A 72,089-nucleotide genomic window follows, 5' to 3' on the forward strand; every position below is an offset into this window, starting at 1 on the left:
TCTTATACGCCAATATTGGTCGTTTTAATTTTTTTAAGACGCGTGCAATAATTCTTCCGCATTTAACTCACTTTTTTTTTTTGCAACCGAGTGATCAATTGATTACATTTTACGCAAGTTCAATAGACTAACTGAATATTTGATACAAGTTGAGGAGGCTATCGAGACACTTTAAAAATTCAGAGGACCAATCAAGCTTTTTGAATAAATTCATGAGGCAAAAGATGTATTAAACCTTACATTTATGATTCAAAACTTTTCTTTTAAAAAATAAGGGTAAAGTAAAAAAAAAAATTGTGGTTTATTTGATTTGCAAACACAGTCTCCGTGCTTTAAAAAGTTGGAAATATAGACAGGGACGAATCCATGATTTATAGGTTGTGGGGGCAAACTACATATGAGTATAAAATAAAATTATACAAAAACTATAGTTTCAAAGTAAATAATTTATTAGAGCCATATTTTTACGTAACACTGTTTATTCTTTATATTTTAAGGTCCTACTTTTAATTACCGTTAACCCTTTGATCATTTTTTTTCTATTTTTAACCAAATATATCTTATCTTTCATGACAGTAATGCAGTATAAAATGAATATATTACTCTATATTTTATATTTATTTGTTTACGTCGAATATAACAGTTCGAAATCTAAAAAAAATAGATAGAATGAACAAATGTTAACAATGACAAAAGATAAGGACCTTAAAATTTGTTTTTCAAAATAAATGGACTAAACAATATGTTAAAATGAGAGAAGTAAGGACCCGTTTATTTTACCTACTGTTTGCTGTTGAAAAAATTGTTTTTCCAAAAAACAGAGATTCTCTGCTTTTGTAAAAAAAAAAACTATTTTTCAGAAATAAAAGGCAAACAAGATATCACTAATTAAACACCTAAAATTCTCCAATTTGAAGTAAAAATGCAAACAAAAACATGAAAATGAGCTACCAAACATGCCCCTAATAAATTCTTTACCCCAATTTCAATTACATGAAACCTTGGATAATTTATTCATTAGCAAATCTATCAAATAATTCTCTTTCAATATAACAAGTTTACCTTACGATAAGTTTACAAGTTTAGTTAAATTTGATAAATTGCCTGCTAAATCAGAATTTTAAATTGAAATGCTAAATTGCTAAACTAACTATATTAAAAAAGATAAATAACTAAACTATATTAAAAATACTAAATAACTAAACTATAATTAATTACAGAACAAAAAATTGAAAGCAAGATGTTAAAACAAAAAGATTGAAAGCAAGCAAATAAAAACAGTACAGAATAGGCAGAAACATAAAAAGGAAGACGGAAAGCAAATAAAGAACAGGAACAGATAGAAACAAGATGACTTTGAGAATGAAACAAATCAAAGCAATTAAAGATAAAGGAAAGAATTAGCAGGAAACAATCATAAAAAGCAACAAACGAACGAGAGAAGAAGCAGACCTAATATACAGAAGTGAGACAGAAGAAGTCGTTTTTGAAGGAGGACGGACTGGACAACGATGAAGAGTGAGAGCCGACCACGACAGAGAGAAGAGCAAATTAGGTTTTTGAGAGATACGATTCCAGAGGTTAGGTATTTGGTATTGGTGAGTTCAGTTGAGATTTGGGGATTTTAATTTTACGCCATCTTGACTGAGTGAGAGAGGAGAGATCCAGGGTTAAATTCAATTTTTTTTTTCATCATTATACAAAACGACGTCGTTCCACTTAAGTGGGGACGATGTCGTTTTGTACAATGAAATGAATTGAATTTAACCTAATCTATCATCTCCTACCTCTCGCGAACTGTGAGCACATACAGCAGTGCATAGCTTGATTTCACAGCATCAATGGGGGCAATGTCTAAAGTGAAAAAAAAAAATTACATGGGGTTTTATTTATTTATAGATCTCAGTGGGGGCAAGTGCCCCACTGTAGATCCGTCCCTGAATATAGATATGTGATTTGTTGAGTTTGCAATTGATGGACTTGCAAGTCAATTTTTCAGTTAAAAAATACTTGTGGTTTAACTAATTTACGAAGTCAAGCTTTATATGTTGGGTAATTTACAAAGTCGTTGTTTTTAATTGTTCACTGACAACTTTTTTTCACGAAATGCATGAGTTTGCAAACTGCACAAACCACAATTTTCTATTTGGACGTTTCAAAATTGTGGGACTGTATTTGCAATATGATCAAATTAAAAGGTTTATTTTTATCATTACCCTAACAATAACATATAACTCCTTCATTCTAAATTGTGTAAAGGATTGATCTTTATTTATCTCATAAAAAATTAATTTAAATTTATCCAAAAAAAAATGATGGGTTAATTTTGGGTAATTTTTATTCCAATCTTTATTGGAGATGTTCTAAATAACAAAGGGTGTTGTAAAATATAGCCTCAATTTTCCACCTCTAGCTCCGTGAAAGGACGAAAATACCCTTTGAGGCTTTGAGGTGGGAAATGAGGAAAATTTCCTCTCCCAGCACGCGGGCGTGAAGTAATCACGCCCCAACACGTGGTGAGGCGTGAGGTAATCACGCCTCACCACAAAGTGAGACGTGATTACCTCACGCCCGCGTGAATAATTCTCCGAAAAAATTAGTTGTTGATGATTGTAATTAACTCGAATTAACTTTTTAGAAATAAAAATGATGACATTTTAACTCAGATTACTCTTTAACAAATAAAATATAACAACATAAATATTAAAATAAATTAATAAACATAAAAGAGTACATATAATATCAAAAGTGTTAAAATGTAATAAAAGAGTACATATAATTACGGCATCATCACCCTCGCCATCACCACCAGCTGCAGACTGTCGCAGTCCCTGGGCTACCACCTCTAAGTAGTCATCCACAGAATCGCTATCAGGTTCTTAGTCATCAAAATCCGTCGCCCCCTCTGATCCACGAATATCGGGCTGATCCACAATCGGACCCCTCCGCACCTGCTCCGTCGCAGCCCCTCTCCGCCTACGACCAAATATATCAATACCACGCAGTCTCGTATGCCGTGGTGTATCCTCCTCGTCGTCCATATCTAGACAACGAGCATATGACGGGATGGATTTTCCCCAGATAGTAGGTCGCTCCGTCTACAAAAATTACACTAAATTAATCTAAAAATTTAACATATAAATTATAATCAAATTAATAACAAGCTTTCACATATAAATTATAATCAAATTATGCTAAACATTTAACAATTTAATTTAAATGTAATTTTAATTTTTTTTTTTTAAAAACCCATCGGGCGCATGAACATCACGCCCGTCCAGTGGATTGGGCGTTTGGCTATCACGCCTGCACCACTGGTCGGACGTGATGTTCATACGCCCGACTGCGATTTCTGCGTGATTTTAGAAACGCCCACAGATTCGAAAATGAAGCTTAAATCCCAAAAAAAAAACCTGTAAATCTTACCATTTTCTCTTTCCCTTTACGACCTCTGTCACGATCCATGTTTTGGTTCAAAAACTAGTCCAGAATAGATCGAAGAGTGTATAGGGTTTTTGATAGGTTTTGTGTTTTTTCAATTTTTAGGCAAAGGGTAGTTTGATCTATTTCTGAGGCTAGAGGTAGGAATAAGTGGCTAGGTATAGTAATTCACCAAACCAATGAATGAAATCTTATAAGTTGATTTTTCCATAAAAATAAAGGTAGAGTTAGGGTGATTTATTTTTTTGGAAAAGCAGGCTAGATATTATTAGGCCAAAAAGATTGGGTAAATTACATCTATATCCACTAGACTTTACCAATTTTAATATTATAGTTACTCAACTTCAACTTTTAATAATATGGTCATTGAATTCTATATTTGTTAATACTGGTAGCCACTCAACTTTAATTAACTCCTTAATATAACCGTTAACGATCTAAAAATGAAAATGATTAAGAATTAAAGTTGTTCAGAACGACATTTACTATGAAACCATATTTTTTATTTTTCAAAATCACAATTTTTGAAGTTTTCTCTCTCTAAAAATTCACTTTTTCTCCTAACCAAACAACACCTAAATGATCTCAAAACAAAAATTTTTAAGAATTAAAGTTCCTTAAAATATCATTAACTCTTCAATTTTTTTTATTTTGAGGCTGCTAATAGTTGTTTTGAGACATTGAGTAGCCACTGGTTTTAAAAGATGTAAAATTCAGTAGACATACAGTTAAGAATTGAAGTTCAATGGTAATAATATTATAATGAGTAAAGTTTAGTGGCCGTGGGTGTAATTTACCCATGAGTTAAGGTTGATTTTTCTAGAAAAGTAGGCTAGATATTATTAGGCCAAAAAGATTGAATAGCCTTTGGCTACTTGGCAGCCTAGCCATATATAACCAATCACATGCGCGCGCCACGGCGGCTTCACTGCCCACACGACAACCAGTAACCTCCTTCCACGTGGAATACAATGCCACGTAAGCTTTTCGGTAAATGTAAAATTTCGAAAGCACATTCAAATTTGCCCCAATCATAACGGTCAAATCTACTGTACCACAAGATCATTTAATAAATTTTCGATATTTAACCATATCTATGCCTCAAAAATCGCCCCCCTCTCTCTTGCCACTGCTGTCTTCTTTTCATACAGGATTAAATAATTGTTTGATCCTTCTACTGTTTAAAATTTTATTATTTGACCCCTATATCATTATGAATTATAATTCATAATGAAAAACTAATAGATTTATTAAAAAAAAATTTAGTACATGCCACACTTGATTTAACTTTTTTTTTCTAATATAAATTTAACAAAAATTGTATAATGTGATAAAAAAAATTGGAATAAGGATTAAATTATTTATAACATATATGAAATTGTGTAAAATTTAGTCATAATATTTCTAAAAAAATCAATTTTAATCCTATATTATTAAAAAATTTAAATTTTTTGATTTGATTGTTGTTTACCTATCACGTCAAATCTTTCACACATCAATTATATATAATATTTAATGTATTACTAATAAAATTATAAAAATTATGTTAAAATATTAACAACTATTACATTTACTTTTCTTAAAAAAAAAAAGTCTATTAAATTACGATTAATTATATATACATTAATCTCAATTTAATAGACTTTTTTTTTTAGAAAAGTAAATGTAATAGTTGTTAATATTTTAACATAATTTTTATAATTTTATTAATAATATATTAAATAATTTAGATATAATTTATGTTTGGAAACTCCAATATGTCAGTTAAGTGACGGTCAAACCAATATTTTTTAATTTTTGATAATGTATGACTAAAATTGATCTTATCTAAAAATGTTAGAGTTAAATTTACATCACTTCATATACTAAAGCTAAAGTTGCAGTTCCCTTAAAACGTCAGGATCATTGATATTTATCACGATAATTTTTTTTGAGAAATTAGTTAGTTTTTCATTCAAAATAAGTAAAGGTCATTATGAGAATTTTTTACAGAGACAAATATAAGGTAAGTACGGTGTACAATTCAGGGATTTGAAAATTTCTAGAGTTGCATATACTAAAGTCAACGGTCCAATTTGATTCAGTCTAAAAGAAAAAGCACATTTCAATACGGTTCTTGATTTTTTTTTCCGGATATTCGGTCAAGTTCTGGAATCTCTAACATATTTACTCAGTAATATTAGGAATTTCAAAATCTCTAAAATTTTACCCAATTAAATCAACGTACAATTCAGTTCGGACCTAAAAAAAATAAACGGTTCAATCCAATTCTGAATCTTTTTATTCGGATATTCAATCCGATTTAAGAGTCTCTAAGATTCATGCTCAATCTTAGGCAAATATTATAAAATAATAATACATGGGACAAAGTATTAAATTTTGGATACTAAAGGGATCAAATCTGAGTTTAACCCTTCCATCTACCTCTCTCTAAATTCACAGCAAAGATAAAGAAAACAATTCATTTTTAACCCAATTTACAGAATCCAAGCAGACATGGATCCAGCTTTCTGACACATTTCCTTCTTAAGCAACAAGAGAGAGAAACACTTCTCTAGAGAGAGAGACATATGATTTGAAAGAAGCTCCGATTTTTGAATATTTGAGATCGTGGTTGTCGTCACTATATTACGCCATGGGTTTAATTTAATTTAAACCTCCAATTTTCTACCTGATTTTCAAATTTGAAAAGGGGGTTTTTGAGTTTTCGACCGTTTGGACTCCGAGGAAGCAAAAACTGAATTCCAGCTTGGAAATTGGAGATTGATGTTTGAAGATAAAGCTAAGCTATCTTTGAGGAAGAAAAAGACAGTTTCTAGTTGCTGTGGCTTTAAGGTTTGTGTGTTTATTCTACTCTTGAAAAGGGGGTTTTCTTTTATGTTTGTTTATGGCTTTTGTGCTTTAATTTGTTCTGTTCTTATCTAATTTATGTTTTGGGGATATTTAATCTGTTTCTGATTTGGATTTTACTCAAAGAAATTGAAGAAGAACTCAGGGTTTGATGAATTTAGTGCTTAAAATTGTATTAAGATAGCATCAAATTTGGGGATTTGGGGATTTTTACTCAGAATAATGCTCCAAATTAGCATCAATCATTTAAAACAGCAACCAGTCTGTGTTAAAAAATTATTTCTCACGATAGTGTTAAGTTAACTAGACTGAAATCGGATGAAGTCGTCGGGACTAAGTTTGTTTGATTTGTTTCTTTATAAAGTCTGTAATCCAAGCTTTTAAGCTTGGTTGTGTTCTTTTAAGAGATAAGTTGTGGATGAACTTCATTGGACTTCAAGTTGCAAGGAGATCGGATGATGTTGACTATAAAGTTGGTATAAACATGGATAAAAGAATATAAAGACTTTGGGTAGTTTTAATTTATTTAGTTGGCTAGAAAGTCCGATGAATCCACTTCAAGTTGCAAGGAAGTCGGATCATCCGACTTCAAGTTGCAAGGAAGTCGGATGATTGTTGACTATAAAGTTGGTATAATCATGGAGAAAAGAAGATAAAGACTTTAGGTAGTTATAATTTATTTGGTTGGTTAGGAAGTCGGATGAAGTTCATCTTACCTCTTTGTTGGGAAGCGTAATCAAGCTTAAATGCCTAGGTGATACTTTTTGTGGGTTATAGTTTTTGTAAAGAAGTTGGATGAATTTCGTCCCGACGTCTTTACCGTTTTGAAGTCGTACGAACTTCGTCCGACTTCACCCTAGTTAGCCCAGCACAAGTCGGGGAATAATTTGGAAATATAACCAAGTTTAAATGTTTGGGTGACATTTTTTGTAAAGAAGTCGGATCGGATGAACTTCGTCCGACTTCTTTATAGTTTTGAAGTCAGACGAACTTCATCTCACTTCAACTAGTTAACCTAGCACTAGGCAGAGAATAATTTGGAAGCCTAAACAAAGCTTAAATGCTTGGGTGACACTTTTTGGAAAGAAGTCGGATGAGACTTCTTTACGGTTTTGAAGTCGGACGAAGTTCGTCCGACTTCACCCTAGCCTAGTTAACCTAGCACTAATCAGGAAATAATTTGGAAGCGTAACTAAACTTTAAATGCTTGGATGACACTTTTTTGTAAAGAAGCCGGATGAATTTCGTACTACTTCTTTACAAAAAGTGTCACCTAAGCATTTAAGCTTTGTTAGGCTTCGAAATTATTTTCCGACTAGTGTTTTTTTCTTTTAAAAGAACACCGAACTTAGATAGAATCAGAGGCAATTATATCTGAAAGAAACTGAACTGAGGTGGAACATCTCTCCACTCCAAACAACCGGACTGAGAGCCAGCTACCTGCGCTAACAAGTGGGCAGTATGGTTCGCTGATCTATGCGCAAAAGCCACGGAAAAAATTTAAAAGATTAGATTTCATTAACTCCTTACAATCATCCATAATGGAACTTACATGAAGTCAGATGAAGTTCGTCTGACTTCAAAACTGTAAAGTCGAATCACCCTAGTTAATCCAACACTAGTTGGGGAACAATTTCAAAGCGTAACCAAGCTTAAATGTTTGGGTGATACTTTTTATAAAGAAGTCGGACGAACTTTATCCGATTTTACCCTAATTAACCCTAACCGGACTATTTGAAATGAATTATTCGGAGTAAAAATCCAACTTAGTGCTTAAAATTGTATCAAAATAACATGAAATGTGGTTAGTGCTTGGTGAATTTAAACTATTGAAGTACACTTGATTTGTACACAAACAGTTGATGGAGACTTGTTTCGTCTCTTCAAAGGAAAGTCTATTTCTCAGCTACCTCTATTTATGAGCTTAAAAAATGGGAGAAGCTCCATTAAATCTTGACCGTTGGATTTAAGATTTAGATCATCTTACTTGTACCCAGAATTTAAATTTGGTACTAGGTTCAACCTCATTTACAGTTGAAATATAAAGTTGCAATCTTGATTTTTTTTTTTTTTCACTTCCTTCTATACCCTTGGTAGTCAATGGAGCATTAGTACAATGGTAGAGAATTCATAAGGGTAATTTGGGTATTTCAGGCTATTGGATATAGATCATCTTACTTATTCCAAGTTCAATCTCATTCACAATTGAAAAGTAAAGTTGCAATCTTGATTCTTTTTCTTCACTTCCTTCTGTATCCTTCTGTACCCTATGTTGCACAGAAACTTTTCTTCATTAACGTTTTTGTGTTTCTGTTTTTTTTCATTTCCTAACTAATTTTTATTAAAAATAACGTTTTTCAGTATTTGTTTCATTTCCATTTTCCATTTCCGCGCAACATAGTCTATACTCTTGATAGTCAATGGCGCATTAGTACAATGCTAGAGAAGTCATAAGGGTAATTTTGGTATTTCATATAGATCATGTTAGCCGATCCCGAATCATTTCGGACTAAGGTTTTGTTGTTCTTGCATATAGATCATCTTACTTATACCAAGTTCAATCTCATTCACAGTTGAATAGTAAAGTTGCAATCTTGAATTTTTTTTTCACTTCCTTCTATACCCTTGACAGTTAATGGAGCATTAGTACAATGCTAGAGAAGTCATAAGGGTAATTTGGGTATTTCATATAGATCATCTTACTTATACCAAGTTCAATCTCATTCACAATTGAAAAGTAAAGTTGCAATCTTGATTCTTTTTTCTTCACTTCCTTCTATACCCTTGATAGTCAATGGAGCATTAGTACAATGATAGAGAAGTCATAAGGGTAATTTTGGTATTTCAGGCCATTTGATAGTGATCATCTTACTTATACCCAGAAGATAAATTTGATACCAAGTTCAATCTCATTCACAGTTGAAAAGTAAAGTTGCAATCTTGATTCTTTTTCTTCCCTTCCTTCTATGCCCTTGATAGTTAGTGCTTTAAATGAGCTCAGCTGCTCGGTGTCCGGCTCGATTTATAAACCAGTCACGGTGAGTAGGTTTGGTTATAGGTTCATAAACAAGCTCGTGAACAAGCTCGATTGTAATGTTTATAAACACGTTTATAAGCAAGCTTGGTTCCATTTTTTTATAATTGTATTTCTGTAAAGTGAAAATATGAAACAAGATAATTTTGTGTAAACTTTTAGTTAATTGACTTCAAAACTACGTAGTTTTATGCTAAAAAATTTCAAATTAATATAATTAATGACCTATTCGTGAGCAAAATACACCGAGCTTCTCGTGAATAAGCTCGCGAGCAGCGCACGAACAAAATGTTGAGTTTGAAGTCAGCTTAAGTCATAAGGGTAATTTCGGTATTTCAGGCCTGAGTTTTCTCTTAAATGGGCGGCTGCTTTTAATCTAGTTAAAAGCAGCATCTTTCCCTTTCATGATTATTTTAAATTAAATTTTGGTTGGCACTTAATTATCAAACTCGTGTGGGTATCTTTAAAGCCTTCGATTAGCCTTCGATTTTGTTGGTCAGAAGCAAGTTTTTCTGTGATCATAAATAAATGGCATATTACATGCTCAACCCCTCCAAGTTATCCAAAAACTCCAATTGACCCTAGAATTTCAAAACGTTACAATTATAACCCCTTCAATTTACTTATTTAGAACAAATAACCCCTCAAATGCCACGTGGCAGTACTTGATTGGAACTTCAAAACGTTACAACTAACCCCACCATCACGCGCTGCCAATCACGTGACATTTGAAGGCTTATTTGTTCCAAACAAGCAAGTTGAGGGGGTTAATTGTAACGTTTTGAAGTTCAGGGACCCGTTGCAGTTTTTGGCAACTTGGGTTTGGATTAAATAATTTAAAAACCTTCTGGAAGCAATTGATGAGTTGTTGATATTTGGCCTATTTGTTTTTTAACTCTTGTTTTGTTTTAAAACCCCCCTTTTCTTTATTAGTTTAAGTTTGATGATTGCAACTGCTCCCCTGCCTTTGAATTTTCTATGCAAATATAAAAGTTTTCATCTTTATCTTCCTGCAGATCTCTGCTTACTCAATCTGATCCATAACAATGGTGGAAGATAAAGGAAAAGAAGTTATTCAATCAATGGAGGACTGGTTATTACATGATCAAGAGCTTGTTCCTTTAGCTCTTAATAAGGCTAAACAAGTTAAGGGGTTTCCTGGTAGATGGAAGATGATTGTTTCCAAATTAGAGCAGATTCCGGAGCGTTTATCGGACTTGTCCAGCCATCCTTGCTTTTCGAAGAATGCACTTTGCAAGGAGCAATTGCAGGTAGACCTGTCAATTATCGTGTTTGAGTTGTGTTCGTGTCGTGTCATTTTCGGGTTCATGTTGTGTTATTAAGCCTTGAATGAAACTGTGAGTTTTGAATTTCCAACGTTCTGGTTGAATTTTGATGATTTCTATATCGTGTTGGAGTTGTGTTCGTGTCGTGTTATTTTTGGGTTCATATTGTGTTCATATCGTATTAGGCCTTGAGCGAAAAGAGTTTCGAATTTCCAAAGTTCTGGTTGAATTTTGATGATTTCTGTTAGCTCATTCGGTAGTCAAATCAACTATTAGCAACAAAATTGTTTTGTATTGTTCTTGCTGCGTAAATGTGTCTATGAAGTAGACTTGGCAATTATCGTGTTCGAATCGTGTTCGTGTCGTGTCATTTTCTGGTTTGTTAAAAACAGTAAAACCAAATACAATCCAAAAACTTTCGTGTCACAATCGTGTTAACATGTTCGGGTTTGTGTCAATTTCGAGTTTGTGTTGAAAAGAACCAAACCCAACCCAAAAACTTTTGTTTCACAATCGTGTTAACCTGTTCGGGTTGGTGTCACTTTTGTATTGTGTTTTCGGGTTACATGTAACAATGTTATAACTTTTAAAAATATAATATATGACGCTATTTTTAAATATTTTATATTGTTTTCGGGTTCGTATTAAAAAAAAGTAAACCCAAACCCAACCCAAAAACTTTCATGTCACAATCGTATTAACATGTTCGGGTTTGTGTCATTTTCGGGTTTGTGTTAAAAAGAATAAACTCAAACCAACCCAAAAACTTTCGTTTCACAATTGTCTTAATCTGTTCGGGTTAATGTCGCTTTCCTTTCGTGTTTTCGAGTTACATGTAACAATGTTATGCATATATATATAGGTAAATTATATACATGGTGTACAACTTTTGTCCCTTTTCACATTTTGTTGTACAACATTCAATGTTGCACACAAAACTGTACAACGTTATGGTCACCTCCCACTAATTTTGACTTTTAGGGAAATCAAATTGCTGACGTGGAGCGTTGACGTCGTATTGACCGGTCACAATTACCAAATTGTACATTTTAGTGGGAGGTCACCAAAAGGTTGTACAGTTTTGTGTGCAAAATTGAATAGGGCAAAAGGTGTATACCAACGTATGTAATTTACCCGCATATATATTAACAATAACTTATAAAAATGTAAGATATGATACTATTTTTAAATATTTTATATCATTTTTAGATTAGTATGTTAACACTAACCATCGAAAAGTCGGGTTGATATCATGTTAGGAGGTTATATAATGTGCTTATACTAATTTAGAAGGTTAAAATCATAATTGTAAGTAATAATTATAATTTTATTATCTAACACGTGAGAATATAAAATTAATCTTAAATATTCGTGTCGTTTTTGGGTTAACATATCAACCCTAACCCAACCTAAAAATTTGTGTGTCAGCTTTGTGTCAACTCAAAATTGTTATCGATTTCGTATTGTGTAATCGGGTTGTGTGTATTTTGCAGGCTGTGTCAAGAACACTGAAAGAAGCAATTGAATTGGCGGAATTATGTATGAGTGATATGTATGAAGGGAAACTCAGAATGCAGAGCGATCTCGATGCGTTATCGGGGAAATTGGATTTGAATTTACGAGACTGCGGACTTCTGATCAAGACCGGAGTGCTTGGTGAAGTCACATTGCCTTTAAACGGTGCTGGTTCGTCGGAGCCCGAGGCTGCTGTGTATGGTAATATACGTGAATTGCTTGCGCGCCTTCAGATCGGGCACTTAGAGGCGAAGCACCGAGCTCTTGATTGCTTAGTTGAGGTAATGAAGGAAGATGAGAAGAATCTGTTGGCTGTTTTAGCGCGGAGTAATATCGCTGCTTTAGTTCAGTTATTAACAGCAACATCTCCGCGCATTCGGGAAAAGACCGTAAGCGTAATCTGCGCGCTTGCGGAGTCCGGGAGCTGCGAGAATTGGCTTGTTTCGGAGGGTGTTTTGCCGCCACTGATTAGGCTTGTTGAGTCCGGTAGCAATGTAGGTAAAGAAAAGGCTACTATCTCACTTCAGAGATTGTCAATGTCGGCAGAAACGGCTAGGGCGATCGTCGGACACGGCGGAGTTAGACCGTTGATTGAAATCTGTCGTGTCGGTGATTCGGTATCGCAAGCCGCAGCTGCGTGTACTTTGAAGAACATATCAGTTGTTCCTGAGGTTCGACAGAATCTCGCCGAAGAAGGGATCGTTAAAGTTACGATCAATCTCCTCGATTGCGGAATCCTGCTAGGATCGAAAGAATACGCCGCAGAATGCCTGCAGAATCTCACTGCCAGCAACGACATTCTCCGAAGATCAGTAATTTCCGAAGGCGGACTCCGCAGCCTATTAACATATCTCGACGGTCCATTACCGCAAGAATCAGCAGTCGGGGCGTTACGAAATCTAGTCACCTCCGTATCCACAGAAACACTACTATCACTCAATTTCCTCCAATGTATAACCCACGTTCTCAAAACCGGATCACTAGGCGCGCAACAAGCCGCCGCATCTGCAATTTGCCGCGTCTGCAGCACAACCGAGATGAAAAGGTTAGTCGGTGAAGCGGGTTGCATTCCTCTCCTGATCAAAATGCTCGAAGCGAAATCAAACAATGCTCGAGAGGTTTCGGCACAAGCAATTTCGAGCTTAGTAACGCTCTCACAGAACTGCCGAGAGGTTAAAAAGAACGATAAAAGTGTGCCGAATTTGGTACAATTGCTTGATCCGGGTCTGCAAAACACTGCGAAAAAGTATGCGGTGTCGTGTCTAGCGTCGATAGCGACGAGTAAGAAGTGCAAGAAGCTGATGATTTCGTATGGGGCGATCGGGTACTTGAAGAAGCTTGTCGAGATGGATATTCCGGGGGCGAAAAAGTTGCTGGAGAGATTGGAAAGGGGGAAATTAAGAAGTTTATTTAGTAGGAATAAATAGATGAAAAAGTTTGAATCTTTTCTAGTAAATCTGTGTTTCATTGTATGTATGAAACAGGCTTAGACATCAGTTATGAACTGCTAATCAATGCTGTATTTATATAAAGTTGTACAAATTCTGGTTTGTGCATCTTATTTCTTCTAATTCTTTCCTCCTTTTGAAGTGTCGGTTTTGTTTCGTGTTTTTTTCCTGTTAAATTACACCAATGTCACTTAAAATCGGCCATAAAAGTCACTCAAAACTGCTCAACTTTACATGTTTTACTAACATAAAATCCTTTAATATTTGACCACTCTAACACTAGGGATGGAAATGATATTCTAAATGGCTTTAATTCTTGAACATTTTTATTTTGAAGTTATTTAGATTTTTTGTTAATAGAGACAAGGTGACTGTTTAGAGCATCTCCAACAGAGAGTGCCTAAAAGAGTGTCAAAACTTAACACATAATATCAAAATATAATATTTTATTGTCTCTTTCATCCACATCACTTTTGACAATCTTTACTTAAAAAATGCTCCAATAGAGGTTGCTTGAAAAGTTGTCATTCTAATTCTACAAATTATTATTTTATTATAAATATTAAAAATAAAAGGCTCCAGATTTTATTATTTCTAGGAGATGGACTACATATTACTGTTTCTACAAAAAAAAAAAATGAAGAAGAAGAGGAGCCCAACAGAGTAGGTGAAGAAGACATAAATGGAAGATAGTGTTTGTGGAAGTAATAAAGATCATAGTTCCCCACCTACTATTTAATTAATTATGTTATACATCAACATCAAATGATATGAAACACCACCAAACAAACAACTTGTTATGTATGTCATTTGTTCTTTTCCTTAATCCAAAAACCACATTAATTTCATATGTTACAAATTTTCCATAAGGGTATGGATCATTATCATCATCATTATTTTCTAGTCAAAATTTTACTCCTTAAATTGAAATTGGTTACAATAAAATAAGAAAAATGGGGGGAGAGGGGACATACTCTATAATTCATTTTTGGGTTAATTAAAAAAAAAAACGTTCTAGGTTCGATAATTTGCAGATGGATGTCAGTGGTTAGGGATATAAAAAGGGTTGGACGTATCCTCATTCCCCAACCAGTCGGAGATTCTCCATCCTCGTTAGACCTGTTCACAGGCCCAGGTACCCATCCGATCCGTCTCCCTTGGACCGGGCTTGGATAATAAAAATTGTTCATAGGTCAGGCCGGTCCAGACCTGCTAAAGCCCGTCTATTTTTTGGACGGGCTTGGGATTAATAAAAATAACACGGACCGTCCCAACCCGACCCGTCTATTAATATTAATTAATAAATATTTATATTTATATATTAAATATTTATTTTTAAGTATAATATTTATTTTTTATAATTAATAATTTTATATTTATATTTAGGTGGGCTTATATGGGTTGGGCTTACGATTTGATTTTTAAGCCCGAGCCCAGCCCGCCTAAATTAATAGTGGGCTGGGCTGGGCTTGGACCATGCATTTTTACCTAAAAACCTGATGGGCCCGGCCCGAGCCTGGTCCAGTCCGACCCATGGACAGGTCTAATCCTCGTTCCTGCAAGTTTGATGGGGACAAATTTGTCCTCATTCCCCTCTCCACGAGGATTCCCATTCCCCGTTTATAGATATTCCAAAAAAAAAAAAAATCTCCATTCTCTACGTGGAATCACCGTTTATATTTAAAAAAATAGTAAAGACTAAAATTTTTAAGAAGTCGTAGCTAATAATATAATACCAAACATCAACAATCATTCTCAAATTAATTATCACGGGGAATGGTGGGGGTTCCCCCATCGGGGATTAACAGGGCGATGACGAGAATCCCACGGGCAGGTATATCTTTCCCTATCCCCACCACGGGGGACAAAACTATCCATATCCCCAACCTATAGGCGATTATCTTATCGGGGATTGCTCATCCATGTCGGGACGGGTCACCAAAGGGATGAGGGATCTCTACTCCATTTACATCCCTATTCGTGGTCTTACAACGGTGGTCCATCTTTTTCTTTAGGATGAATCGTTCTTTCGACAAACGTCCTATTTTATCGTCTTCTTTTTACTCTAGCCGAATCGGATTAACGTCTTACCAGGGTGATGGCGACAAAAACACCTTCCCTGTACTTTTCCCGATGAAAGCGTGAATTACTTAGTTGCAAGAATCAACGGTCAAGGAGTTTCTCAGCTGAGCACTTATTGCGGTATGGCTTATTGGAAGACACAAAATTTGATAAACCGGTAAATGTTTGTCTTGCTATGCGGCTCTCAACTAGTTACAAATCAATGATTTTTAGGTTAATATTGAAAATTTAACTGTTGATGAATCACATGATCAAAAATTTAAAAAATTGATGATATTTTAATCAATTTTAATTTTTCAAACTTTAATTTTTCAAGTTTTTGTTCTTTTCCTTAATCCAAAAACCTCATTAATTTCATATGTTACAAATCTTCCATAAGGTATAGTATAGATCATTATCATTATTTTCTAGTCAAAATGTTACTCCTCAGTTTGAAATTGGTTCAATAAAATATGAAAAATGGGGGAGAGAGTGACATTGGATGTGTTTGGTTTACATGTTGTTTGTTCTTACAGTTTACTGTTGGAAAAACTGTTTTTTTTAAAACAAGGATTTATAAAAAAAACTACTTTTCGGGTCTGTTTGGTTCAGCTGTTAGCTAATTGATGTTGCTGTTGATGTTAACTGTTGGCGGTTGCAGTAAGCTGTTTGTTGTTGCTATTAGCTGTTTGTTATTAGTTGTTTAATTATTAGTGTTTGGTAAAATTTTAGTGAACTGTTGTTGTTAGTATTTAAAATGTTTAATATGGACACGTTTTAAGTTAATCAATAAATAAATTATAAAATAAAAAATATATTATATAAATTAATAAAAAAAATTATAACGTAATAAAACCTTGTTCTTTCTGTAATTATGTTCTAGAAATAGAAATAATGTTAAAGAATTATATATAAAAACATATTGTATGGAAAGAAGAAAGATAATTTTGTCAATAACAAACAACTACAAACAGATGTTCATGAAAAGCTCATTCCAAAACGTTGCAGTTTCCATAGAAAATGCTAAACGCTGCGGTTATATAAACCTAACCAAACGTTATATTTCCTACGGTTTGGAGTGAAACGCTAAATGCTCATTCGAAAAGCTAAAACAAACGCCCTCTTCATGTATAAAGCCAAACAGAAGGTACCTAACCAAACACCTAAAATTCTCACTTTTAAAATGAAAATGCAAACACAATGAGAAAATTGAGTAACCAAACACCTTCGTACTCTATAATTCATTTTTGGGTTACTTAAAAAATGTTGTAGTTTCTATAATTTGCAGATAGATGTTTGTGGTTTCACAGCGGTGGTCCATCTTTTTCTCTAGGATGAAACATTCTTTCGACAAATGCCCTACTTTATCGTCTTCTTTTTATCGATGAACGTGTGATCTACTGAGTTGAAAAAACACCTTCCCCGTACTTTTGCCGATGAGCGTGTGAACTACTTAGTTGAAAAAAATAACAGTCAGAGAGTTTCTCAGCCGAGCACTTTTTGCGGCATGGCCTAATGGAAGGTACAAAATTTGTTAAATCGGTAACTGTTTGCCTTACTATGGAATATGCTTTGAATACCAAAAACTAAAAAGACTAAAGTTTTCATCTAGTTGCAAATCAAGGATTTTCAGATTAATATTAAAAATTTAACTGTTATGAATCTCACGATAGGAAATTCAAAGAATTGATGATATTCTAAACCATTTTAATTTTTCAAATTTTAATTTTTCAAAGTTTTTGTTGTTTTCCTTAATCCAAAAACAACATTAATTTCATATGTTACAAATCTTTCATAAGGGTATAGATTATTATCATCATTCTTTTCTAGTCAAAATGTTACTCCTTACTTTGAAATTTGTTCAATAAAATAAGAAAAATGGGGGTGGGAGGAGGGACATACTCTATCATTCATATTTTTGGATTAATTATAGGCAGATGTGGGGATAAATGCATCATTGGTCACTAAACTTATATACTTGTTTCAAAATAGTCACTCAACTTTAATTTGTCTCAATAAAATTACTCAACTTTGAGTTTTGTCTCAATTAGGTCACTCTGACAATTTCATTGATTAAAAAACATCGAAATGATAACGTAGGTGACATGTCAGCATGAGTCAACTCAGATCTCTGACCGAAACGACATATGACATCCATGTGTCGGTTATTTTTATAAAAAAACTAAATTTTGTTTTTTCATAAAAATAACCGACACGTGATAGCCATGTGATATACGTGATTGTCATGTGTCGTTTCGGTCAGAGATTTGAGTTGACTCATGCTAATGTATCACCTATGTCATCATTCTGATGCTTTGAACTAATGAAACCGACAGAATGACCTAATTGAGACAAAACTCAAAGTTGAGTGATTTTATTGAGACAAGTTGAAGTTGAGTGACCATTTTGAGATAACCATGTAAGTTTAGTGACCAATGGTGCATTTAACCCTGCAGATATAATGTGGTTTCACCGATTTGCAGATGAATACCTATGGTAATTTTTTTTATAAACGTAATCCTGTGGTTTGCAAAATTTTACATTTGGGTTCATTTTGTCAGAATTTGGTCGATAATGACCTCGAAATAAAAAATTCAAGAGTTAAATGATATTTTAAGCAACTTTAATTCTTCAACTTTTTATGTTTGAGGTCATTTAGGTGGTATTTTTTATGAGAGAAAAATTAATGTTTAGAGAGAGAAAACTCCAAAAATGATGATTTTGAAAATAAAAATATGGGTTCATAGTAAATATGATACTAAACAACTTTAATTTTTCAAAATTTTCATTTTAAGGTCGTAATCGGCCAAATTTGGCAAAGAAACAAAATTGAAAAATTTTACAAACCATAGGATTGCGTTTGTAAAGAAAAATACCACAGGTACTCATCTGCAAATCTGTATAACCATAAATATCTACTTATAGGGCCCGTTTGGTAAAATGTAATGGGCTTTGTAATGGAATACCCATTACATTGAAGGGTCATTACCATGTTTGGTTGCACTTTAAAATTTTGTTGTAATGGAATGAGAATTTCATAGGTTAAATTTTGTTTAACAACTATTGTAATCCCCATTACATAAAAAAATGGATTGAATTCTCATTACATCCAACAAGTAATCCTAATTTCTATCTTTAAAGTTCCATCTAACCTTTCATTTGTCAAATCTCACTTCTCATCATTCTCAAAAACTAGAAAACATAAAAACGAAAAAAAAACCAAAAAAATGAAAAATAAGAAAATGATAGAAAAAAATGGTGAAAATGGAAAACAAAAAAACAAGAAAAATGTAAAAAAAAACTATGAAAACACCGGAAATTATATATTAATTTCACGATTTTCATGTTTTTTTATTGATTTAATTATCTAAATAAAATTTTGCAATTATATTTATCTAAGCAAACATAAGTAATGTAATGTTAATTACATTTCATCTTTTTTTAAACCAAACATGTTAATGTAATCACCATTCCATTCCATTACATTACAAGTTTGATTACATTACAACTTTGATTACATTGCATTGCATTACGTCATACCAAACGCACCCATAGTGGATCCTTCGTTTTTTTTGAGTTAATTTAAAAGAAATCTGATAGTTCCAATAATTTGTAGATGGATTAATATAAATAGAGTAAATAGGTGGGGAAATATTACAGAAGTAATTATATAATTGAGGATAAAGTAAGAAAAAAGAGAATAAATAGTGATATAAAATATTACAGTCTAAATTTTTTTTTTCTCTCTCTCTGCTAGGGTTTTATGGTGAAACGTGTAAGGGACAGATCTAGAGAGAGGGGGCGGCTGGTGGCGGTGAGGGAGTGGTGACGGCTAGGGCTTGGGCGGATCTGGATGGGGAGCTTGGCGGGGATGGGAGGGGCGGCCTGGAAAGGGGCGAGGAAGGGATGGAGGGTGGGAGGCGCTTGAGGGAGATGGAGTCGGGGGGGGGGGGGAATTGGTCGGCGCGGTAGGGGAGAATTGGGGCGAGGGAAAGGGGGACGAGTGGGAGGCGAGGGGGGCGACGCTTGAGGGGGCGTTGCGGTAGGGGGAGATGGCGCGGGAGGGCTGGGCGGCAGGATCGGCGCTTATTGCGGACGCAGGGGGCAAGGCGCCTCCAATCGCAGGGGGCGAGGCTGTGCGGGTGATGCCTGGCGCCGGGTGGAGCACCGATGGTGCTGGACGGGTGGTGCCTGGCGCCGGGTGGAGCACCGATGGCGCTGGGCAAGGCGCAGGCAGCGCCGGGCAGTGCGCTGGTGGCGCCGACAGTTTTGCTGTGTGGAGTGCAGGCGCTGGGACAGGCGCTGGGAGCAGATCCCCGGGCAGTGCCAGGCAGGCTGGGGCGGCGGCAGGGGGGCAGGATGTCTCGGGTCAGGTCCATATTAATGAAGCGGTTCAGGGGAACGCGGTTTCTCCCAGGTCTAGGGTTAGTATAAATGAAATTGGGAAAAATTCTTGGAAAGATACGGTTATGGGGGTAGTAGAGGAGGAGCCTTGTATGGAGGAAGTGTTGATGGTGGGGGAGTCTGATGATTTGTACTCTGATTCTGATGATGAGGAGGGTGTCCAAGACGATCCTCTTTGTCCTGTGATTAGACTCTCTTCAACTGAGAAAAGGGAGCTCGGAGAGAAATGGAAGGTGTCTTTAATTGTTACTATGCTTGGGAAGAGAATTAGCTTTAACTATTTTGCCCAAAGGATCCAAGCTTAGTGGGCAAGGAAAGGGAAAGTCAGTATTACTGACCTGGAAAATGACTACTATGTCAATAAATTTACCCGGGTTGAGGATTATAATGTTGTGATCAAGGGGGGCCTATATATTATCTCCAACCATGTTTTGGCCTTATGGCCTTGGGTTCCTAATTTTAATCCTCACGATTGTTCTGTTAACAGGATTTTGAGTTGGGTTAGGTTTCCGGGCCTTCCCATTGAGTATTATAGCGAAAAGTTCCTCAGCAAAATAGGAGGTCTGGTTGGGAAGGTCCACCACGTGGACAAAACTACAATTGGAGCTATTAGGGGCAAGTTTGCAAGGGTTTGTGTTGATGTTGATCTTGCTAAACCTTTGTTGTCAAAATTCTGTGTTCAAAACAAGGTGTTCTTTATTGAGTATGAAGGGTTACATAACATTTGTTATGATTGTGGCATGTATGGTCATTCTCAGGAGGGATGCCCGAAAAAGGAGAAGGTTGTAAAAGAGATTGTGGTGGATGGTGTGGGTAGAGCTGAAGTGAGCCAGGGGAATGGAGGGAATTTTGGACCATGGATGGTGGCAAAAAGGACTGCTAGATGAAGAACACAACCTTCAGTTGGGCAGAATCGCCCTCCTGATATTAGCATTAATTTGAAGTCTTCCCTATCTAAGCCTATTGCTCTTCCCGGTATCAAGGAGAAGCCTATCCCTAAAGCTAGGGAGGAGCCTGGAGCCGTTTCAGCTTTCACGTCAGGATCTAGATTTGGGGCCCTGACGATTGAGGAAGTTCATGATTCTGACCAGGGGGATGTTCATATTGTTCAAAGCATGCCGAGTTTGGAGTCTATTGAACCATCTGAGAAGGTGGTTGAATCTGTTAATCCCCTCTTTGTTTCTAAAGATGAAGCCTAGGGGGGGACCCTGGCCCTGGCTGCTCGTAGGATGAAGAAGATAAATGAGGTTAGTATTCCTATTCTTTGTGGTGATCCTGGGATTGGGAAGTCGATGGGAGTTAATAAAACTAGTTTGAAAAAGCTAAAGGGTAAACAAAAAAGTATCCAGAATACTTTGGTTCTTCCAGAGAAGAGAGGGCCTGTGGGTACCTCGGCGAGGCTCTCAGGAGCCCCTAATAAATACCTGGCTTAGGTGTGTGGTTGCGGTCAGTTGTCCTCCTTTCTATGGATTTGTTGTATTGGAATGTTAGGGGTGCGGCTAGCAAGGCTACCCGTATCCATATTAATGATCTTATTAAACAATTTAACCCATCTTGTTTTGCTTTAATGGAAACAAAGATTAGTGGAGATAAAGCAGATGAGGTGGTTAAAAAGTTTAGGAACTGGAACTGTGTTAGATCGGAGGCTACTGGCCGGGCTGGTGGGATTTGGCTTTTTTGGAAGCCAGATCGGGTTCATTTTGATATTATTTGCATGGATAAGCAGTTTATTCACTGTAAAGTGAGTGTCTCCGGTAATATTCCTTTTTTAATTACCCTGGTGTATGCTGACCCTATTTTAGCCAATCGGAAATGGCTTTGGGAGGTTCTTTACTCTATGAGTGTCAGCATTTCTGTGCCCTGGTTTGTGGCAGGTGACTTTAATGATATTGCTTTTATGAGTGATCAGAGAGGGGGTTCGCATCATTATGTTAACCGTTGCCTTCACCATAAGAATAGTATGGATTTATGTGGGCTTTCTGATCTTGGGGCCTCTGGTCATAAATTCACTTGGAAGCGCAACAGTACCTTTGTTCGTTTGGATAAGGTCTACGCTAATGTTTTAGCTCAGACTTCTTTCCCTGAGAGTTCTGTGTTAAATCTTCCATTCCGTCATTCGGATCACTGTCCTATTTTATTTAGGCTGTTGAGAGGTAATCGTCCTAGGGGTGAAAGACCGTTCCGTTATCAGTTGGCTTGGGAGTCTCATCCTAAGTTTAAGGATTTCGTTCAGGAGAATTGGAAACCTCACTCGAATGTCCTTCAAGCTGCTGAAGGATTCAGGAATAATGTGCTGGGGTGGAATAGAAATGTTTTTGGGCATATTATTAGAAGGAAGAATAAGTTATTAAATAGGATGGAGGGTATTCAGCGTAGGTTGGAAGTGAGGTTTGATCACAGTTTGGATGACCTCCTCAGAACCCTTCAGAAGGAGCTGGAAGCGGTGCTGAGACAGGAGGAGCTTCTTTGGTTTCAAAAGTCTAGGAAGTCCTAGATTAGAGATGGGGATCGTAATACCAGGTACTTCCATCTTTCTACCATGATCAGAAGGCAGAGGAATAGAATTGATGCCATTAAGGACTCTAATGGTGATTGGGTGTATGAAGATGAGGAGATTCGGAAATTGGCCATGGAGTTCTATAAGGATCTGTTTAAAGAAGAGCCTGTTCATCTGGAGAGGGCTCACTCTGTTGCTACCTTTCCTATGATAAGTGAGGATAGCATTCAGGATGCCTTTCACCCTAACTCCTTGAAGGAAATAGACCAAGCCATTTTTAGTATTGGGGCTACTAAAGCTCCTGGGATTGATGGTTTGCCTGCTGGTTTTACCATAAGCACTGGGAGGTTGTGAAGGAAGGTATCTATAATTTTATCATAGGTGTTTTTAATGGTTCTCAGGATATAGAGCTGGTGAATAGAACCCTTCTGGTTCTGATTCCTAAAATTGATAAGCCTTCTTCCTTTTTACATATGAGACCTATCAGTCTTTGTAATGTTCTTTATAAGATGGTTACAAAGATTGTGGCTAATAGAATCTGTGGCATTCTTCCTGATATCATTTGTCAGAATCAGGGAAGTTTTGTGCCTGGCAGACAAATGATGGATAATGTGGTGATTGCCCAAGAGATGGTCCACACTATGAAGATCAGGAAGGGGAAGAAAGGCATTGTGGCTCTGAAGTTGGATTTGGAAAAGGCCTATGATCGCATCAACTGGAATTTCCTGATGGAGAGTCTGGAAAGAGCTAGGATCCCGGATAGCTGGAGAAGGTTAATTAAGGTTTGTATCTCTTCTCCTGTGTTTCAAGTTATGATTAATGGGGATATGTCGGAGGAGTTCTCCCCGGGCCGGGGAATCAGTCAGGGTGATCCTATGAGCCCCTTCCTTTTCGTTATTGCTATGGAGAGGTTGTCTCATCTGATTCAAGATGCAATCGATAATGGGAGTTTTCACCCAGTGGCTATCAATAGTTTCTGTCCCCAGGTGACTCACTTATTCTTCACAGACGATGTCCTATTCTTTCTGGAAGATAATGAGGAGCAGTTGAGTATTATTATGGATATTCTTGACTGTTTCTGTTCGGCCTCTGGGCAGAAACTTAATATCCAGAAGTCTAGGATGATGTGCTCTAAAAATATGAACCCGAGAGTCTGTAAAAGGTTAAGTGATCTATCGAGTATTCCTCTTACTGATTCTCTAGGGAAGTATCTGGGTATTCCCATCCACAGTGAGAGAGTGTCTAAAGTGTCCTTTAAAGATACTTTGGATAAAGCTAATATGAAGTGTGCCACGTGGAAAGCCAAGACTCTCTCTCTCGCTGGCCGCCTCACGTTAATTCAATCTGTTAATTGTGCAACTCCCAATCACATTATGCAGGCTTGTCAGCTTCCGGATCATGTGCTTAATGATCTTGATAAGATTAACCGTAGGTTCCTGTGGGGGGAAGCTGAGGAGGGGAGAAAGATCCATCTTGTGCCTTGGAGTGAGGTTTGTCAGCCTAAAGAGTCAGGAGGTCTGGGCATTAGGAAAGCTAAAGATAATAATAAAGTTTTATTAATGAAACTCCTGTGGCGAATGTGGCAGTGTCCCTCTGCTTTGTGGGTCCGGCTCTTATGCGGGAAGTACCGGAAGGATAAGGTGTTGGGGGGGGGGGGGGGGGGGGGGGCTAAGGAGAGGGTGGTTAATTGTTCCTTTCTTTGGAAAGGCATCAGTGCTGTGTTTGCTGAATTTTGTACTGGGATTGGTTGGAATGTGGGTAATGGCAGGTCCATCAGTTTTTAGAAGGATAGGTGGGTAGGTAAGAAGCCTTTATTAGAAGTCTGTACTTCCTTGCCTCCGTTAGACGTTCAGGACTGGAGGATTGCTGATGTTGTGAATTCTGAGGGTGGGTGGATTTGGGATAAATTTGAATCTTACCTCAGTCTGGAATCGCTCCTTTCTATTAGAGGTGTTCACATTAGTAATCAATTGGAGGATAAGGACAGTTACTGTTGGGCGCTAACAAACAATGGGGCCTATTCGTGTAAATCTGCTTTTCAGGCGCTCCATCAGGATTTGAATTCTTCTTCCCCATGGGTGTAGAAGATGATTTGGGGGTTAAAAGTGCCTTACCGTATTAGGAGCTTCCTGTGGCTTGGGGCTAGGAATAGGTTGCTTACTAACTCGGATAGGAAAAGGAGGCACCTGGTGGATTCTGTAGCCTGTGGCAGATGCAGAGGGTTTGAGGAGACGTTATGCCATGCTCTCAGGGATTGTGAGAAAAGTTTAGAAGTTTGGAGAAGAATCCTCCCTAGGGACGTGCTCCCATCTTTTTTAGCCCATTCTGAAGATGATTGGTTTGTTGATGGTATTAAGCGGATTCTTTTGCCTGGGAATCAAAGTGTTCTTCTTTTGTGGTGGTGTGCCACAAGATTTGGAGATGGCGGAACGAGGAGATCTTTGGAGGTGGAGTGGTTTCTATGCCAAATGTCCTTGATTTCTTTTCTAAAAAGATTAGTACCTTGGTTGAGAGTTTTGGTGAAGACCCCTTAGCTAGGGTGGTTTAGAGGAAGGAGGTCAATCTCTTAGGCTGGTGTAGGCCAAGCGAAGGTGTGATTAAGCTTAACACTGATGGCTCTTGTCTGAGAGACGGGAGAATCGCCGCAGGAGGGGTTCTTAGAGACGATGGAGGCAGGTGGGTTTCTGGCTTCTCTCAGAATTTGGGGATTGGTTCTTCCTTTTCTGCTGAGCTTTGGGGGATTTGCTCTGGCCTGAAGCTGGCTAAGGATCTAGGGGTGAAGAAGCTTCTGGTTGAGTCAGATAACCAAGAAGCGGTTAAAATGATTTCTGAGGGCAAGTATGTCTGTCGGAATAGCTTGAATATTATTAAAAGCATTAAAAGGATTGGGTCCTCCTTTGAGTCTATTAAGTTCTCTCATATTTATAGGGAGCAGAACCGTGTCGCGGACCGTCTTGCGTTGGAAGGGCACTCTGGTTTGTTGGGCCTTTCTACATTTTCTTCTCCACCGGTCTTCATTTCTTCCTTGATCTTGGAGGATGTGGTGGGGGTCAGTTTTTCTAGGCTGATCCCGGGTTAAGTTGTTTTGTTTGTTTGTTTTTTTTTCCTTTTCTACCAAAAAAAATATATATATATTACAGTCTCGTTTAATGCAATGTCATCAACGTTACAATATAATGAAATGCAATAATGATTTTATTACTATGTTTGATTGACAAATTTAAAAGAATTTGTGAAAGGTAATTACTATTACAATATTTATATTTACATCGTCAAATATAGTTAGAAACTTTAATTATTTTCAAATTTTCATATGCATGACACCATCGATATACGATGGTCAAGAACTTGTTAGTTTTTCTTATTTTTATGTTTTATGTTTTTCGTGTCTTCGTATCTTCACGTTTTTCATTTTTTTTTGCTTTTGTCGCGTTTTTCATGTTTTTACTTTTTACGTTTTTTCTATTTTTTTTCATTTTCATGTTTCCCCCATCTTTCGAGTTTTTTTTCTCATTCTTCCGTTTTTTCATTTTTTCCGTGTTTCACGTTTTTCGATTTTTCGTGTTTTTCCATTTTCATATTTTTTCCATTCTTCGCATTTTTTTTGTTTTCTCGTTTTATGTTTTACCATTTAATAAAAATTGCGGATAATAAATATAGATAATAAAAATATTAAGGCAAGTCGTAAAGGGAATTCATGCCTATTTTTTATGTAATGTTTATTACATAAATTTATAAAACAAAATTAGGTGATGTACTTGTAATTCCGTTACGACAAAAACAATATGATCAATCCAAATATGATAATGAGCCTCCATTGTAATGAGCATTTTATTACAACGCTCATTAAGACGTACCAAATAAGACCTATAATACGATTAATGGCTTAAAATACTAATGGTCCTTTCATGTATTCAAAATATTGATATTTGTCTCTAACTTATTATTTAATAACATTTGTTCCTATAATCTAGTTTAAAATGTTAGTTTTTTTCACGAACTATTATATTATTTAGTAACACTTGTCATCTCACCTATTAAAAATTTGTGAAATCTCGACTAATGTTGAAGATAAATTAATAGTTTTATTAAATTTTTATAAACATAATTTTTATTAGATAGGTTAAAGTTTTAATACAACTGTTAACTTACTATTTTATTCTATTGGTTGAGATTTCGATAATTTTGATGTTATGATTTTAATTTTACTAGTATGATTTTACTGTAATATTATAACTAATTATGATTTTTTTAGGCTTTTTACATAAAAATCATAAATAGATACAAAATTACAACTAAATCATACTATCAAACTTAATTATAAATATGTCAATTTTCTCTATATATTACAAATAAAGTATGTTTTTATACCTTAATTTAAAAATTCTAGACCTCAATTCATAAATTTTAAATCTTACAAAATATATCATATACCCATAATTTATTAACCTTACAAAATATATCATATACCCAGATCAAGAGAAGTCCCCTGGTCTATTCATCATGATTGGTTGAAATGCCTTCATCAATTCTCTCAAATGTCGATTGTGATTTCTCACATTTTCAGAGAAGGGAATCGAGTTGCGGATGCTTTGGCTCGGTTCGGTGTTTCATCTCCTGAAATCATGTGGTGGCATTCGACTCCTTCCTTTTGTCATCATTTGCTTTTGGAGGACTCTTATAATGTTGATCATTTTTGTTTTCGTTAACTTTTATGTTTCTTTGTTTTTTATTTGTTGTTTCCTTTTGTTTCGTTCCCCCTCTGTTTTGACATTTTTTTTCTTTTCTTAATAATATCGGGTTTGCCATGCTGGTGTTTGGGGTGCCAACCTAGTTAGGATTCCAGGTTTACTCATGGTTCGTCCCAACCTTCATCCAAAAAAAATTAACCTTACACTTTAAAATAAATTAAAAATTATAATTTATTTAGTTTGACATGATTAAAATTGTAATAGTTGGAAATAAGGGAAAATTACAAAATTGGGTAAAATGGGAGACCCATTTACATATTTAGACCATTTTTCCAATCCATTACCTATCTAGACTATATTTTGTAACTTTCCTAAAATACCCCAATCTTTCATTTTCCCCTTCCCCTTCATCTTCCAAATCCACGATTTCTCTTCCCCTACCAGACCCGTTAACGATTCAATCTCGGTTTTGCCAGTATCGGCTCGATACCCATTTCGCTCCTATACGCAGCAGGTTGCACATCAGTATCAGCAAAAACAGCAGATAATTTTTCAGGCGGGATTAGTGGATCCGAAATAGAGAAAAGGAACAATACCAGGAACAACATACTTCATTGGAGTCTATTCCGTAAGGCTCGAACTTGTAGAAAGCTTCTAGTTTGAAAATGAAAGAAAGTAGAAAGCGGAGCAGTTGCAGTAATGCTTTCACCATTGTTATGATCTGAATGTTACATCTCACTTCGCATATTGTGCAATATGCGAAGCATATTGCGAATTTGCGAAGTAAAATCATATCGCATATTGTTATGATTGGACCGAACTGGATTGGACCGTTGACTTTTCGTCAAAGAACTGGACCGAACTGGACCGAAATTTATCCAGGACCGGACCGATAACCTGATTGGATTGGATTGGATTGGACCGAACTGAAATAACCGAAAGTTTAGCAATAATAAATTTATGTTTCATACATTAACTTTATATAAAGAGACATATTATATAATATATAGTTATATATTTTGTAAGGTTTGGTAAACTAATTACAATAATATAAATTTATAATTTATTAATAAGGTATAACGTTATTATATAGTCATAAAAATTATCCCGATTAATTCTCGTTTATAAAATGAAATAAAAAATATTTACCTAAAATGTAAACATGGAGAATTGAACACCTAACCAAATAAAACATTGTTAATCACCTTAACCATTTGAACCAATTCTAATTCTTGTTAACCATTTAATTAAGTAACAAATATTAGAAGTTTTAAATATTAAAATTTTTAAACATTCTATAAAATAGAATCTCGTGCTTCTTTTACCTATTCTCTCTGCTTCGATTTTTTTCTAGGGTTCTATCTCCTTCATTGCACTCCATTGCCGCTACCACCTCGCACACCGCCACCTCCACCTTTTACCGATCTAAACTCTGGTAAGTCTTCTAAACTCTGAACTTTTATATTTCAATTTCTAAACTCAGTGTTATGTACATTGTGTAGATTTGAAGTTTTATATGTTCTGTGTTATATTTGAAGTTTTATATGTTAGGGTATTAGATATAGTTCTTAATTAATTTACTTAGCAATTATATTTCATAGTTTTATTTTAATTAAATGTTTATGAATACTAACTATATAAATATTATTTAATTTGTAAAAATTAGTTCTGATCCTGAAATTGCATCATCTATTTTATCCATATTTCAATTGGATATCTAAGGTTTTTTTTAACCGAATCAAATGCACTTTTGTAAGCATTCTTTTACTTTTTGCTAATGTGTTGATTAATTTTATTGAAGTGAAAGCTAATTAATTTAACATTTGTTGATTCACTAATATGGTAAATTTTATATGTTTAGGTTGATGTTTGGCTTTTACTGCCTTTGCTTTGAAAAACAAGGAATTTGTTGTGTTAAGAAGATTCAATTACAAATTGGGATGATGATTAGAGAGATTTTGCTAATGAAGTGTTGTCTTTTTTGAATTAAAGGTTGTTTGTTTTTATGGATTTGTTATTTTGTAACTTTGATTTTGTGGGTTTTTTTAGCATTGTTGTCTACCGTAACTTTTAATACTTTGATTTTGTGATTTTTTTTAGCCTTGTTGTCTACTGTAACTTTTAATGAATGTTGTTTACTTCCTAAAAAAATATCATTTATTTCAAGTTATGTAAGATAATAAAATTTTATATTTTATTATCTTGTAAATTAAATTTTAATTTATTTTTTAGGACTTAAACTATTAGATATTTATCCGAATCACCGAAAAATTATATTGGATTGGACCGGAACCGAATCTCCGAATCCCCGAACTGGACTTGACTGAAATTTTAGGGCAATTCAATTTTGAAGATTTATTCTTTCAATCCAATCCTGGAGATTTCCTTTTATTAATCTCTGAATTTCAATCCAATACTGGAGATTCATGAATCCCCAACTTGGACCGAACTGTGCCCAGCCCTAATTCCGTCTCAACAACTTCCTGAACTTGTCCATAAAAGTAGAGTAGCTCTCTGAATTTTATAAGTGTCTCACCAACTCCATAAATTTGCTTATTTGGTAACAACTAAACACAAAAACCATAATAGTAACTCTCAATTTTCATCTGTTCGATATCTCAAACCTGCAACGCTAATCTCAAACCTGCAACACTAACTCTTATAATAGGTTGGAAGGTACGAAAAGAGAAAAAAATTACCGCTCGAATAGATGAAGATATAATTTTAGAATTTAGGTTTAATATGTTTTTGTATTTAATTGTTACATAATAAACAAGTTTAGGGAGTTGGTGAGACACTTATAAAGTGGAGCTAATCTACTTTTATGGATAACTTTATGGAGTTGGTGATATGAAATAATCAAGTTCAAGGAGCTGATGAGACAATTGTAAAATTTAGAGAGTCAATCTACTATTATGAATAAGTTTAAGGAGCTGGTGATGTATTTGGCCGAAATAATTTTTAAAAGATGAATTTCTACGTTGTTACTTAAATTTCCCAATTTTTTTTTTTTTTTTATGTATTTTCCAAAAATCTAAATGATGATGGGCCTGAGATCTTTTTTGCCAAAATTCTATGGGCTATGCCCTCTTTGTTTTTCTTCTTCTTCTTCATCATTTCACTCTGACTCTCTTTCCATCGATTAAGCTCGAAACCTTTGCTGAAATCCATTATACCTGACTTAGAGGAGATTGCAGCCGCGACGACATTGCTGATTAACCAAACGCCACAACGCAGAACCTGCAATTACATACTCTCTTCGCTACTCCAATTTGGCAGGTAAATAAATACCTTCTAGCATTCTTGTTTCTCACTGTATTTGATGTTGCTTTCTTATTGGCTCTAATTACACCATGTCGCACTCGATTTCTTATGGCTACATCATCGTTTGCTGTTTTGTTAACCGGTGTTTATTTGATGACTGATTAAGCTCGAAACCTTTGCTGTAATCCATTATACCTGACTTAGAGGAGATTGCAGCGGCTACGACACTGCTGATTAACCAAACGCCACAACGCGTAACCTGCAATTACATGCTCTCTTCGCTACTCCAATTTGGCAGGTAAATACCTTCAACCATTCTTATTTCTCACTGTATTCGCTGTTTCTTTCTTATTATCTCTAATTATACCATGTCGCATTCGATTTCTTATAGCTAAATCATCGTTTGCTGTTCTGTTAACCGGTGTATATTTGATGACTGATTTTGTATATTAGAAGCTCTGTTGTATGCTCAATTGAGAGTTTCAATTAGACCTGGCAATTATCGTGTTTCGTGTCAAAATCGTGTTATCTCATATTTATGTTCCATATGGTTTTATATGTTATAAATGCTAGAAAAATGATTTTCGTGTCAATCATATCGTGTCAGTCGGGTTGGCTCTGTAATCGTATTTTCGTGTCAGAAATTGCCACCTCTAGTTTCAATCAGGAAATAGCACAATAGAAAAACGTTTAGCCATGTTTATGGTCCAGACAATGTATAACGCATGTTGCGAATGAGTTTCTTGTCATTTAACCATGTTTACGGTCCAGACAATGCAATCGATTTCTTTTGGCTAAATCATCGTTTGGTCTTTTGTAAACCGGTGTCTATTTGATGATTGATTTTGTATATTAGAAGCTCTGTTGTATTCTCAGTTGAGAGTTTCATTCAGCAAATAGCATAATAGAAAAACATTTAGCCATGTTTATGGTCCAGGCAATGCACAAGCGCATATTGCGAATGAGTTTCTTAGTTTAGAAATTTGAGGCCATCAACAATGCGCTGCTATAATTGTCTAATGGAATTTCTTTTTCTAATTTGTACCGTTTTTATTGTGTGCATCTGTGGCTGCTTACTGTCACTGAATATCAGAATTTGATTCCAAGCCTATCTGGTAATTTTTGCTAGTTATTTATGGGTGTTTTCCACCTCAAACATGTAGAGTACCTAAGTGGTCTCAGTCTGGTACCAAGGATAGTTTGAAGGAGTAAAAGACACTCTCTTATGAAGACTATAGAAACCCGTCCAGCGGTATAGACGTCTTCATATGGATAGATTGGGTAATTTTGGGTGTACAAGTGTGATCTGAGATCTGTCTTTATTTTATTTTTTTAAATAATAAGCATAGCAGAGATGAGGATGTTGAGATGAATGAGTGAGCATTCACGGATGGATAGTATTAGGAATGAGTGCATTTGAGAAATGTTATGTGTAGCACCACCTGAAGATAAAATAAACGAAGGACATTTGAGGTGGTTTGGACATGTTCAATGTGTCCTAAGCTTGCTCCTGAGCATAAATGTGAGACGAGAACTCGAAATAGATAAAAAGGATAGAGGAAGGCCAAGATAGATAACTTGGATCATTGGATGCGGGTTATTGAAAATAATTTTCTATCATTAGATCTTTCAAAGGATCATATAAGAAACAATATTGACTGGAAAAGGAGAATCCATATAGCCAACCTCAACTAGTTGGGACTAAGGGTTGATTCTTGTTGTTGTTGTTGTTGTTGTATTTTGGTATTTAAAGTCAACTTCCTTATTCTTGCAACAGTTTGCTTTTCAGACCACTTTCAGGTAGATTTACTTATCGCTTTTCTTAAACATGTGCTCATGCATACATCTCAATTTTCTGAATTTATAATGTGGAATTCCTGGATATTGCATAATGTCTTTTGTTATCTTATTCTTAGTTATGTCATTTTTTTTTTTTTTGCTTCTGCGCTCTTCAGGTGAATATGCTTGGTGCATGTTCTCTTGATTTCTTACACTGCATCTTCATTCCTACTGTGGTTGTGTATCGCCATTAGGAATTAGTATGCATAGAACTTACTAGTTCTAGCTGAAACTGTGATCCCGTCACTGGAAATTGGTTAAGATCCATATTCATGCCATTAAATACTAATTCTTTCTGGATGTAGATAGACATGAAAAAAAAAACTATGACATATTTTTCCCTTGTTGCTTATCATTTCAATGGGGCTATGCTTTTACATGAAATGGTGATATGTTTCTCACCTTCATGTTTACCGAACTATCTTGCCCATCCAACTACATCCTCGTGTTAAGGGCATCTCTCCCTACATGGAAGTTTCAGGGTTTGAGTCTCTTTGAGACATACTTACATGACTTTTTGCTATAAGTATTTTCTGAGATCAGTTGTTTTCTCTTTCCTTGTGTTTAAGGACTTGTTAATAGTTTATCAAGTACATGACCTTTTAAGCTTTAAATTTGTATTGCATCTTTGGCTGCACAGATTAGTGCCGACCTCCAAAGGAAGACACATACTGAGATTTTACCCATTGTTTCAAGCCCGTTGCCTCTTCTTTTCAGCAACTGCAGACTCTTGGCAGGTGACATCAGATGGCCTCAGAAATAAGAAGGAAAATATTGATTTCAATTTTCTTTTCCAGTCATGTAGAAAACTTCTTGATGCTAAGTGTCTTCATGCACATCTTGTGGTGTTGGGGAGAACTCAGAATTTCCTTGTTTCTCCGAAGCTTATCAATCTTTATGCATGTCTTGGTGAACTATCGTTCTCTCATCACACTTTTGACCAGATCCCAAACAAAAGTGTCGATGCCTGTAATTCTATGATATCTGCTTATGTTCGCCATGGCCGTTTCCATGAAGCTTTAAACTGTTTCTATGAGTTCTTCTTGACATCTGGTATTCAGCCAGATTTTTACACATTTCCTCCTCTGGTTAAAGCTTGCTGGAATCTACATGATGGGACAAAGATACATTGCTCAATCTTAAAACTGGGATTTGAGTTGGATGTTTTTGTAGCTGCTTCCTTGATTAATATGTATTCAAGATTTGGGTTTGCAGGTACTGCTTGCAAATTGTTCGATGAGTTGCCAATTCGAGATGGAGGCTTATGGAATGCAATGATTTCTGGGTATTGTCAGAATGGAAATATTATAGAGGCATTGGATATTGTGGACAAAATGATACTAGAAGGTGTAAAAATAGATGCTGTTACTGCTGCTGTTATTCTTCCTGTTTGTGCACAATTGGGTGATTTTTTATGTGGTAAATTGATTCATTCATTGGTTATTAAGCAGGGGTTGGAATTGGAATTATTTGTGTCAAATTCATTGATTAACATGTATGCCAAGTTGGGTAGCCTCACAGAAGCACAAAAAGTTTTTGATCAAATGGCAAGAAAAGATATCGTGTCATGGAATTCAATAATTGCTGCATATGAGCAAAATGACAGTGTGATCACTGCACGTTCATTCTTTGACAAGATGCAACAAGTTGGAATTCAACCAGATTTGTTGACTATTATCAGCTTGTCATCTATAGTTGCTGCACTAAATGATCATCGAAACAGCCGATCTATTCATGGGTTTGTCATGAGGAAAGGCTGGTTTATGGAATATATTGTTATTGGGAATGCAACTGTGGACATGTATACTAAAATTGGTGCGACAGATACTGCCCGTGCAGTCTTTGAAAGACTTCCTGTTAAAGATGTGATCTCTTGGAACACTCTGATCACTGGCTATGCCCAAAATGGTCTGGCAAATGAGGCTATTGAAGCATATAACATGATGGAAACATGCAAGGAAGTAATACCGACCCAAGGGACTTGGGTAAGCATTCTTCCAGCTTATTCCCATGTAGGAGCACTGCAAAAAGGCATGAGAATCCATGGCCATGTCATTAAAAATTCTCTTTACTTGAATGTTTTTGTGGGTACTTGTCTCATTGACCTGTATGGAAAATGTGGAAAACTGGATGATGCTTTGTCATTATTTTGTGAATTACCCAGAGAAGATTCGGTGCCGTGGAATGCCATAATAGCTTGCCTTGGAGTTCATGGACATGGTGAGAAAGCTCTTGAATTATTTAGGGAAATGATAGCTGAGGGTGTTAAACCTGATCAAGTAACATTTGTATCTTTATTATCAGCTTGTAGTCATTCAGGTCTGGTCAGTGATGGTCAATGGTGCTTTAACATGATGCAGGAACAACATGGGATTAAACCTACTTTGAAGCACTATGGTTGCATGGTAGATTTATTTGGTAGGGCTGGGAATCTGGAAATGGCATACAATTGCATAAAAAATATTCCAATACAGCCTGATGCTTCTATGTGGGGTGCTCTTGTTGGTGCTTGTAGAATTCATGGAAATATAGAGTTGGGAAAACATGCATCAGATCGCTTGTTTGAAGTTGATTCGGAGAACGCTGGCTACTATGTGCTATTGTCAAACATTTTTGCTACTGTTGGGAAATGGGAGGGAGCAGATAAAGTGAGATCAATTGCTAGGGGCCGGGGACTGAGGAAGACTCCTGGATGGAGCTCCATTGAAGTGAACAATAAGCTTGATGTCTTCTATACTGGGAACAGAACTCATCCAAAATGTGAGGAGATCTACAGGGAGTTGAGAGATTTGACTGCAAAAATTCAAGATCCTTGGTTATGTTCCGGACTTTAGCTTTGTTTTGCAAGATGTTGAGGATGATGAGAAGGAGCTGATCCTCATGGCCCATAGTGAGAGACTGGCGATTGCTTATGGAGTCATCAGCAACCCTCCTAAAAATCCAATTAGAATCTTCAAAAACTTGAGAGTCTGTGGTGATTGCCATACTGCGTCTAAATTCATAGCACAAATTACAGAAAGGGAGATTATTGTGAGGGACTCGAACCGTTTTCATCACTTCAAGAATGGAGTATGTTCTTGTGGAGACTATTGGTGACAAATTATCATCTAGTTATTCGAACCGGCCATGGCGAATTAACTGAATTCCTAGCTATTCCTTGCATGACAATGCCGATCTTGATCACAAATAAATAATCACAGAAAGGTAAACCAATTGTCCCTTTGTTCTAATTTAGGTGGAGAAATTTTGCTCAGCAGTACTAGATACTAATAGAAAAGACTGAAATACTGTATTTAATTTTTTTTTTCATGTACTACTCCTCAGGTTTCATTTCGGGACTAAGGCTTTGTTGTTGTTGTTGTACTAGTCCTCAGGTTTACAAGCTGGAATAATGAAGTCATATCATCTAAGAACTTTTTGTACCTAATATTAAAGAAACTAAGGTCTAACTCTTTCCAAAAGGTACTTCTGAGTTAGTAGGACTGTTAATCTACAGTTGACCCGACATTGAATGACTCAAAATTAGACTTGATGACACTAATACCATGTTAAGAAACTTGGTTTTTTTTTTTTACAATTTATTCAGCATTTCTGTATTCCTCTTATATTTTGACTTCTTGGTTTAATTGTTAAAAACCGCAGCCAATTCTGCAGGAATATTTGCATATCTGGATTGAAAGAACTAACCCCCTTAGCTGTAAGATTCGTGTAGCCATTGTGGCAAAATGGAAAAAGGACGAAAATGAATGTTGAGTTCAAGTCTTGGTCAATTCTTCTCAATAGCCAACCTGCTTGACAATCAAAGCTCCTCTAGCTAGTTGGATATGTTTGGTATAAAACCAAAGACTTGCTGCCAAAGTAGTGTGCTTTCTACGGTGACCGATTACAAATCTTCTTTCAAGCTATGGTGATGAGTATTGAAATGTGAGTAATGACTTCAGTTATTTGCATTATAAGTTAATTCACTTTTTACTTGTCACAAATATCTCAACACAAAAGTTGTATCTCAACACAATCAATGTTCTCCATGATGAAAGATGAGGGAAATAGTAAGATTGGAGAGAACCATAGTTGTCAAATCGATATTCAACTCGTGAATCGAAATCCACATTTTATGAATCATGACCCGTGAATCGAATAGTAAGATTCGGTTCAAATTCATAATATTTTAAAAAAATAAAATATTTACCATGTTGAACTCAAAATATTATCAAATATTAGTCTAGAAATGCTATTTTAATGTAAAAAAAGAAATCATATCAATCAAGTACTTAAAATTCAAATCTAATGCAAATGCAATCCAGATAAAACTAATTCACTAATCGGACTATGTTTAATAAGTTAGTGGAGGTGGATAGTTTGAGTTTTTGGCGTTTTTTTTGTCTTGTTGTCAACTTGATAGTGATGGAATGAAACTAGTTTGAGTTGATAATTTGATAAATAACAATCAAGACTAGGGCATAGTGAGTTTAGTATTTAATGTTGAACGGTGATGAAGATCCTATAGAGCTGACTCGAATCGAATCGTATGACTCACATCACGAATTGTAAGATCATGTTATAATTTAGATTCGTCCTAAAAATCTTGCTCGAAATAGAGCTGAATCGAATCGAATAGTACGATTCGAATCGCAAATCATAAGATTCTAATAACAGTGGAGGGAACATTTTTCTCTTCTTGCTGAATGCAACTGTGAAGTCCTTTTTTTCCGCATGACACTGGGGGATAGTTAACACCTTAGACCTTGATGGTTACAAATATTTTCCTATTTTATCGTATGTTGCTTCTACTCAACTCTTTAGTTTCCTGCGTATATAAACTTGTTTTTCCACACTATCTTGCACCCTCAACCCTAATCTTTTGGAGAAAGGGGGTGCGGAACCACCCCTGGTAAGGGTGATTCCGGTGGCCGGAGCCCCCAGGCTCCCCCTTGTCGCCGCCCTTGAGAGAGGCCAGACTGTAGTGAAGAGGTTTGAAGACAATTCCGGCGGATAATTCAAGCAAAGGTAAAGTAACTTGCTGAATTGAACTTGAACCTTTTACATATTTGTTTAGGCTGTACTTTATTTTTCTGTCCTTGACGTATGACTTGGTGTTCTTATAGGTTCTGAGTTCGAGGGTCTCATATTTTCGTGGCTTACCATGCCGGAATCCTGCTACAAATAATGCTTCAACTTCCGGTCAAGCGTCCTTTATTTGAAAAGAACAGAAGAATGAAGAATTATGGGGTAATTAGCACCGATTGTTACAAAAGTTTGGACTTTTACAAAAGTTTAATTTGTCTTAGTAAAATCATTTTGTTATTATTCCAATAAAGCAACTTTTCCTGATCATTTTTCCATCGGAGTTGATTACTTGATGTCTCAACATAACGTCAACGCCAACTGTTATACTAAAAAAATGTAATTAAACATTTTAATTGATAATCGATATACCACGCTGGTTAATTTGTGGTTAAAATTTTAATTGACAATCTTTATTTACTTGGATTAGTTTGTGGTAATTTTTTTTTATTATGTCACATGACGTTGAAAAATGTGATTCCAGTGAAAAAATTATTAGAAAACGTCCAAAGTGATTTTATTGGGACAAAAATAAATTTAAGTGATTTTATTGAGACGAATTAAATTTTTGTGACCTTTTGAGAATATTGTTCAAACTTTTGTGACCACGGTACTAATTACTCAAGAATTTTTGTTAGAAACTCTCCAAATCGGAACCTGATATTTGTTAAGAGAGTTGAGTTGGAAATGAAGCTGAAGGTTTGACGTACAAAAATTGTTAACGGCTTTTTTGGTTCAGCTGTTACGGTTTATTGTTTATTGTTGATGTTAGTTGTTTGTTATTGATAATGTTTCTCAATTCTAACCAGACGAGAACTAAATGTTTGGTACAAAAGAGAGATGCAAGAATTTTGGAGCTGTAAATTAAGAAAAGGTATAGAAGTTCACTAGTATACAAGTTTGAGAGGCAAACATCTTCAAGTCCGTTCTTACATAAGTCGCAAGTTCCATGCTATATTTATGTAAGTTTCACAGGTATCTAAGCACTGAACTTCTAGGAGGTGGAGGTTACCGTACGAGTGTTGGACACTGACACTCTGGGCAGGGACGGATAAGGGGAGGAAGGGAACAGCGCGTTTGTATAAATTCCAATAATTTTATAGAAACATAAACGGCATTAATCTTTTAATGTAAAAACATAAAAAAAAATAATCAATTTAGTATCGATAAATTACAAGAGACCACCCTAAACACTCCTAGTAAATCTTGGATTCATCGCTGATTTTGGGGACATGCATCTTACACTTCAAAATAAGTGTTCCTCTTTTTTTCTTTTTAATCCAGTGATACTTCTTGAACACTTTGTGGATAAGATTTTTGAGTTAATTAAGTAGAATATATATATATATATTTTTTAATAATTTTACAAAAAAGAGAGATTGATATATAAACAAATAAAAAAAATCAAAATGTAAAGAAAAATAAAATAAAATAAAATAGCATCAGTCTCTTTGTTGGTAGTTATATATGGGAGGTGTCGCCTTATATGCATCTCATTTAAATCCCGGGTACCCTTACCCATTAAGAATCAAGACATGAAACAGAAATTATTATAAATTTAGTAAAACATAAATTTAATAAACTATCCATACAATAATTCATCTATAAAGTTAACAAATATTCCAAATTTAAAAATTCTAAGTCAACCTTAATCAATAAAAATAAATTGGCTTAGTAGTATAATGTCAGTGGATAAAAGTCAAATATATGGCGAGTACCAGACAACAGGTAACTGGAGGTATTCCCATACCTGTCGCGGGTGATTCTTTAAGTTCATACTCGTTCCATACTCTTTTATACATGGTACGGGTACCTTGACCTCGAGTGTCTCTTCTGCCTAGCACACATTTAAATATACTCATTAAAATCGGATAGTATCGGATATCCACGGATAAAGTATCTGTTGCGATCCCATAAACAATTGATTGAAAATATTGAATTTAGTAAGGAATATTAATATGACATCATAGAAGATTGTGTTGGTTAAATCAATGAGATCATAATCCCCCATCACTAAGATATATTCTTTTAAATAAGTTAGGCAATTTCTTCACTCAAAATATAGAAATTTCTGTTCTACTCAACTTGCATGAAAATAATAACAAATAATTTTAAAATATCACTTTGATTTTAAACAAATAATCATATTATATATCATATTCGTAGATCACACGTGTTCTAAAAATTTATAGATTTCTTTCTATAAAAAAAATAAATAATTAATTTATTAGTCCTTATATTTTGACAAAACACACTGTTTAGTCCCTGTATTTTTAAAAACACGTGGTAAGGTCCCTAACTTTTTTCTCGGTAAACTGTTTAGTCCTTCCGTCTGGTTAGATTTTTTTACCGTTTATGACTTCGGAAATGACTAAATTACCCTTTACTATTTACCTTCAAACTTCAGAAGAGGAAACTCAATTTAGAAGAAGCTATTTGTATGGAGAACAAGAAAAAGAACAGACACAATACTTACGAATTTGAACGATTAAGAAGAAAATCAAGAAGAATAGCACTCAAAGTTGATTTCAGATGCATTAGAGTTTAAAGGAAAGGAAAATAAAGGAAAAGAAGAACGCAAATCCAAATTGACTAACAGAATCTTCATGAGAGTCTAACGGTAGGTACTAAGCAGTTCACCGAGAAAACGTTAGGGACTAAAGAGTTCATGTAGAAAAAGGTTAAGAACTTTACCGTGTGTTTTTAAAAATACAGGGACTAAATAATATATTTTATTAAAATATAGGGACTAATAAATTAATTACCCTTTAATTTAACGTATCAATATGAGTGGATAAGATTTGTAATTTTAAATTAATTTGATATATTTTATTGATTTTGTACATAGCAAAGGGAAAAAAAACATTTTCAAGCCCCTCCATCTTTTTTATTATTAATTGGGTTCAGGTTTTGGATCAGAAACAATTTTATCCTTAACGTTTAAAATGATGCAATTTTACCCCTAACTTTGAAACCCAATATCAATTTTACCCCTAACGTTGATAAATTAGGTCAATTTGAGAAATAATTCATCAAATTGTCTCTTCGGTCATGAATCTTATCATCTACACTTCACATGTGCGTCATTTTATCAGTAACAAATCACAAACATATGTTGGAATGTGAAAAAAAAAATAAAAAAATAAAATAAAAATATACTGTTTTTTATACGAATTGGACAAAAAAATTTAAAAAATCCATCGAATTTATAAATATTAATCTTCAATTCTATTACTAAATTATAAAAAGCATGAAATCTTTTTTTAGAACCAATTGATATGCAATTGATGTAGAATAAAGAACAAAAATATATGTGTTTTATAATAGTGTCTGAAAATGACCCAAATTATCAGCGTTAGGGGTAAAATCGCTATTGGTTACCAATGTTAAGGGTAAAATTGCTTTTGATCCAAGCGATAAAGGTGTTTTTGCACCTTAACCCAATTTCTTATGTTTTTTTTTCAAATGGCGATTGAGATTCTTACCGAGTAAATTACATCAATAGTACCTGAACTTTATTCTGGTTCACACATTGGTATCTGAATTACATTTTATTACAAAAATATACTTCATGTAAAGGCGAGCAAGGATAAACTGTCGTCAACTCGAATGATGCCCAACACAAATAAATGCGCTCTAACATATGCATAGTTAAGAGTAGATGAAAAGACAAACAAATCAATCTACAGAATCCCGCATAATCTCCTTATCAGTCCATTTATTCTAAAAAATCCCAAAATATCAAGATCAGGCTCCCTCATAGAAGGACATGGGCCTTCTTAATTCGGCGAAAACAAACAAGTACAGCGCCTGCCGGTGCCAAGAACTTTCTCATCCTGAAAAACAATAAGCTTGACCTAGGGAGACATTTGATACCATACGAATATAAACATATCCACATGACATCTACGAAGCCCAAGCCACCACTTGGAATCAAAGCTCACGTGGAAATATCACAGAGAATCAGTTCCCTGAACGATCAAGTCTTATAGTCTTGATTCGAGAGATCACCGTCGATCCTGTCAAAGATCAACCCGTTACAGCAAATCGTACACAATCTCGTCAATCACGAACCAAGTGGGCTGAAGGGATACCGAACCCTGATCTGTGGGTACACGTTAGCGTATCAGCATATGACACATAGCACAACACGCTCCAAGACTTATAAGTGTCTCTCCTTGTTCGATCATATTATAAATAGAGTAAAAGTCCTCCAAGGTACACATCCATTCATTCATATTCACTAAACTTATACTCTAGTTTTGATTTACGGTTGTATTCACCCTCAAATCATCCCATAAAACTGACTTATTAGTCATTAGAGCGGATTAGCCGGACTCCGATCTCGCAAAATTTAGAGGGTGTTTAGTTACCTACTTTTCACCTTCTGTTTGTCCTTTCATTGTAAAAGATATAGTTTGAGTTGTTTGGTTATACACCCCATGTTTGCCTTTTTCAGTTGAAAATTAACTTTTTATAAAAACAGAAAATCCTTGCTTTTTAGAAAATCAGTATTTTTCAAAGGCAAACAGCAAACAGGAACATGAACCAACATACAGTAAATAGCCAAACGGACCTTAGCGGCATCATAGGTGAAGCCTAATCTATAAAGAAGTGACATGGATTAGTTAGTTACATTAAACAAGCGAACTCATGAAAAGTGTTGTATTAATTTATCTTTTAACAATTTCAAGAAAAAGAGAAGATCTAAACGTCAATAATTTCCACAAAAGATGAGATGTTCAAACGAAGGCAAGTGGGAATGGAACAGATTTGATCAAATAAATGTAAGAGAAGAGCCGCCCATTTCTAAGCAAACTAATTCTCTTCTGTATTATTATGCACACGATTGCCATGTTCCTATCCATCACAGCCGTTGGATTTTTCTGTTTACTTGTTCCGAATGGTCTCGATCAAAAGTCAATGATACAGTGTAACATATCCGATGGTCAATCAAGCATCAAAGATGATAAAATACACATGATATATGGAATTGACGCGTAATTTTAATGTTTGAGTTTAGTTTAGCAGGTAATGTGTTATTTTTGGATTTAACATAAATTTGACACGTAAATTTTTAAATTGACCGAAAATGATACGAATATTTAAAATTAGGCTTAATACATCATTTGCCCCTTGAACTTGTCCAAAAAGCTTAATTGGTCACTGAACTTTCAAAATGTCCCGATCGCCCACTGAACTTGTATAAAATGTTCAGTTAGCCTCCTGAACTTGCGTAAAACGTAATCAATTGATCACTCGGTCGCAAAAAAGTAAGTTAAATGTGGAAGATGTATTGTACGAGTCTTAACAAGAGTAAAACGACCGAAATCGGGATATATAATTCTAATATAGAGAAGACAGGTTGTATAGTTGAGCAAGTAATAACTTCATTTTTAATTTATTTTTAATTATGTAATAACATTATAAGATGCGTGGAATACATCTTCCACATTTAACTTACTTTTTTGCGACCGAGTGATTAATTGATTACATTTTACGCAAGTTCAAGAGGCTAACTGAATAATTTATACAAGTTCTAGGGGCAAATGATATATTAAGCCTTAAAATTATTTTTATATTTTATTGTGTTTTTACATATCACCTATATTAGTAAAACTAATAAATTATATAAAAACGACTCGAATCTCCTATAATGTTTATAAACACATATATGACTCTAACATAATATTAATAGATTTTGAATCGCGAGTGTTAATATATTAATCTAAAAATAACTTGAAAAGATGTGGTTGAATTATATTAGATTCTGTTCTTTTTTACTGAATTTAAGTAAACTGAATTGAACTCAATTGAATGTTGAATAAATATAATTATAATAAATAATGAAGAATTATATATAAATAATACTAAATTATATATAAATAATTATAATTATAATAAATAAAGATAAATTACTAAATACGGAACTGAACTGATATTATTGATACTGAAATTAAGTGACAAAGAGCATTAGTCAATTTAGAAACTGCAATTTGACAAAACAATGTCAAGGAGAATTATTGTCTGGCTAACCCGCTCCAATACTAAATCAGTTTGAGATAAGGCTCGAGGGTGAACTCAATAATAAATCAAATATAAAATGTAAGCTTATTGAATTTATTGAATCAATTAAGTACCGTACCTTAAGTTATTCTTACTCTATTCATATTCATACTGTGGTCGAGCTGTAGAAGACGATTATGGATTTGAGAATGGGAGGTACTATATGTCACCTATCGATATGTGAACGTGCGTCCGAATATCGGAGTCTAATATCCTTTAAGCCCACTAGACATGTGATTCACTGCATCAGACATGATAGTTGTAACGAGTGGATCTGACTGGGTCTTTTCAGCCTCTCTTAGCCAAGGTCTCTAATACAGAATCGTATTGACTAGTTTTGTTATGGTGTCACTGACGCCACATACTCTCTTTTCCCGGATGATCATGGGTTCATAAATGCCACATGGCGAGTTTGTATTTGACTGATATCGCACGATATGAAACCGACACTAACCCGATTAAATTAACGTATTCTTTTTTAAAATTGAATTAGATTGACTCATTTTAACACTAAACCGAAATTGACACGAACGGATAATTACTGCTATAAATTAAATACAAAATTACATGAATATCACATAACTTAATTAACTACAAAGGTGTCCGCTATGGTTACTTTGTTTTTTACAAAGTACCGTTACTTGGTGTGGTTTTCACCATTGGATGATGGAGCAGAAAATTAATCCAATGGTGAAAACCACATCCAATGGTGAAAACCATCATCCAATGGTGAAAACCACACCAAGTAACGGTACTTTGTAAAAAACAAAGTAACCATAGCGGGCACCTAACTACAAAATTACATGAATATCATAATTAACTACAAAATTACAACTAAGTCATATCACCTATCTTAATTCTTAATATGTCATTATTCTCTATAAATTATGATTTTACATCATAATTTAAAAATTTCAGACTGCAATTCATAAATCATAAATCCTAAAAAATATATTCTAGACTTCTAATTTATAAATTCTAATTCTTAAAATATATTAAAAGTACTGATTTTACTAGTTTGACATAATCCTTTTTTTTTTTATAAAGTGCATATATCTTCATTAAATATGAAAAGAACAAGTACAACAAGAAATGGAAAACGTAAAAGACCTTACAAAACCCACAATGGAACGAAAACGACTACAAAAGTACAAAATTATGACTTGACATAGTTGTAAATAGTTTGTAAATGATAATTTTTGTGTAATTTTCCCTAATATAATCTCGTTTTGTTTTCTTGTTCCTTGAAAGAGGGAGCCAAACAAGCCCTTATCAGAGCCCTATCGATCTGTTTCCATAGATAAACAAATACAGACAAAAGGAGTGCTGACGATGGCTTTTCCTCTATCCCTTTTTCTCTGGTGGTGATTATATTTTCCTTTTTTTAGACTCTGAAATTTCAAGGAAAAAAATTGTGGTTTTCGAGGCCAAATCAATCGGCACTCTAATCGGTACTATTTCAGCCCCCCTCTCTCTCTCTCTCTCTTTCTCCGTTGCCTTCTCTTCGTGTTCTTTGCAATTTAGGAACCCTAATTTATCACTGCTCAATCTGTTAGTATTTTTACTTTTTGAGGTATATATGTTGCTGTGTATTTCACTTGTATATGTTCGTCTTTTAATTCAGTTTTTTCGCCGAATTGGAGTACGTGTTTACTCCTCCATCTCTTAATCTAGTTTTTCCGAGTTTTGAATTTGTGCATATCTAAGTTTTCGCGTGATTGGGGTTTCTTCCTGTGTCGAATTTCTGATGAAGTTTGGTTGGTTATCGGTATCTAAACAGCTGAATATGAGATATGTAACTTCATGAGGATAGTGGAATTTTTTGAATTTTGATCTTCAATCCCTATTAAGATAGTTGCTCAATTCTGAGTGTTTTTATATAATTAGGGGATTTTGAGTGTTTTTGATAGTTTTGCTGAGATTAAATTGAGGCCTCTTGATAATTCATTGGGACAACCATGGTTTTGTTTCGAATTTAAGGGTCAATTTGGACCCTAAAGTTGGCAAAGTTTAGGCATCAACTTGGTCCCGAAGTTGGCAATATTTAGCCCAAATTTGACAAATATATTTAGGTATAGAAATGGATTGTATTTGGACTAATTTGTCTAATATTGCCAACTTCGGGGGTTGAGTTGATACCTAAACTTCGAATTCGGCTAAACTGAACCTATATGCCAAGTTCAGGGACCAAATTGACCCTTAATTCGTTACTATTTCAATCGGCACTCTATTCGGTACTATTTCACCCTCTCTTTCTCCGTTGCCTTCTCTTCGTGTTCTTTGCAATTTAGGAACCCTAATCTATTCACTGCTCAATCTGTTAGTATTTTTACTTTTTGAGGTATATATGTTGCTGTGTATTTCACTTGTATATGTTCGTCTTTTAATTCAGTTTTTTCGCCGGATTGGAGTACGTGTTTACTCCTCCATCTCTTAATCTAGTTTTTCCGAGTTTTGAATTTGTGCATATCTAAGTTTTCGCGTGATTGGGGTTTCCTGTGTCGAATTTCTGATGAAGTTAGGTTGGTTATCGATATCTAAACAGCTGAATAAGAGAATTTTGATCTTCAATCCCTATTAAGATAGTTGCTCAATTCTTGGCCTTGAAAAATTCAATTTGAGATTTTGATTGTGGTAGTTAAGTTTTTTCCTGTTGTTAATGCCTGCTGGTTCTGGTTCTTTTATATAATTAGGGGAATTTTAGTGTTTTTGATAGTTTTGCTGAGATTAAAATGAGGCCTCTTGATAATTCATTGGGACAACCATAGTTTTGTTTTGAATTAAGGGTCAATTTGGACCCTAAAGTTCACAGAGAGGTTCACTTTAGTCCAAATCAAAGTTTAGGTAGCACCTCAGCCTGGAAGTTGGCAATATTTGACAAATTTTTAGGTATTGAAATGGATTGTATTTGGACTAATTTGCCAAATATTCCTAACTTCAGGGCTGGGTTGATACCTAAACTTCGAATTGAACTAAACTGAACCCGTCTGCCAATTTCAGGAGCCCAATTGACCCTTAATTCGTTTTGTTTTTGTACTTCCATATTGATTGATTTTCAGATAAATGGAATTGAAGGTCGAAATGGCCCCTAAAAGTTGACAGGTGGGATTGATTTGGCTCAAATCGAACTTTAGGTATCAACTCAGCTTTGAAGTTGGCAATATTCGACAAACTAGTCCAAATACAATCAGTTTTAATACCAAAAATTTGTAAAAACTGCGGTTAATTTTTCAAGTATTGCCAACTTCTTGATGCTTAAAGTTCGATTTGAGCTAAATTGGTTGTCGGTCTGCCAACTTAAGGAGCTATTTTGACCCTTAATTCCAAATAAATGCTAGGAATAGAAATTTATTTTGGATTGTTCAACGTCCTACCTCCAGAAACAATAGAGACAAAGAGAAACTGCAATAATTTGATGAAATATGACTTTTTCGGTTTGATTGAAGTATTCTTCATCTTTTGATATTAGAACATGCACTTGTCTGTTTTGTTATGCTCTGTTACTTGTGGAGCTAATTTCCGTGTAAACGCTATACTGACCTTTAATGTCGTTTCAGGATAAAATAATGAGTACATTGGATGTAACAAGAGCAGAACTTGCTCTGCTAGTTCTCTACCTGAACAAGGCAGAAGCCAGAGACAAGATATGCAGGGCAATTCAATATGGTTCAAAGTTTTTGAGTAATGGACAGCCTGGTACGGCCCAAAATGTCGACAAATCGACCAGTTTAGCAAGGAAGGTTTTCCGTCTTCTTAAGGTTAGTTTTCATTGCACATGTGTAGCTTTATACAACTGAAGTCTCAATTTCATCAGGCACTATTGGCGGATTAGGTGCCTGGATACTTCTGGTTCAGATCTTAATCAGAGTTTCTTGCATTCATAGTTATTAAAGGCGCGCCTCGGCTAAGGCTCCAGCCTTAGCGCCTCTGGAGCCCAAAGGCGGGCGCGGTCAGTCAAGCGCGCGCCTTAGTGCGCCTTGGTGCGCCTCAGCTACCTTAGGGTAATTTAAGGTATTTTAGGGTTGAGGGTATTTTAGGGTTGAGGGTATTTTAGGGTTTTTTAAGTTCAGAAAAGAAAAGAAAAGCATGGATAGACAAAGATCGACAGTTTTTACTCCACATATGGCAACAGTTAACTCATGCCTTAGTAGTTAACTAGAACTTAACTCATGCATTTTATGGTTTTATTGTTGTTATTTGACTATTTGTGATTATTTGTGACTAGTATTATGAATTTATGATATTTTTTTGTGTGCGCCTCGAGTCGCTCGGGCCCGCGCCTGAAGTTGCGCCTTGCGCCAAGGCTCCAGGACCCCCCTTGCGCCTTAGTGCGCCTTGCGCCTTTAATAACTATGCTTGCATTGGAATCGAAATTTGTATAATCCGGCACTATGTTGCTTTCTCGTATGCTGCCTAACCTTGTTGAACTGCAGTTTGTCAATGACCTGCATGGTCTTATCAGTCCGGTCCCTCAAGGAACTCCTCTCCCACTTGTTTTGTTGGGAAAGGTAAGAGTGGAATGTGGTATACATATTTACTTAGTAATTTCCTTCTCGTTCATCTTGTTGACCTCATTAGTTTCCTGCTCGTTTCAGTCAAAAAATGCATTACTCTCAACTTTCTTATTCCTTGATCAATTCGTTTGGCTTGGTAGATCTGGAATCTACAAGGTATGCACCGCGTATCAGTATTCCGCGATTTGTGTTTGCTTGCTGAGGTTATGCAATGCAACTAACAGTTTTTGCTGTTTTTGACAGAACAAAGAGCGTACCGAACTAGTTGGTCGTATATCACTATTCTGTTGGATGGGATCGTCAGTGTGTAACACCCTGGTCGAGGTTTGTAATTCCGATTTCAGATTTCTTTGCACAACTAACTCCAATTAAATGCCAAATCCTTCCATCAAAACATGGGAAATGGAGACAGAAAGCAGAATATGAAGAAGATAAAACGAGTTCCGGCTAGATTTATGGTTTGTGTGATCTGTTCCATCCTTTTTATATCAGATTGGAGAGCTCGGAAGGCTTTCTGCATCAATGAAGCAGCTGGAAAAGGAGCTTAAGAACAGTGATAAAAATCAAGTGTGTATATTGTTTAAATTCCGTTCCTGATCTGTTACTGCTGGTATTAAACAAAGATTACATTCTGATTGCTTTTATTTTTCTAATGCAGAACGAGCAATATCGTGCAAAACTTCAAAAGTCGAATGATAGGTCACTAGCCCTCATTAAATCTGCCATGGATATTGTAGTTGCAGCCGGTCTACTTCAACTCGCGCCCAAGAAAGTCACCCCTCGTGTAACAGGAGCATTCGGATTTGTTACCTCCTTAATTTCTTGCTATCAGGTATCTTATCTATACAAAATCTTTATATTTTTTCTTACCTTGGCATCTCTAAAACTTTCACCAGAGATAAACCTGCCCGTTAATATCTGACACGATGTACAGAGATAACCTGCCTGATATGACATGTTTGCTATGATTATAGTTTTTGTTGCTTTTACATCACATAACACGATTATGACACTAACTCATTTTGACAAGTAAATTCGGATTTGTTACCTCCTTAATTTCTTGGGTTAAGGTGCAAAAATACCCCTAACGTTTTGGGTCAGGAGCAATTTTACCCATAATGTTGGAAGCCAAGAGCAATTTTACCCCTAACGTTGATAAATTGGGTCAATTTGAGAAATAATTCATCAAACTGTCTTCTCGGTCATGAATCTTGTATCTACACTTCACGCGTACGTTATTTTATCATTAACAAATCACAAACATATGTTGGAATGTGAAAAAAAAAAAAATTATACTGTCTTTTATACGAATTAGACAAAAAAAAATTCACCAAATTTATAAATATTAATCTCCAATTCTATTATTAAATTACAAAAAAACATGACATCCTTTTTTTAGAACGAATTGATATGCAATTGGTGCAAAATAAGGGACAAAAATATGTGGTTTAGAATAGTGTCTGAAATTGATCCAAATCTCTTGGCTACAAAAGTTAGGGATAAAATTGCACCATTTTAGATGTTGGGGGTAAATTGCTCCTGACCTAAAACGTTAGGGGTATTTTTGCACCTTAACCCTAATTTCTTGCTATCAGGTATCTTATCTATATGAAATCTGTATTTTTGTTTCTTACCTTGCTCGAGCAGGGCATCTCCAAAACTTTCACCAGAGATAACCTGTTTGTTAATTTCTGACACGACAACACGCTATACAGAGATAAACTGCTTGATATGATTAGCATTTTTGTTGTTTTTACATCTACATATAACATGATTATGACACGACAACTCATTTTGACAAGCTTTACTGATGAATTTCCGCATTCTGTTATGCAGTTGCTTCCGTCGCGACCCAAAGCCAAGATGTCCTGAAGATGAAAGGATCCTCTAGTTATGTCATTTTAAATAATTAAGTGAACTTGTGAGATTAAAAAAAAAAAAAAAAAAAGGTCCTTGTGGTGATGTTTGCCATAATCTGGGTGAACCATGAAGGTTTTCACTGTTTTAATACCAATTAATTACTTAGCACCTCTGTTGTTATATTTAATTTTCAGTTATTTTACAATGATAATAATAAAATAATAGTAATATTTACGCGATCTCTAGTTCTAATCTCATTTTTAAGTTATGTTTCATATTAGTACTAATGTGTCGGATCTCATCAAAAATCTGAAGTTAAACATGCTTGGACTAGAGTAGTACTAATATGGATTTATTGGGAAGTTTTTGTGTTGCACTCTTGAACTTTTTGTATCTTTTATTTTTCTCCCATGCGTATTCGTTTTCTAAGCTGGGGCCAATGGTTGGCATTTTGGTCTCGCGTGTTTTGCTCTGAGTTGTGCACGATTGAGGTGTGGTCGAAGGGGTTTGTCCATGCACGAGAAGAGGCACACATGGGAATGATGAAATATATGAGAGAAGATGCGTGAAAGATGGAATATATGCGATGAGGACGCAGAGGATGACATATATGGGAAAAGAGTGCGAAGAGTGCTATCATATTTGCACTAATTCACTAGATCTCATGAAAATTTTGAAGTTAAACGTGTTTGCGCAAGTAGTTTCACTCTTTCATGAATTGTACTTTTAGCACGAGTATAGGCGTTCGTATTTAACGTTTCATTTAGCAAAAACTACAGAAACATTGTTAAGTTGCAACAACAATTTACTACAAACAATTTACTACAATCAGAGAGATCAGTATTTTTAATATTTGAGACATAAAGGTACTTAAAAGATGTACCAGAGGCCTCCTAATAAGTAAAAAGTCATATATGTGAAGGGATCTAATATTGATAATTTACAGCAAATCCATTATGCAATTACAGGTAGGAATGTTCTGAGGGGGATGGGGAACCCGGATTAAAATTCCCATAGTATGAGGATAAGGATTGTTGGAGACAGGGCGGGGACGGGGAACCCGGATTAAAATTCCCATAGTATGAGGATAAGGATTGTTGGAGACAGGGCGGGGATGGGGATAGATATTCCTGCCTCGTGGTGCCCCATACCCATTCTCGATATGTCTCCATAAGGATTCATGTGAATTTCTAAATTAATTCTCCGTTTAATATTTAATTTTTATATATATAATTTTTGTGGTTTTTTAGAGTTGTTAGATTAGTTTAATTTCATCATTTCTTTCCGTCACTTCTTAAAATACCAAAGAAGATAGAGAAATAATAGAATAAAAACAGAAGCAGGGACAGGGAGTATAATCCACATCATCTCCTTCCCGTTTACATTCCTAATTACAGTATGCGGATCCTACTCCTACATTAATATAAGGGGAAAGTTCAAATAAAACCCCTGTGGTTTCACTAATTTTCAGATAAAGGATTGTGGTTTACTTTTTGTCAAAACGAGGACTGAGGTTTCGCACTTTTAATAATGCTATTAAAACTATCTTTAACGACCTCAAAATGAAAATTTTCAAGAATTAAAGTTGTTCAATGTCATATTTTCTATGGAACTACATTTTCGATTTTAGAAAATCATATTTTTTGAAACTTTCTCTCTCTAAACATTAACTTTCTCTCTCTTGACCAAACATCATCTAAATAATCTCGAAATAAAAAAGTTGAAGAATTAAAGTTGCTTAGAATATTAGTAGTTCTTAAAATATGTCATTTTGAAGTTGTTAAGGGTGATTTTAATAGTATCAATCGAAAAAGTCATTATTTTGCTAAAGTTGAAAACCTCAGTTCTCGTTTTGACAACAAGTAAACCACAGTCCTTTATCTGAAAATTAGTGAAACCACATGAGTTTTATTTGAATTTTACCCTTAATATAATTTCAATTTGTGGAACCGAATGAATATTTTATAAAACATTTGGTATTTATATTAATAGACTTAATTCATAATATTAAAATAATAAGCAATTTCTCTCTCCAATTACAAATAAAATAAATCGTCAAATAAGACATCTTCAACTCATTTCATCATTTTTACTACATTAAATCATGCTTTCTTCATTTTCTCTCTCTCTCTTTTGATGTTGCTACAGTATTTTTACTCCAACCTATTTCCTTATTTTCTCTCTCCAAACACAAGATTCCTTTCAAATAATAATATAATATAACAAAATATACAATAATTATATTTTAATATAGAAAAAGTAAATAAAAAAAGATAATAATAAAATATTATTTGATGTTCCATCAAATTTGATGGAAAAAAACCGTATTCATCAAAATGAGAATACGGTTTGATGATGGTTGGAGAGCTAACTATCATTAAATCTCATTCCCAACATCAATTTAATGTTGGGTTGGAGATGGCCTAAAAGCACTTTTACTGGTGGAAACAACTTTTTGATGCTACCTAAGACAAAAAATAAAATAAAAAATAAGACGAAATAAGTTATCCCGTATTTATTTGGGAGATAGAAGAGTGAGATAAATGAGGGATACACCTCTTGTCCCTCAAACCTTATACCCAATATGAGGGTGGTATAAGGAGGTGGGATAAAAAATTTAATAGGATGGAAAAGTTTATCTTATTTCTCAAATTAATGTTATGTAGTTTAAATAAGTTTAAAATAGTAAAACGAATTATTTTATCCTTTTCCCTATCCCACATACCAAACATTGAATAGAAATTCTCGACTATCATATTTTTATCCTTATCTCAATCATTTATCCTTATCCATATCCCAACTTTTGTCTTTATCCCTATCCCAATAGAATACCAAACGCTCACTATGATATTGCTATTTACCGCCTCTATTTGGACAATTTTACCATTTTCATTACAACAACAACAAAGCCTTAGTCCCGAAATGATTCGGGGTCGGCTAACATGAACCATCATATAAAACCGTCAAATCAAGTCGTGTCAGCGACACAAATTCGCTCCCTCCACTCCGACCTATCCACTACCATATTTTCCTCAATTCCCAGTAAACTCATATCACTCTCGATCACCCTCCTCCAAGTTTGCTTAGGTCTTCCCCTACCCCTACCCCTCACCACTACATCCATTTTCCACTCTTCGGTTCTCCTAACCGGCGCATCAAGCGCTTTACGTCTCACATGGCCAAACCACCTTAGTCGGTTTTCTCTCATTTTATTCTCAATAGATGTGACCCCTACTTTTGTTCTAATTATTTCATTACTCACCCGATCTTTTCTCGTATGACCACATATCCATCTCAGCATATGCATCTTCGCCACCGACATCTTATGGGTGTGGCAGTGTTTCACTGCCCAACACTCCGTACCATATAACAATGCTGGTCTAATTGCTGTCCGGTAGAATTTTCCCTTCAATCTATTAGGCATGCCGGGGTCACAAAGGAAACCCGTAGCACTCTTCCACTTCGACCAACCAGGTTTAATCCTATGAGCAACATCTCCATCTACTTCTCCATCCGTTTGGATAATAGATCCTAAATACCGGAAACAATCCGAAGCCTGAACAACTCTCCCATCTAGGGTGATTGTCCCTGCCTCCCTTCTCTTATGTCCGCTAAACTTACACTCCAAATATTCTGTCTTACTTCGGCTCAACTTAAAGCCTATAGATTCTAGAGTTTGTCTCCATAGTTCCAACTTCCTCTCCACTCCTTCTTTCGTCTCATCAACCAACACAATATCATCTGCAAACAGCATGCACCATGGTATACCATCTTGAAGTGAACTTGTTAGTTCATCCATAACGATGGCAAAAAGAAATGGGCTTAGTGCAGAACTTTGATGCACTCCAATCGTAATAGGAAACTCTTCAGTCTTCCCAACACTAGTACGTACACTCGTGCATGCTCCCTCATACATGTCCTTTATGATGTCAATATATTTCCGCGAAATGCCTTTCCTTATCAAGGCCCACCAAAGTACTTCCCTTGGTACCTTATCATATGCTTTCTCCAAGTCAATGAAAACCATATGCAAGTCTTTCTTCTTATTTCGATAGTGCTCCATTAATTGTCTCATTAGATGGATGGCTTCCATAGTTGATCTTCCCGGCATAAAGCCAAACTGGTTTTCCGAGATCTTCACCGTCCTCCTTAGCCTTTGTTCGATCACTCGCTCCCAAAGTTTGTGACTCATTAATTTGATTCCCCGATAGTTGGCACAATCTTAGACATCGCCTTTGTTCTTATACAAAGGGATTAAGATACTTTTCCTCCATTCTGATGGCATCTTATTGTTTCTCCAAATTTTGTTGAAGAACGTCGTCAACCATTCGATTCCTCTTTCTCCCAAACATCTCCAAATCTCAATAGGGATGCCATCAGGTCCCACTGCTTTCTTCAACTTCATCTTACTTAATGTCATTTTGACTTCACCCTTTTGAATTCTCCGCAGGCATTCATGATTTATCATATCGTGATGGATACTTATATCTCCAACGTCTTGTCTGCGATCTCCATTAAATAAGTCATCAAAATAGGACCTTCATCGTTCCTTGATATCCTTATCTCCAACTAGGACTTTCTGGTCCACATCCTTCACACATTTAACTTTTCCGAGATCTCACGTCTTCCTATCTCTCATTCGAGCAATTCTATATATGTCTCTTTCCCCTTCTTTCGTATCCAATCTTGTATACAGATCCCGATTCACCTTTGCTCTAGCATCTCGTATTACCTTCTTTACTTCCCTTTTAGCCTCTTTGTATTTTTCGTAGTTCTCGTCACTCCTACATTTCCCCAATATTTTATAGGATTCTCGCTTACTCTTTACTGCTTGTCGTACTTCTTCTGTCCACCAAGATGTGTCCTTACCCGGTGGCATGCTACCTTTAGATTCCCCTAGAACTTCCTTCGTTACTTCCCTTATACTATGCTCCATCTTAGTCCATATTGAATCTATATCTAAATCCATATTACAAGTCCAAACATCTTTTTTGGTCATCTCATCCACAAATTTTTGTTGATTCTCCCCTTGCAATTTCCACCACTTAATCTTAGTCTCTACTTGTGGTGTTTGTTTTCTTATACATTTCCTACTTCGAAAATCAAGCACCACTACTCTATGTTGGGTTGTCGTACTCTCACCAGGGATCACCTTACAATCAATATAACTCTTTCTCCAAGCACTCCTTACTAAGAAGGAGTCAATTTGGCTCGCATTACCGCCACTCCGATAAGTCACTAAGTGGGATGTTCTCTTCATAAACCATGTGTTCATGATACTCAAGTCATAGGCTGATGCAAATTCCAAAATATCATTTCCTGCTTCATTCTTATCTCCAAAACCATACCCTCCATGAACACTCTCAAACCCATCTCGCCTAGAGCCCACGTGTCCATTGAGATCACCCCCTAGTACCATTTTTTCATCCCTAGGAACCTGTTGCACCACTTCCTCTAAGTCCTCTCAAAAAGCTTGTCTTATAGAGACATCTAATCCTATTTGTGGCGCATATGTACTAATGACATTCACAACCTCATCCCCTATCATTAGCTTAACACTCATAATTCTATCGCTCTTCCTAGACACCGCTACTACATCATCAATATACTCCCTATCAATAAGAATACCTACTCCATTTCTACCATTATCCTTTCCTGAGTACCAAAGCTTATAACCCCAAGGAGCTATCTCTCTAGCCTTGGTTCCAACCCACTTGGTTTCTTGTAAGCACATTATATTTATTCTCCTCCTCTTCATAACATCTACAATTTTAGCTAATCTTCCTGTCAAAGAACCTATGTTTCATGTCCCAAAGCGTAACCTACTATCCTTACCCCTACCCCTACCCCTACCCCTACCATTACCATGGACTAGCTTATTTACCCGCAACCCTTGCATATTTGACACCACCCCCGGGTCCTGGGGTGGCGCGCCGCTTCGGGGCGACGACCTAGCAACCCTTGCACATTTATCACTACACCCGGGTCTAGGAAGTGCAGCGCGTCACTGAGTAGGCAACGCCCCAACGGTATTTATAGTATGGTTCATGTCATAAGATGTGGCTAAGTTTTACGCTGGCCGCCACAAACCTACCGCAACCCTCCTCCTTTGTCCGGGCTTGGGACCGGCTGTAAAGACCACCAAGTGACCCTCACAGGTTGAGTTAATTTTACCATTTTCATTTAAAAAAAATTCAGTTTTTTACGAGAATCGGCTATTGACGGATGCGGCATCCACCTGTGCCATAGGCTAGACAGATGCGGCATCCGCCTAGGTCAATTTTGGCTGGTGCAAAATCGTAAAATTTTTAATGACAAAAAATACTAAATCGTTTCTTTGATGAAAATCGCAAATTTTAATGTTTCCAACTCGTAATCATCCATTTTTAGGGTTCGGGTTGTCACATATCAATTATTTTCATAATTTCAATTATTATTGTTCGGGTTTATAATTTTAGAGAGAGAATTTTCAGTTTTTGATCAAAATTATAAAAATAGCAAAAAGGTCCAAAGAGAGACGGTGATAAATAATTTGGATACGGTATTTAGCAGCCCACTTCCTTTTGCTTTAATACATACTTTAAATATTCATAAACCTTCAAATGTTCCAAAACGACCACCTATTTTTGTCCTAATAGATTCAATAACCCCTTTATTTTTATCCATTTGCATTTAATAACCCTTAATAACCACTAAATGCATCCAATAACCCCTTATTTTCAATAGAATTTGTTAGATTCAGAAATTAAGAGACAAGCTCCACCACATATCAAATACTCGTAACGTGTCAAAAAAAATGACATAATTCGGAGCTTTTAAAAGATCACGGGCTGAGAATTTATAAACGGGACCAAACAAGAAAGAAACCTCATTCTTTCATTTATTTCAACGTTACACAGAAACCATAACATGTTACAGCAGAGATGTAGAAAAATGTAATGCATTCATAGCCTCAACAAAAATCTTCCGAAATTGAGATGTTGATGAGAGAAAAAAAAAGTTACAATTTTCTTATTCAACTAAAAAGATGCTCAGAGGACCACCATATCTTCTTCGTCCTCGATTTCATCGTCTTCATCACCTTCATTGTCTTCGTAGCCAACAACAAGACCGTCACCATCACCGTCGCTGTCGCCTCCGCCTCGTTGTCCACGCAGCAAATTCATGATCTGCTCAAGGTCTCTCACACGCCCCTCCAGATATGCATAAGGTAGCTCGCATGATGTCTCGTTAGGTAAACATTGTTGTGTATAACTATGTACACTCAACACAAACTTACCAGATGATTCGAGGAATCCGATACTAAATGCATCGGATAATGGTCTCCCGATCACTTCAACATGCGATACGCTGAAGGAACCGCAATTAAGAACATTCATATCAGAGGCGTAAAACGGGGTATGAGAACATTAGACTAAGAAACAAGAGTAGGGAAACAAACCATATGTAGAATAAGCCATCCATTTCTTGTCTCTGGACCCTACCACACAGCTGAACTTGCAAAACTCCGCCGATGCAAAGAACGGGTTCTGGAAGCTTGAACTTCTGCAACCGATTCTCCTGTTGTCATCACGGAATGTTCAGATTGATCAACAAAAGCACAGGGGAGAAAGATGCTTCACACATCATTACGGCTTCAATCAACGGAAGAGAAAATACAAACATAAAATAAAATGGAAGAACAAATACTGTAATGATGAAATGAAATGATAAAAACGAAATTATTATCTTCAGATAAAACAGTTCGGACCATCTGCGAGGAATTATTAATATATGCAGTTTTATTGCTTCCTTGTTCTTTCATCAAATATTTTAAGAAATACCAGGTTGATTGACAGTGATTAGTGGTGTCAAAACGGGTTTTCATAATCGTATTATTTGATCTATATATTCATATGTTATATATAAATGCAACAGAATAAAACTATGTCAAACAGGTCATGTCAAGCGAGTTGTCTCTGTAAATCGTGTTGGTATCTCAGAAATTGACATCCCTGAACCTATGCTGCATGGACACACCTAAGTTGCATGGACACAGAAACAAAAATGGACAGCGGAAAACGTTATTTCGAAACAACATAGGAAGCAAAACCGTGGTAAACATGTAAATATTCAAATTATAGGGACATAATTGTGAATATTAAAAGTATTATAACCAAAAACCTGGTATTTATACGTGATCAGAAAATAGAAATAATTAGAAATTGTGGAATAGAAACTACCATAAATTAAGAAGTTCTAATTAAAGAGGAAGTTTCAATTAGCTAGAATCATATTCGGAATTGTAATTGGATTGTGTGCGCCGGCGGAAACGGTTTCCTAATCCAAAAACACAGTTTTTAAAGGCGAGCCGGCCACAAAAATTCAAAATTCAAAAACTACACTTAATATCATATACTCCTTCCGTTCCACAATAGATGTCTTTTAAGGTTAATGCAAAATAATTAATAGTTCTAACTAAAGCTAATAAAAAAAATAATAAAAAAAGGAAATAGAAGATTCTACACTTGTTCATTAACATTGTATGATCATGCTTTAGATATTGACAAATTCAATTGGTAGTTTGCTATATTACTTTGATTTGGCCACCGTGACAAAGTCTTTTTTGTATTTAGTACTTAGCTGTACTGGTTTGCACTAATATATAACAAAATGGTTGACCAAATTTCATGCTTATCTTATTATTATTAAGATATTTTCGAAAAACAGAAACGGATGTTTTTATTGGACAAAATTATCAAAGATGGAAGAAATCAGCATGATTACTTGCCAGCCTTCCTATGGATTATGGAGAAAAGAAGAGATAAAAGAAGACGAAGAGAAGAATTATATAGCTTAAAGAAAGAATGATGTTGCCAGAGGATGAACAAAAGGAGAAATGAAAAAGAGAAATCATACCTGTTGTTGCCGAGGTATTTTGACTCAAAAGGATTTTTATTTTATTTCATTTTTTTTTAAATCTAGAGTAACACGCCTCATCTGAAGCGACTGAAGAGGTGAGGCACTGCCTTCCACTGCAAGAGGCACTGGAAAGAACGCCTGGGTCGTCTCGTCTTAGGCGACCCAAATGAACGCCTTTTAAAACTATGTGGAAACGTGTTCCCTATTTCGATATTAGGGCAGGCATGCCTAGAAACGTATAGTACTGGTTTCTGGGAGTTTGAGTTTCCGAAACAGACACAAAACACGGACTCGCTACTGAAGAGTTCCCGTGCAACATAGCCCTAACCGTGATCATGTAATTTATCATTTATATTTACACAAGTAATTTCATAGAAAAGAGAAAATTTGGCCAGCAAACTACAAAATGCCACATCCCAACCAGAAGAATAGACACACTCAAGGGAGGCTCGAACCATCAGAACAACATCCTTAGATCTAAAGCAGAATACATGAAGCCAAAGCCTAAAACAACGAACAAAGTTATCAGAGATAAAGTACCTGCGCCATCGGGAATTCTGGGGAAGTGTAAGTCCATATGAAACTATCATCAGCACAATTATCGCATGGCTCGCCTATAGGATCATCCATTGGGGATTTTGGATGACCCATCCGAAAGCGCACTGATTTAGGAGAATAAATTGGTGAACCCCACTGAAAAAAAGCTGGTAATAATGTACTTATGTCAATAAGTAAGAAACATTGAGGCATGAAATAAAAAATAAAGAATAAAGTTCAGAAAGTTTCGGAAGAACAACCTTGGAAAGGTTGTACACTGATTTCAGTAATGACACAAATATCAGCAAGCAGCTTGTATGTAAGTGTCTCAGGCACTGTGCGTTTACGTTGTCCTTTACTTGACCAGTATGAAGCTCTCCTTTCAACTATGTCTCTTGGTTCAAGAGTATTATGAATGCTTTCCTCTGGATAATTATCAGTGCTAGAAGCGCATATTGCATCCAAAATGCAGGGCCTAAGAGGGACAGATGAAAAGCTATGAGCTAGAAAGGCATAAACTCTGTGCTCCCTCTTCAGATTTTCCCATTCCACAGATTTGCTGCATCCAACTTCCAAAGAACCTTCTGTATCAGAGTTTGGTTCCATGACATGATCTACTTCACTCAAGCACGGAAACATTCTGAAGCATAGCTGCTTACTAAGAGAGTTTGCAATCACTGAAAAAGAGATATCATCTAGTCAATATCTAAAGTAAAAACATTAGAATTAAACAGCCCTACAGAAAACCGTAATTGTCGATATAATTTACGCACTACACGCATTAGGTGACAAGCGGTATGAAATTAGAGAAAACAATCTACAAACACCAAATAGAAAAGAAACTCCTCCCACAAAACGGTTATTTTAAACTCACATGTATGTCACAGGCCTAGACATGTCTATTGCTCTTCCTGTGGCATATTTAGTCACGTGTCAAGATTGTGATCATGGATCAGATGTGTGTGCAAATCTCGTACTCATGTTACTAATGAAGGATCTATCTTTGCAACTAAATTAAATTTTGTTCTGCTGAAGTTGCAGCAGTTGCAGAAAATATCAATTCATTTCAAAGGTAATGTGTAGATAGTTGCTTTTAACAAAAATAAAATTTATAGTTTACAGATGTGTGTGCAAATCTTGTGCTTATGTAGATAGTTGCTTTTATCCAAAACATAATTTATTTCACGAAAACAACAAATAAAATTGCCATTTGACCTTATTGAGTTATTAGAACTAACAAAGAATCACTTGGAACTCACCGATTATAGTTTACAGAGTCCCTATTTAAGAATTCTATTTAAGCAATTCGATAACAAAAGGTTTTTTTTTTTTTTTGCATTTGTGCGAAAGAACAAAAACTCTCTGAAATGAGAAACTAATATATTCAATAACCCACCAAAATCTCTCCATGAGCGGGAAACAGAACTAACACGAAGAAGATCAGATGGATCCTCCAAATACATGAGAATCTTCAGCGTAGTATCATGGTCAAGCCAATTGAAGAAATCTACACACCTCTCCATTTAATCAACAATCAAATGTAGCAGCCTTTGTAGAACAAGCAAAATACGCAAATTGAACTTCAGAACCTGTTTGCAATAAGCTAAAAATGTCAAAAAGTAACAATTAAAACTGAAATCCTGAAACCAAATTTCAGGAGTGCACAAATACACTGATCTAGAGATATAAAATGACCACATCAATCTTAGGGACAATGGACAAATTTAGCCCTATGGTTATTGGGTGGGAACAGATTTAGACTTCATGTATAAAAACAAGGAATCTTAGGACTAATGTTTTGTAGATGGAGAAATTTCACACTCCATTAACGGCAGATAACACAGAAGTCAATTCCCCGTTACTATAATAATTGGGGAGAACAGAGTTAGACTCCACATCTAAAACCGAGCAATATTAGCACTAACTTTGGTTAAAAGTGGACACAAATGGAGCTTAGATGATGAAGATAGGAAAATAGGCTTCCATTAAATCTACCGTTAATGGTAGTAATTGTTTATCTGCAGATACATTAATACTAACATTGCACAAAGTCTAAATATGTTCTACCCCAATAAACATAGCTCTAATTTAGTATTTTATCCCTTAATCCTATAATCAAACACTAAAAAATAACTTCAACACACTGGCCAAATAAAATGAAGGAAAATCATTAGTAGAAGTAACTGAAAAACAACAAAAAGATAGGAAAATAGGCTTCTATTAGATCTCCCGTTAATGGAGTATGAAATTGTTTCATCTGCAGAAACATTAATACTAAACTGCAGGGTATAGTGAAGTCTAAATATGTTCTACTACCCCAATAAACATAGTGCTAATTTTGTATTTTACCCCTTAATCCTATAATCAAACACTAAAACAACTTCAACACACTGGCCAAATAAAAACAAGGAAAATCATTAATAGAAGTAAGATTTGGAATTACAAATATAAAGAGATCCATCAAAAATTCAATGGCATAAACACACTACGCCTACGAAGAAAAGCGAATTAAACTTAAAAATGCACATAAATCTATAGGTTTTATCATACCCCTAAAAGAAATTCAACACTACGCAATTCAAATTCTCATAATCTACAACAAAAATAAGCATACGAGTAATGAGAATTACAAATTCATATCAATTCCTGAAAAACAAAATTCTCCGCTACTGTAATTTATCTAATTGATAACTGAAACCGCACCAAACTTAGTGCTACAGAAACAGAAGAATGTAACGCATGTAACAAAATTGAAAATTAAAACAAAATTTTCATACTGATAAACCATTATCCACAGAAAAGGTAAAAATTTCCGAAGGAGGGAGATGAAAAAACTGAAAGGGGGAGGAGGATGGGATTGAGAAGTACAGGATAAGAATGGAAGATATGATAGTAAACCGACAGAAGAGCGAAGAAGAAGAAGATGAAATTCGAACCTTCGTAGATGAGGAGAACTAGAAGAACCCATCTCGAGATTTTCCAAACCCTAGAGAGAGAAAGTAAAATGTAAATTTGTTTTGGAGAGAGAGATATGGTGGTGATTATATATGGTTATAGAGAGAGAAAGAAAGATTGTGTTCAAAACGGAGGGTAGAGAAAGAGCTAGAGACAATAACTATTTATTATTTTATTTTATTTTAAAATTCTAATAATCGATGACCAAACTAATAACCGAACCAAAATTCTTGTTTGGTTCAGTTATTTTAATAATTTGGGTCAGTTCAGTTGTCAAATTTTCCTTTTCGGTTATCAGTTCAGTTATTTCGGAAATCCCAAATTTTTAGTTTTAAACATTAATTAGGGAATGCACTACAGTGATTCGGGTAGCTTCGGCGGACTCCCGCGGTTCCTGGTTATCGTCTCTGCGCGGGGAGCGGTCCCTGCGAACACTCCAACGATCAAGACAGTTAGATATTCAAAGGGGATTAATAAAGGAAATATTCGAGAAGATGTGGGGTTACCCGGAAGGTTTATTCGAGAAATGCCCTCTCCTCCCCCTTCCCTTGTTAGGGGTATTTATAGGAGATCGGTGTGGGCTCCTGGGCCCTTGGGCCTAGTTTTGGGCCGGCATATATATATTCTGAATCATGTAGTCCCCCCGCGAACAGGTACGTCGAGCATTTCATGCGATGTAGCGATTTGAAGGCCTGGAGTCGATGTGGTTGTGTTTTTTGACATGGTAGAAGCGGATAGCCGATTGTTTCGATTTATGAGGAAGGCCCCTTAACTTCCGTGCTTCTTGATTTAGGGGTTACAGCTGTAGCATTAAATGCGATAGTTATTTCCCCCTGCATGCGCCGCCATATGTATTGGAAAGGGTGTTTTGCCGGCGCTGTCACTTTGATGTTGTATTTATAAATAGTGGAGAAAGGGCTTCCCCTTCTCTTTTGCTTGCGATTTTTATTTGGGGGCTTCTCTTGTATCTGGAAATTTCTTGAAGCAAAAAAAATCTGCCTATCGTACTGCGGAGTTCGTTTGTTCGGATTTAGGAGGTGCCCGGTAGCGTATCGTCCGGTGGAGCTTGCCTCTAGCCGTGTCTTGTTTTGCCTTTGTCGGAGGTCAGTTAAACCTTGCTTTTTCTGTTTTTTTCTTTGCATTTATGTTTCCTTTGGGGAGAGGGATTATGTCAAAGGGTTCTTCCCGAGGAGCCTTCAGACGTTTGCCGCCTGTTACTCTGGGTGACTTTACTCTTCGTGACGCGTCGCGTACTCGCTCGTCGAAACGGAGGAAGCAGACCGAGTCGGAAGGGGAAAGTAGCTCTCCTGCTGTAAAAGCGAAGAAGAAAAAGGCGGTTGTGGTTAGGGCTGCCCCGAGTTCGGAGAGACCTGCTGGTGGCGTTCGGCCTGGTGTGTTGGAGGTTGTGGTGACTGTGCCGGATAACTTAATAACGCCGACATGTCACCTAGGCACTTTGTACGAAGAAATGAGGTCTAAGATATGGACGAGGCAGGCGGGTGCATCGGGCACCGATGGTAGGCGTTTCGAGCGGGCGAAGCGCCCGAGGAGACCCGAGTCGTTTGCTGTCGAGGACGCTCATAGTATAATCGTGTCCGCAGATTTGGCCTCGATCTCCGCGGCATATCGGATAGGGCAGCCGTATGAACTGGTGGCTTTGGATAAGGATGACCGCGCTCATCACGCTGGTGGGGCGAATGAGCTGATTGTTTACGAAGAGCAGTTTGAGTCGGGCATGCGGCTTGCCCTCCTTCCATTCTTTGTGGAAGTTCTAAAGGAATATGACCTTTGTCCTGGTCAGATCCATCCGAATGGATGGCGGATGATGGTCGCTTTCTACTCGTTATGTCGGTCGACGGGATTTAGAGCGACGGGTCTTGTATTCCGCCAGTTCTTCCGGCCGAATCAGGGGCCGAGATCGCAACACATTACATTCTCTCATAAAAAATTCAAAGTCCTCAGGGGGCTCAAAGACAAGATCAGCGAGTTTAGGCATCGGTTCTTTCTTGTTCGGAAGTTGGACGGTGATTTCCCGTTTCGAGTTGAATGGAATGGAGACCCTATGGATTCTGGTCGATTGTTAAGGTCGTGGAAGATGTTGGCCTCCGAGACTCATTTGGTGAAATACTTGAAAAACTTGCCGGTTGGAGAGGACCAGAAGAAAGACATGGATGAACTCGTCGGGCACTTCCTCGCTTCCGGATATTATATTTGGAATCAGTGGCGGATGGCACAGTTAAAGGGATGGGTAGCGTCGGATTTCGAGAAGTGGAAAACAGGGTACAACTTTTTTGCTGGCGAGCTAGCTAAATTGGAAGCTATAACTGTGAATATTGCTGTAGTAGGTGAGGAGTGTGAGGGGTTTTGTAGTGCTTCTTGTTTCTACTTAGAAATTGTGTTTGAATGGCCTTATGTATGTGCAGGTGTTGGAGATCCGCGGGTAAGCATGGACTTCGACCCAGACGAGTTCGGTGTGGGCATCGAGAATACTGAAGCAGCTTTTGCTGGGGCCTCGGCCTCTCTGGCCTCATTCTCGTCGCTTGAGGATACGAATCAAGTTATTCAAAGTATGGGCGGGGTGCTTTCCGTAGCCGGCAATGGGGAGGTGGCTGTAGAGGTTCCTGAGGGGCTTCCTGTGAAAGATAACGAGCTTGTTAGGGTGGAGGAGCGACCCAAGTTTATTCCTGATGACAGCATGATGGATGAGGGTCAGATTGAGGCTGCGTCGTCTCGAAAACGCAAGTTGATCAAGGGGAAAGGAAAACTGGGGAGTGAAGAAGAAGGGTCGGCCGTTCCCGAGGGTGCTGGTGGTGCAAGTGAGAGTTCAAAACGAACACGTGCCGGGGAGGCCGAGCTGTCGGCAGACCTGGTCGACAAGGTTGGCGACCACCCATAGATGGTGAAGAGGATGGACACTAAACTGGCAAAGTATCGTGAGTTCATTATGGGGTTGTCGGTGCACTCTGATATGATGACGTCGGACCTACCTCGGGCGATGGCCCGGGTTGCCAGAGTCCCTGGAGAGTTATTCCGGATGGATGGTGTCTCGAAGTCGAATCTGGGGTTGGAAACTTTGTCGGCCCTTGGTGTGGTAAGTTCTGTTCTTAACATTGTCATTTTCTTTGAAGGCTAGAAACTTATCATGTTGTTATGTTTGTAGGCTATTGCGAATATGGTTTTTGATATGTGTGTGAATGATGAAAACGTGTTCCGGGAGATGGAGGAAGGTTTGCGAGGCACTGTGGCTGAGTTAGAGACGGTGAAGGCGAAGTTGGTCAATGCCGATGAGTTGCTCGTTCGTCGTAAGGAGCGGATTATCATTATGTCCGACCAGCTAGCGAAGGAAAAGAAGAAGAATGTCGAGCAGTTGCAACGAGTGTCTCGTGATGTCGGAGAACTGCGGCGCCGCGAGCTTTTATTAAAACTGGCTGTGTCTTGGACCCGCAATCTAAAGGAGACTTTGTCGGACAAGTCCCGCCAGCTTGCTATGGCAATCGAGGAAAAAACTGGCACTCAAGCGGAGAACGAGAGACTCCGTCGGGATCTTGAGGTAGCGAGGAAAGAGGCGGCGGACCTGCGGACTTTTGCTCAGCAGCGCGAAGAGAAACTGATCAAAATGGACCGAATGATGCTGATTTCTGCAGCTCATAGTGCTGGTTATTCTGTGCCTCCTGAGGTGATCTTTGCGCCAGATGTCTTTGATAGCGTGTCGCTAGTAGTGCTTTTCTATGATGAAATGTATATTACGATGATTGTGCTATGTCTATGGATGTGGTCTTTCTAAGTGCTTTATATCTACTAGACGTCACGACTACTTAGGGGCAAGTGTACCCCGTCGTATCAAGTAATAATCCGGTTAAGACCGGGTATCGAATCCACGGGATTTATAATTACAAGTATTAGACGACTCGGTTTCGTATGTTATTTAAGCGGTAATTACTTTGGGGTTAAGTAAGACACAACTACACACTATTCCTTACTATTGGCGACACAAATTTATGTATCTAAAACTCTATGAAGTGGGATGAATATGATAAGTTATAACAATGATAAATAATGACCCTAAATGTATACGGATAATAGTTTACTCTTGCAAAGACGACCAAGTGTAGTGGAACCGTCCCCTGAAGCACTTAGACTACGTGATTCCTAGGCAAGGCGTGTCTAATGCGGGGGAATCAGAAACTAGGGCCCGTAAGTTCCGTGGCTTGTCAATTCCTACGGTTTCCGGTTTGTCACTTCCGGTAAGGCAACACCTATATAACTCCCTAAAGATAGCCCGAATGGCGGCGGTAATCGCGTTCTCCTACACAATAATCAATTATCAATGTCAAAACAAGCAATAAACATTAACACGTAAAGGGAAATAGAGATTATAGATCATAAATTATAAATATGGAAAGTGATTGGATGAAATACAACCAAGCCTAGTACATAGGAAGAGTACAAGCTAATTAGGAAGTAAAAAGGGAGAATCCGCCCTTGGAACTAGCTAACCGGACTCAAAGTCGTCTCCTAGGTCGTGGAGGTGGAACTCTCGAGCTTGGTGACGAATGGTGGAACGAAATGTCAATGGAACGCCGGAACAACGAACAAGCTCTCGAGGGGAAGAGTTTAACTTACAAAATTGTATCTAAATTACAAGGAAAGAAAAGAGTATAGTCTAGCAAGGGCTTCTTATTTATAGACATCAAGCAAGGGCAGGTTTGTAATTTCACTAGGCACAAGTATGGAGCAACATTATTTGGTGCAGAAATCACATGATACGCCCCGCGTAAATTGGTCTACGCCCCGCGTAAATGCCCATTCCATCGGAAATCTTCTGCATGTGGACCAATTCGTTGTCTTGTTGACTCAAGTACGCCCTGCGTAGAGGATCATACGCCCCGCGTGTTTGAGTCTCTGGAGTTTTATTGCCTAAATTGGTGCCTTTACGCCGTGCGTAGCTGAGGTACGCCCTGCGTAGGTATAGTTGACTCTGGGAGACAATGCAGTCTGACTTTCAGGATTAGGCCAATTATTGCCGACATGTGTCATACGCCCCGCGTAGTGTGTCATACACCCCGCGTATGCTGAGTCAGTTCCACATGGTGCCTGCGGATAAGGCAATTATTTCTGGCATAATGTTTCACGCCCCGCGTATGGAGTGGATTTTCGCTCCTTTCTCGTACCTGAAATACAAAACTTGAGAGCCGAGTTAGCTTGACGTTTTTATTTCCTAAACTAATAAAAAACGAGGAAAATAAACTGAAAGCACGAGATTTATTTTTATTTCTTTATTTTATCAGAAACACTCTATTTTTGTAACTAAACTTATTTATTTTACCCGAAATCATCCCGTAAATCACGCTAAAAGTTAGGGGTAAAATACCCCTATCAGTCTTCGACAAAGAGGCCCACGCGAAAGCTGTGGAATTCTGTGGTCGGTTCAAGAAAAAGACGTGAACGGTGTCCTGTTGTAATTTTTCTTATGTAATGATGTATCCGTACTCTGTTGGATTTTGGAAGATCTCTGTGAACTCGTTATCATTATCTCTGTACTTGATTTGATGTCTACTTTTGATGAGCTATCTTTCATGTCTTGTCGTTTTTTGGCTATAAATTGGTGCCGTTTTTATATTGAATCCGGGTGCTTCTATTCTGCTAAGATTTATTCATTGTTTTGTTGTGAGTTATCCTTCCTCCCGTATGTCTCTTCGGGATGTTGTCGATCCTGTCAGGGTGCTCGAGGTGCAGAAAGCGATCTCGGCGATGCCTCACCCTTATGTGTATTGTCCACCGAGGGATGATCATGATTTGGACAGAAAAGTGCGATATGCCTCCCCGGTGTGGATGAGGCAAAGTACCAGCTCTCAAAAAAGGACTATGGAAAGTGAGAGTTCCATGCCTTATACTGGTTTGGTGACGGATTCCTGCGAGGTAGTTGTAAGTGCGTTTTCTTCAACTGAGAAGAAAATCTGGTCGCAAGAAGGGATTGGCTATCTTAATCCTGATGAGACAGTTGCTCCTGTTTTAAATCCTCATCCTTCATGGATTAAGAGGCTTCTTGCCGACGAGCTGGAGAGGGTAACTAATGTTCCTCATGAAATGGAGTATCGACGAGTGGGGCGTCATGCTTCACCGACTCGTCTGTATGGTCCGACGTTTGTCGATCCCTTGAAGCCTCGAAGCGTGGTGTTTCTTGAGTTTGATAGGAAAGGCTGTCTTGGACCGGTTCCGGCTAACCCTAACCACCGCGTGACCCATGTTGGCAAGGCATGCTTATATCATAGGCAGAATGGGCATAATACTGATGAGTGTGTTGACTGGCGAGCAATGTATCAAGACGTGATGGATGACGAAGCTATCCCCAACCCGGACCGTGTAAACGTGCAGCTCGCATGAATGTTTGCTTAAATTTCTGCATTTGTGCTTTCCTTTGATATGATGTACCGACTTTATGATTTCATGAATTTTATGATACTTCTTGCTCGTTTTGTCAAAATGTATATTCGTTCAATTCCTATTCGGAAAGAAACATCGGGTTGATCCCGCGTTTTCATGGGGCGGTCGAGTTGCTTGAGAAAATTTGAAATAACGTTTTGGGTTATTCGTGGCGAGGACCTCATCGGGTAGCTCGCGTTCCGATTGATCGGTGACAAAATGGGGTTGTTCACGCGATTTTCCAAGAGGCGTTTCGAGATGATCGAGAAGCCTAGGAATAACGTTTTGAGTTATTCGTTGCGAGGACCTCATTGGGTAGCTCGCGTTCCGATTGATCGGTGACAACATGGGGTTGTTCACGCGATTTGCTAAGAGGCATTTCGAGATGATCGAGAAGCCTAGGAATAACGTTTTGAGTTATTCGTTGCGAGGACCTCATTGGGTAGCTCGCGTTTCGATTGATCGGTGACAACATGGGGTTGTTCACGCGATTTGCTAAGAGGCGTTTCGAGATGATCGAGAAGCCTAGGAATAACGTTTTGAGTTATTCGTTGCGAGGACCTCATTGGGTAGCTCGCGTTCCGATTGATCGGTGACAACATGGGGTTGTTCACGCGATTTGCTAAGAGGCGTTTCAAGATGATCGAGAAGCCTAGGAATAACGTTTTGAGTTATTATTGAGCGAGGACCCTTGTCGGATAGCTCGCGTTCCGTTTAATCGGTAACAACATGGGGTTGTTCACGCGATATAGTAAGAGGCATTCGAGATGATCGAGAGATCTGGGAATAACGCGGTGTTCTGTAAACATGTATTTTTATTCATGATTCAGATTAGAGGAGCTTATTGATAATATTTCTTCAATGTTTGGATGTTCCAGCTATTGTCAAAGACCGTCCCGTCCAATGAGGCGATTTTGTAGGCCCCATTGTGTAGGACCGTGTCGACTACATAGGGCCCTTCCCATGTCTGCCCTAGCTTTCCTTTGGCGAGTAAAGATTGAGCGGCGGCTGCATCCCGGAGCACTAGGTCCCCTACTTGGTAAGTGCAGGGTCGCACCCGCTTGTTGTGATATCGTGCCAAGTTTTGCTTATGGGCCGTGATGTGGAGCAGTGCATTAAGGCGCTCTTCCTCCAATCGCTCTCCGGCCTCAGCAAGCTCTGCGTCGTTGTCATCTTGTCCGAAAGTTATTTGTCGAGGAGAACGAAAGATGACCTCGGATGGTGCCATTGCCTCCGCCCCATATAGAGGTGGCAAAATGACACACGACCCGATTACACGACACGGATTTTTAGTGTTAGTGTTGAGCTTAATAGGTAATGGGTCATTTTTGGGTTGACACGGAACTGACACGCTAATTTTTAGTTTGGGTTAGTGTTGATATGTGAACCCGAAAACGACACGAAATGACACGGATATTGAAAATTATTGTTATATTCTCTCGTGTTTTTTTATGTCACTTTATTAATAAAGATAATAAAATTATAATTATTAATTGCAAATATTGATTTGAATTTCCTAAATTGTTATAAACACATTACATGACCCTCTAACATGATATTATCAAACTTTTCGATAATTATTGTTAACATACTAATCTAAAAATGATATAAAATGTTTAAAAACAGTACCATATTTTCTTATATTTTTAAGAGTTATTATTAAAATATATGCATAACAAAATTACATGTAACCCGAAAACACGACACGAAATCGACACTAACCCGAACAGGTTAACACGACTTTGACACGGAAGTTTTTGGGTTGGGTTTGGGTTTACTCTTTTTGACACGAACCCGAAATGACACGACACGACACGAACACGACTCGAACACGATAATTGCCAGGTCTAGCCCCATATGTTAAGAAAAAAGGGGTTCGTCCTGTGCCGGAGTGCGGGGTTGTGCGATATGACCATAATACCGCTGGGATGTGGTTGGGCCATGCTTGTCCTTTGTCAAAAAGACGTGCTTTTATACCACGCAGGATAGTGTGGTTGCTTACTTCAGTGAGCCCGTTGCTCTGAGGATGCGCAACTGAGGTGTAACGACCTCTTATGCCCCACTCGGTGCAGAAATCGCGAAACTGAGTGCAGTCAAATTGTCGCCCGTTATCTGTGGTGAATGAATGAGGGACTCTGAATCGGTATATTATTGTTCGTTTTAGGAAGCTTATAACATTATCGGCGGTTATCTTGGTGATAGCTTCCGCCTCAATCCATTTTGTGAAATGATCGACTGCGACTACTATGAAGCGTTTTTGTGCCAAGGCAATCGGAAAAGGGCCAAGTAGATCAACTCCCCATACTGCGAAAGGCCAGGGTGTGATGATGCCCTTGAGGGGAGCTGCCGGTGCATGATGAGTATTCACGTGGATTTGACATGCCTGGCATCTGCACACTAGGCTGACTACATCGGAGTCCATGGTCTGCCAGTAAAGTCCCTGTAATCGGGCCTCCTTTGCAATGGACCGAGCGCCCTGATGTGAGCTGCACACGCCCTGGTGTATCTCTTTTAGACAGTGATCTCCTTCCTCCTCGGATATGCAATGCAACCAAGGGTGTTTGGAGGACTTCCGATAGAGTAGGCCGTCATGCATTGCATACCGCCAGGAACACCGAACCACGAGGGATGCCTGCGTCCGATCCTCCGGCAGTGTTCCATCTTCTAGATACCTGATTATCAGACTCCTCCAGCCGCTCGCTGCTGCATCTGCCATGTCGATCTGCAACGAGCATTGTGTGCTAATGGCTGGGGCCGCATCAGTTTTGATAAGGGTATGCGGGTCACGGGACTGCTCGGTTGCTGCAAGAGCGGCAATGGCATCTGCCTCTTCATTCTCTTCTCGTGGTACGAGCGTAAGGATGAAGGTTACTCCTTTGTTCTTGAGATCTTCGAGCAGGGATTTGGTGAGCGCCAAGTATTGACACATCGTCAGGTCTTTTGCTCTGTAAGTACCGCTGACATGGCTGACGATGAGTTTGGAGTCTGAGTACATCGTCAGGTGTCCGTTTACCATCATTTTGGCTAACCGAAGGGCCTTATATTCTGCTTAATTGTTCGTGGTTGGAAAGTCGAGCCGGACGGCGTACCGTAGGCGGAGGTTATTAGGTCCCTGAATGGCAATGCCTGCGCCTGCGCCTGCCCGTCCGGGGCCGCAGGATCCGTCCACACTCATGGTCCATAGGTCGCTGTTGTGAGCTTTTGCCAGCGTGAGGTCGCTAGTCGATGACCCGGTAAACTCGATAATGAAATCGGACATCACTTGAGCTTTGATTGCCGTGCGGGGTTCAAAGCGTATGTCAAACTGCGACAGTCGAACCGACCATTTGGCGATCCGACCAGAGACTTCTGGTTTCTGGACTGCCTTCTTGAAAGGATAATTGGTCTTGACTACAACCGTATGCGCTTGGAAATATGGCCGAAGACGCTCGGATGCCTG

General features: G+C 36.9%; 3 protein-coding genes and 1 pseudogene across 8 annotated transcripts; 3 read left to right on the top strand and 1 right to left on the bottom strand.

The window, feature by feature from the left end:
• The first annotated feature begins 5,919 nt into the window (after positions 1 to 5,919).
• Positions 5,920 to 13,699, top strand: LOC136220851 (protein CELLULOSE SYNTHASE INTERACTIVE 3). Of its 2 annotated transcripts, none has more exons than XM_066008674.1 (3): positions 5,920 to 6,276; positions 10,342 to 10,596; positions 12,105 to 13,698. In XM_066008674.1, exons 2-3 carry the CDS (start codon positions 10,372 to 10,374, stop codon positions 13,551 to 13,553), a joined length of 1,674 nt encoding a protein of 557 aa, XP_065864746.1. In that variant the 5' UTR covers positions 5,920 to 6,276; positions 10,342 to 10,371; the 3' UTR covers positions 13,554 to 13,698. The 2 variants fall into 2 exon arrangements, with proteins under 2 accessions (XP_065864746.1, XP_065864747.1); XM_066008675.1 differs by lacking the exon at positions 5,920 to 6,276 and adding an exon at positions 8,605 to 9,329 and having other exon boundaries at positions 12,105 to 13,699.
• A 16,603-nt stretch (positions 13,700 to 30,302) lies between these two features.
• LOC136220852 (pentatricopeptide repeat-containing protein At4g33990-like) lies at positions 30,303 to 37,664 on the top strand (annotated as a pseudogene).
• A 7,056-nt stretch (positions 37,665 to 44,720) lies between these two features.
• LOC136220853 (peroxisomal membrane protein 11D) lies at positions 44,721 to 50,073 on the top strand. 3 transcript variants are annotated; one of them, XM_066008676.1, is made up of 8 exons: positions 44,721 to 44,911; positions 47,018 to 47,218; positions 47,894 to 47,968; positions 48,056 to 48,130; positions 48,218 to 48,298; positions 48,467 to 48,541; positions 48,633 to 48,806; positions 49,811 to 50,073. In XM_066008676.1, exons 2-8 carry the CDS (start codon positions 47,027 to 47,029, stop codon positions 49,844 to 49,846), a joined length of 708 nt encoding a protein of 235 aa, XP_065864748.1. In that variant the 5' UTR covers positions 44,721 to 44,911; positions 47,018 to 47,026; the 3' UTR covers positions 49,847 to 50,073. The 3 variants fall into 3 exon arrangements, with proteins under 3 accessions (XP_065864748.1, XP_065864749.1, XP_065864750.1); XM_066008677.1 differs by lacking the exon at positions 44,721 to 44,911 and adding an exon at positions 44,924 to 45,033; XM_066008678.1 differs by lacking the exon at positions 44,721 to 44,911 and adding an exon at positions 45,778 to 45,801.
• A 6,618-nt stretch (positions 50,074 to 56,691) lies between these two features.
• LOC136220855 (F-box protein At4g00755) lies at positions 56,692 to 62,347 on the bottom strand. Of its 3 annotated transcripts, XM_066008682.1 has the most exons (7): positions 62,209 to 62,347; positions 60,669 to 60,861; positions 59,533 to 59,949; positions 59,276 to 59,439; positions 57,276 to 57,394; positions 57,114 to 57,184; positions 56,825 to 57,027 (listed from the first exon to the last, which is right to left on the bottom strand). In XM_066008682.1, the coding sequence occupies exons 2-7, from the start codon at positions 60,793 to 60,795 to the stop codon at positions 57,008 to 57,010; spliced, it is 918 nt and encodes a 305-aa protein (XP_065864754.1). In that variant the 5' UTR covers positions 60,796 to 60,861; positions 62,209 to 62,347; the 3' UTR covers positions 56,825 to 57,007. The 3 variants fall into 3 exon arrangements, with proteins under 3 accessions (XP_065864753.1, XP_065864752.1, XP_065864754.1); XM_066008681.1 differs by having other exon boundaries at positions 56,692 to 57,184; positions 60,788 to 60,861; XM_066008680.1 differs by having other exon boundaries at positions 56,692 to 57,184.
• Positions 62,348 to 72,089: the final 9,742 nt, after the last annotated feature.

This window comes from Euphorbia lathyris, chromosome 2 (genome assembly GCF_963576675.1).
Source record: "Euphorbia lathyris chromosome 2, ddEupLath1.1, whole genome shotgun sequence".
Lineage (NCBI taxonomy): Eukaryota > Viridiplantae > Streptophyta > Magnoliopsida > Malpighiales > Euphorbiaceae > Euphorbia > Euphorbia lathyris.

What these genes read in the sequence shown, in the direction of transcription:
- LOC136220855 (XM_066008680.1), bottom strand. Translation starts at nt 60,795, where the DNA reads ATGGAGAGGTGTGTAGATTTCTTCAATTGGCTTGACCATGATACTACG. An exon ending in CCGCTCATGGAGAGATTTTG is followed by an intron (nt 59,950 to 60,668) that starts GTGGGTTATTGA and finishes TCTCTTTTTCAG; the next exon opens with TGATTGCAAACTCTCTTAGT. An exon ending in CAGAATTCCCGATGGCGCAG is followed by an intron (nt 57,395 to 59,275) that starts GTACTTTATCTC and finishes TGATGACAACAG; the next exon opens with GAGAATCGGTTGCAGAAGTT.
- LOC136220851 (XM_066008674.1), top strand. Translation starts at nt 10,372, where the DNA reads ATGGTGGAAGATAAAGGAAAAGAAGTTATTCAATCAATGGAGGACTGG. An exon ending in TTTGCAAGGAGCAATTGCAG is followed by an intron (nt 10,597 to 12,104) that starts GTAGACCTGTCA and finishes TGTATTTTGCAG; the next exon opens with GCTGTGTCAAGAACACTGAA.
- LOC136220853 (XM_066008676.1), top strand. Translation starts at nt 47,027, where the DNA reads ATGAGTACATTGGATGTAACAAGAGCAGAACTTGCTCTGCTAGTTCTC. An exon ending in CACTTGTTTTGTTGGGAAAG is followed by an intron (nt 47,969 to 48,055) that starts GTAAGAGTGGAA and finishes TGCTCGTTTCAG; the next exon opens with TCAAAAAATGCATTACTCTC. An exon ending in TGTGTAACACCCTGGTCGAG is followed by an intron (nt 48,299 to 48,466) that starts GTTTGTAATTCC and finishes TTTTTATATCAG; the next exon opens with ATTGGAGAGCTCGGAAGGCT.